The sequence below is a fragment of the Spea bombifrons genome, chromosome 5 (genome assembly GCF_027358695.1).
Source record: "Spea bombifrons isolate aSpeBom1 chromosome 5, aSpeBom1.2.pri, whole genome shotgun sequence".
NCBI classification, from domain to species: Eukaryota; Metazoa; Chordata; class Amphibia; order Anura; family Pelobatidae; genus Spea; species Spea bombifrons.
In genome coordinates this window covers 70060959-70133047 of record NC_071091.1, presented here as the reverse complement: position 1 = coordinate 70133047, position 72089 = coordinate 70060959, and the positions used below count along the sequence as shown (strand labels likewise).

General features: G+C 39.6%; 1 protein-coding gene across 1 annotated transcript; it reads left to right on the top strand.

The window, feature by feature from the left end:
• The first annotated feature begins 25867 nt into the window (after window positions 1-25867).
• On the top strand, window positions 25868-68135 carry CTDP1 (CTD phosphatase subunit 1). The gene is made up of 13 exons (XM_053466369.1): window positions 25868-26673; window positions 31379-31462; window positions 32480-32573; window positions 33342-33470; window positions 33934-34084; window positions 36377-36467; window positions 37877-38043; window positions 38473-39519; window positions 42967-43108; window positions 43225-43455; window positions 47236-47422; window positions 56470-56642; window positions 67171-68135. The coding sequence occupies exons 1-13, from the start codon at window positions 26363-26365 to the stop codon at window positions 67298-67300; spliced, it is 2937 nt and encodes a 978-aa protein (XP_053322344.1). The 5' UTR covers window positions 25868-26362; the 3' UTR covers window positions 67301-68135.
• The last annotated feature ends 3954 nt before the right edge of the window (window positions 68136-72089 follow it).

The following is a 72089-nucleotide window of genomic DNA, read 5'->3' as shown; positions in this document are numbered from 1 at the left end:
ATATTACAGGTGCTTATATTAAGATGTAATTTCCATGGTTTACAAAATTATATTAAAACAAATAGTTAATAACAATCAATAACTAACTACACTGATGAAAGTATGCAGTTATAACAAAAATATTGGTATAGCTATTCATTTCCATGAAGTCCAAAGTGCCCACTGCATACCGAATCACGGTGCTTTGCTGTGTTTTGTTATGGCGCAAGAAAAGGCTTATTTTGTGATGGTTCAGACTATGCCGTATGTGTGATGTATGCTGGTGTCTCTGTGTCACTCATAAATACTCAAGACTGCACCTGAATTAAACCTACAGATTTACAGAAGAGTTAAGAACATGACCTCAGATGCCAAGATGTAAGGACATGAGGAAGACAGCAGCATGACTTTGTCACCCGTGCCTTGTTGAATTAGATGACACATTTCAAGAATATTCCTAACTTTGACCACTGTACTATTATGCATCCCTTAATTTTGGTATTGATCATGCTGCAATTATATGAATTTTGATATGTTGTGTTATGCCAACATATCTCTAACTTTACTCTGCAAGTGAAGCAGCATAGCCAAGCCTGATACCAACTGTTATATTTTTTTTCTTTTTACCAACATCATCACTCTCACGGTCAATTTCAACAATTAGTATCTATTTAATAAAACACTACTAAATAGATTTCATTGTAGTGAAAGTCTCTTCTTGTTAAAACAGGAATATACAATACACTGTAACTACTCAAATTCTATCATGTTGCTGGCTCCATCACCCACCCGGACTGGGAATAATGAGGCTAGCAGCCACCTTATGATGTAATTGTGGCCGACAGCTGGATATGACAGGTGTGCCTGGTGGGCCAGTCCGGGCTGCATCATATTGCTTTCTTTTCTTGCAATGCTGAGATCTCCTCATTCTTTTTTCAGAGCATGCCCCTGCTCAATGTTATTTGTTGCTAACCTGTGTCCTATGAATGTCACAAATACCATCATATGACTAAATAAGAGACCCAGATAGTCTTAAAAGCTTCTGATGGTGATGGTAAATCAATATCCCCAGTGTTGAGCATCACCACTGGATGTTTATTTCACCCCTTAAAGACAATGGGCGATCCCTAAACCCATTGAAAACAATGCATTTTGTACATGTACGGGCTTTGTCATTAAGGGGTTAAAACACACATTGTGGAACTTGCTTGGGTATTTAGCAACATAAAAGAGACTATACAAATTCTCTTGTGGTTTTATAGATTGGTGCAATCCGATAGATACCATTTGTGCTCGATATCACTGTTTTTACTTTAGTATTGAAAGCTTGCAATGTATTATACCACGTTAGCCTATAAAGGTATTATATTTACCAAATATCATCAGCACTTTGCTATCGGCTGAGTTGTCATCACGTTGTCCACATCCATGAACATGTCAAACAACATGCACCATTCAGAAGACGTTAAATAAAACCTGATCAGTCAGTAGATTACTTAATCCCAGCCACGACTGTAGAACAATCAAACACTGACAAGGAACAATGATTTATTCACCCTCCAGCAGCAAGACATCGCATATACCACAAAGGAAGAGGGTCTGAATTCTAATGAAGCAGTTCTATTTATGAAAAGAGACCAGGCCGTAACCTAAGCAAACTGACAAAACAAAACCATATGTTAGATTATTACACAGTTACCCACACGATACCAATTTGAACTCCGGTGGTGTTTTACATTATGTCGACAGCTTCTAAATTTAATGCAGCTGGGAGATATTTTACCTCGGTTAGTAGCATTTACTCAGCAGTTGCTCAGTGCTGGAAGCCATCAAACAACCAAATAATACTTTCAAAAATCATTTTCTGAACTAGAAACAGATAAAGGAGAGTCTCTATGGCGTCAAGGGAGGCGCACGTAATGAGGATCCTAAAAGCACTGTCTGTCTAAGTATCTACTGGAATGAGCAGGGTGTTGAAGAATAATGCTTTTAAACTATTCTTCTTCTGGGTGTATCGCTTTTTCCATCTATATGTAATTTGGTCTGGAAGGGCTATTGAAGCAGAGGTGTCCATCAAAGTTTTGCATTATGTATCAAAGAGCAAGCAAGTAGCTTTGGACATGACCCAAGAGTGTCTGGTCCATTTCAGACCACTCAAACCTGCACCCTTGACCTGTTCCTTTTTTTTTCCACTGAATATATAACCGCTTGAGCCACCAATATGTATATACTTCATGCCTTATTATTTATGTTCTGTGATGAAAAATGAATTATTAAACCAAGTGCACAAAAAATTATATAAAATTATATAAAGTTGCAGTGGAAAGTAAAAAAAAATAGCTTATTGCAATTTAGCTTATTGCTAATTTTTGGGTCATAGAGGCTGCTCACCTATAAACATGGTTGTGGAAATATTACGTGATGATGTTTAATCATGCATCTTCCCAGAGGTGTATTTACAAATATCTAATGACTTTTTCATAAAACTTCTGCTTGAATTGGAAGTCTGCAAAAGAAGTTCCACTTACTGATGTCCATACCTGGGAACTCTGGGTGAAGCGTCACTTCTGCAGGTCAATAAGGGGAGTTCTGTCCCACCTCCCTGCCGCTCTGGCCTTCCTGACTTTCTGCAGCTGGCTGCTTCCATGGTGGCCAAGGCCCGGCTTGGGCTCAATCTTGATGGAGATCCTCAACTGCCTGGGACGTCTTTGCCCTGCCTCTGGCACTCCACTCTCACCGTGCTCATGCTGGGGGTTCACATGAGCAGCTTGGGCCTTCTACATCATCTTCACGCAAAAATGTAGCAAAGGCCAACCATTGCCAACTTCTCAGAAGCCATGGTGAAAGCCACCCCGCAAGCTTTCTGCTGTCCCAACACTATCTGCTACACTGCACCAGGTAAGTTTCTTCTTCAACTCCAATTCCCATCAATTTGCAACATTGTTGCCTGTTGAAACTTTCAATGTACTGTATATACAGTGAGTTGGACACCCTGTTCCCCTTGTATGCTTGTTTCTCAATATGCTGACCATTGAATGCAGGTTCCTTAACTGCTCGCTGTTGCTGCTGTCAGGGCCACTTGCCTTACACTTTATTGGCTAGTGGATAACATTTATCCCCTGGTGAGTTCCAAGGTCTTTATCCCATTTTACAGCTCTATGGAATATGAAGGCATAATATGAAACAATTAAAAAAATATATTAATTATAATACAAAGTGTTAAGTGGGTGTTTATTTGCAAACGCATTAAAACTATAACAGACAATCACCTTGGTTTGATTTGTTAGCTTGTTTTTGTTAAAAATTAGCAATGTATGTAGTGCTTGACACAGTACATTTTATTACAAAAAAACAGCCTGCTTATGGTATTTACATATATAAATTAGCAAAAACAAACAATTTCTCTAAGAAATTGCAACTTTAATAATATTCTTAACGCTACATCAGTTGTAAGATATGTATTTTTTTAAAAAAAAATTAAATTAACAGCGACAGTTTTCTTATCACCCTGATAGCAAATATAGTATACTATATATATAGTAATGGAATACAAATATATGCTGTTCCATATAGTCTGAATTTAACATATTTGAAACTAAATGCAGGATTGAGAACATTCCTGGTACTAGTGAATGCCCAAACCCTTCTCAGAAATAATTATTTAATCAAGTAGAATTTGCCACATGCATAGTTTTTGGCAGAAACACTTAACTGTCAAATGACACAAAGGCAGGCAATGATAGGTTGTTACCCAAGAAACGGAAAAAACCCTAAGATGTCTATTTTGTTCTTATGCGGTTAACCCTTCAGAGAAAATAATAAAATGAGAGACGTGCTGAGTTTTATTTATTTAATAAATAAGACAGTGTAAATAGCGTTTTGCCTAGATGGAACAGAACCTTCAAGATACAAGTTTTAATCTGGCCATTGATGCTGCACATATTAAGCAGGACTACATATTATATATGTTATAATAATAATAATGTGTTAATCTTTAGATAATTGAGGATCACTCCTTCCATCACAATGTATGAAAGCGCTAAATAGACCAATCAATATGCCTGTGTTACTGTATACCATATAAGGTAAAAACCATATATGGTATGTGGTTAAAAAAAGTTTATACTAATTGTGATTATAGTTTCACAATACATGTCATATATATATATATATATATATATATATATATATATATAAATATATATAAATATATATATATATACATATATACAGTATACACACACATTACATTATGTTGAACATATAGCAAATTATGCCATTTGTCAGTTATTTCATGGTTATTTGATGCTTGGTATATTGTGGCTTTTGGTGTTTAATAAATATTATTCTTTTATTATTTTTAATAATATAAAGACTCCTGGGAAATGTTTCAATTGTTTCTTATCTACTACAATGCTCCAGGCTCTATTTTTGGAAAAAAAGGGGAAGAATAAATGTAAGCGTCTGCAAAGGAAGGAAGACAAAATGTTCAAACACTTATTTTTGTAAATTACTATAATGCCTTCCTCCTTTTAAGTTTTATGTGTATATTTCTAGTAATGACAGCTGGAACTGGGCAGTTCTATTATTGGTCTATATCAGTACACTGATGGCCAAGACCAACTAGTCACATGTGTCATAGTGATTTGTTTGGAGGTTTTGAAAAAGCAACCATTTTATACACACAGAAGTTTGCTAAAAAAAAAAACAATTCCATACATAAAAAAATAGGCACTCCTCATAGAACTCCTGTGCATTCAAACAGGAACAAAACATCCACTCACTGATCTTGTATCGATAATAAAAATTAAAAAAACTATTTACATCCAAAAAAGGTCTCCACGGAGACCTATATCAAGGATAAACTTAAAATACACCTGAGCAGTCTTTTTTTTTTAAACCTCAACCAAACAAACACACAACAATCACCCACCATGGATTTGTGCATACCTGTCCTGCTTAACCCAGTATTTGCCTGTGTAACTCCACACATTCTGGATGTTAATAAAATAATTCCGGTGCTGAAATTCTAAACAGTGTTATTGTTGCAATTCTTTTGCACTCAGAAACAATAACCATAGTATTAAATAGAATCTATATCACCCTCAAGGTATTATAAATATTTCTCTTTTTATTGAAGCTGTTTTTGAGATATTTTACAGACATTTTTGTGCTTTGTACATGGACTTCATTTAAAGAATGTACTCATCTTGGAAGAAATTTTGAATACCGTATATTTTTTGAAGAAATAACATAAAACACAATATTAAGTACAAACTTTGTTTATTTTTTTGGGACATTTATACACATTAGTATTAATAATTGTGTACACTGGTAGTGATCCAAGTGTTCTTTTTCTTTATATTTCTATCTTTATATATATTGTGGTTAAAGAGTTGCTACATTTTAGTAGTGCCGTCATTCTCTACACTGCTTTATATTATAAATATTCCATTAGGTTAACAGTTTATAAAATGTATAAAGTTATAGCGGAGCAGGGTTAGAAAAAAAATGAACTAAGTTATTCCTCTCATGTGGTTCAATGTCCGTCAACAAAATAATTTAACAATAGCTGGTCATTTAATCCAAAAGGCTTCATGCTACAATAGCAGACAAGACCTATCCCCACCTTTGCTCAACTGGTGTCCCACTTTTTTTTTTTGATACTCGCTTATCAGTCTGGGTTTGCCAGGTTATTTTGGGGGCTAAAAGGTCACATTTGGGACATGCTCAATTCAGGTTTTTAACTTGGAATTTTGACATCTGGTACTTCTGTCCCAATGTTGTATTTGAGACATCTTTGAAGCCAGCTAATTCAATTTACCCTATCAAACTATACATTTTTGAAAACTAGACACCTCAGGTTATTTCATATTTTAACACACATGTTTTTTAACACACATTGTACTTTAGGTATGAATTTATAGCTCCTAGTATACATCACTGTCCAAAAACAATCTAATATTCAGCAACATCTCCTGAGTACAGTGATACTACCCATGCATAGGTTTTTTTCTGGTCCGTCTGCACGTCCTATTTGGGACGACTTTGAACCTGGCCAAATCAATTTACCCCATCAAACCGTACATTTTTTTAAACTAAACACCCCATGGGAATTTGAAATGCTAGTATTTTAACTCTTCTCATGACAGGATTTTTGGGAAGATAGAGATACAAACTAGTTTTTTACATTTTCTTGGAACTGGATGGTTCCTCTGATGGTGACATCACTGCATAATTGTTTTTAAATGTTGCCAAATTTTATTTATTTTTTAAACTATTTTTATTTTTTAATAATTTTTTCAAAAATGATTTATTTATTATATTTACCAATCATATGGTGATTATTAAGCTGGGCTCCATTGGCTTGCATGGTTGAATGAGCTCAGAGTTCACAGGCGGGCTTCTGGAAATTTGTTTGTGCCCGGCACATCACTGGCCATTAAGGGGTTAATAAGATAACATTTGCCAGTATGTGGGTGTACAAACGGATTAAAAGGTTGCATATGTCTGCAAGCGACAAAGTTTATGCATTTATAATATCCCTCATTTGTTATGTAGATTTATCCCATTCATAGCATTTCACAGAATCTGTAGGTAACAATTTGTCTTTTAAATTTCTATCTCTCTTATATCTCATTACTGGACATTGGACATTTGTTTCTAAAGCTGCTTCACTGTGACTTTATTTTTTATAAACAGTAATGGAATATTTATAATACCTTATGGGTTATGTAGATTCTATATAATAATCTATTGTCTGTGAGTGCAAGAGAATTGTAAAGGGTAGAAATAATGCTTTTTTCAGCACCAGAATGATTTAACATTCAGCATGTGTGGAGTTAAACGGGCAAATAATGGGTTAAACTTGGCAGGTATGCAGGAGTGCATGGTGGGTGATTGTCTTGTGGTTGTTTGGTCAGGCATAAAAAACTGCTTAGATGCATTTTATCCTTGATGAAGGTCTCCATGGAGGGACCAAAATGTTGGGTTTTTGATCTGAATAAAATAATAATAATATTTTTTATTGCTGCCAATTACTGATGAATCCATATACACTACCTTTGGGGTCACTAAGCTGCTTTCATGGAAAACAAGAACATTTCTAGCTCTAACATAAAAATGTGCCATTGGAACACAGGAGTGATGGGAGTGATAAAGGGCCCCTGTACGCCTATGAAAATATCCCATTAAAAATCAGTGGTTTCCAGCTACTCAAAGGAAAGCAATGAGGGACCTGCTTGCTACAATGTCTAAAGTGTATAATGATGTTGAAATTCATATGTTTTGGGTTTTTAATTAAACTTGTTTATAGGTTTCTTTATAGTTCTTATTCACATGTACAGCTGCCAGATTTAAATAACCAACCTGGTTTTCCCCTGCCTGAAGGCACATCTGTCATCTTAGTGAATCATCATTGTTCATAAGTTCTATTGAGCACCATGCATAAAACACAGCACATGCATATAGTTATTGGTGCTATAAAGTGGCATGATATGTTGTACAGATTAAATGCATTACAGTCGGCTATTATGCCAGCAAGCGTACTAAAATCTGATGTGTGCAGAGAATGTGTGCAATCCTCTCTGGTATATCAAGGGTTATTGTCAGGAAAGTAATGATTTGATATGCTTTCAAAACTACAGGAAAATAGACGTACATTGGCAACTGGGATGTACCCCTAATGCATTGTTACCAACAGTCCCAATATGGCAAGGACAGTACCAACAACCAGGCTTCTGTCCAAGCTTCTGGTTGTCCTGACCAGTATCCCAATTGTTAGTAGAGTCGCACAAATGTTAGGAGGACTATGTCTGCACAGTGTCCAAATTGTCCACCGGACATATACAAAAGGCGAGGAACCAGGACATTTCCTTGGCAGGGCTTGAATCTATGTCATACTACAACTGAGGTAAAGTGGGTAGGACATGTTATGACATCATGCCACCATACACATGTGATGGGATGTCATCTGTTGTGCGTTCCAGCGATGGGAACTAAGTTGATAAGCATACTAATGAAAACCAAATAGGACCGACGGGGATTATGATTAATTTACCTGTGTAACACAATGTGGTGACATTATTACTTTGTATTAAAGGTGAAGATATACATTGGAGTCTTTTCCGGCATACAGCATATATCTGACCCGCCATGTATAGATATGTAACGAGCACAAAGCTCTGATGTCAGCTCTCACTATCTTCCTGACCTGGCTCAGAGCTGTAAATAATTACGCATGTTGGCATGGGGTAAAATAGTCCCTGACTATTAGTTTTAATATGCATATAATTAGTACATGGTATGAAAAATAAAAATACAAATAAAGTATATTCATCCTCTATAGGTAAATTTTACAAGACAAAAAACCTTCAAGGTTCTCAGATCCACTTTAAAATGGATTAGGTGGCAAATACCGCAGACATCAGCTCTCTAACAGCCTAGTCCTATAACCTTAGTGGGCCCTTTGGGAGCAGTTCTAGATTTCTTTATTGTCAACAAATATTGGAAGATTCTACTCTTAAAATCCTTGCTTTTGCCAGAATTTATACTTTTCAGCTGCATATACTAGATAAAATGCATCCCACAGGATCTTGGCTACCGTAAATGTCCTCAGGATCCAAGCAGAGATTACATGTACATATATTTTGTACCGATCAGAAATTACAGAGACACAATTCATCCTCCTGGAGCCAGTTTCTAATCCAGACTAAATACAAGATGACGAGGTCCATTTGGCCTTTATTTCCAAACATTGGAAGCCAGAGCTGGTGGCAGAAATAGTCTACAAAAGATACGAGCCTCATATTCTGTATTATTTATGTGCCAGAAATTGCATTCGTTTAAATTTATTTCCCACCCCAAGTCACCATGCAGAGATTATACGGCCATGGAGTGGTAATTCCTATGGGTTTCGAGATTAGAGTCTATAGATATAATCAATATATTGGTCATATTATCAACTTGTGGTAATACAGCATCTTAAATAAAATGCAGATAGGGATTCTCCTTGATCTCTTGCACTCATGCTACTACAGAACTGCATCTGTACATAGTATGGAAAAGCCCGAGTTTCTGTGGTCAGTTGATGTTTAACTCAGGCGACATGATGTTTGGAAAACAACTCACTCAAAGTTTATTGAAGTAAGTAGAGATGTTGCATAATTTGCGATGGCATTGAGCAGATATTCAAAGATTCTGCAAGCGATTTTGTTGGTGGCTTTGTGAGAGTTAAAAATGTCATAATAGCCCCGTGGAAAGGAAATATGACTTTTGCCCAGATCTAGGGCCAACCCTTGAAGAATGGAGGCGTATGAGCCAGAAGAGGCCCTGGGCAAACCTCTGTTGTTGGACCCATTAATATATATATATTGCATCTGGACAGACAATACATGCCCTCATGCTGCATTAAATTCCTCTTGTTCCATGCAAACCTCTATATGGATGCCCTTCCTTATATTGTACATTTACATTGATATGAGCAATGTTTGAGGATCCAACAACTGTGCCCTGAACTGACTATCAAAGTAGGGAAAACCTATATGTCTCTTAGAGGTAGTTCGAAAAATGAAAGATAGTATTTTAAAGATTTCCGCACACGTGTTGTGTCTATTTTGCAAAATGTACAATATTTAATGCAAATCCATAAATATTTAATACAAATATGTTTTTGTATATTGATTTTATCTTACATTGGTCACCCTTGAACTCTTTGACTGGGTCAGGGGCTAAGAAATTTTGCCATTTACTGCAAAGCAGCCACCAGATCAATTCTGACTGAAGTAGCCAATAAGTTTTGGAAACTGTAGCACCATATTGTTAAGTCTCTGAAAACCAAAAAGCACTTAATGAATTTACTAATCCCTCATTTATCCCCTCTGGACTTTCTTTCAATACTGGTCTGGTTTGGCATTCTCACTTTGCGTTAGTACATGGTTTCTAAATCAAGATAACAAATATCTCATACTGTAATTTCAGAGAACAGATTAGTATTTCAGTGTGAGCACATTAACAGCTATGCTAGAGCTCCCCCTGCTGGCACTTCCATGCACATATCTCAGGGGTTAATGCACTAAACAGCGTTTAGTTAAGATGGAAAATTCCTTCCACCTAACCCATGCATTAGGCATGGGTAAACCTACCCTTTGTATAATACAAACTTGCAGCATGGTAGGTCTCCATGAGGTGAAAGAGGGGTTTGGTGTATGTGAGTGCATACGGGTGTATACTGTAGTGTCAGTTTGTATGTGTGTAACTGTGTAGTGCTGGAGTCAGTATGTGAGTGTGTGTATACTATTATGTCAGCGTGTAAGTGTATATATGTATTGTGCTAGAGAAAGTGTGTGTGTAAATGTATTGTGCCAAAGTCAATATGTGTCAGTCTGGACTCTGTCTTAGTTATCTGTAATGTCTGTTGCAGCCTCTAGAGGACACCTGTCAGAACAATCATTACCTATATCAGGGGTGTCCAACCTGCGGCAGGACTACATCTCCTATACTCCTCAGTCAGCCCCTTAGCTGAAAGAGCATTATGGGAAATTTAGTCCTGCAGCAGCTGGAGGGCCGCAGGTTGGATACCCCTAACCTATATGCTAATGATCAGACCAGCTGCAACTGCTTACCTGGGTGCAGCCCTCCTCCTCAAATACCTGCTGATTCCACCATTCCGGGCCTTTGCATTGTAGTTTATCTGCCTACTGTCTGGCAACAGTCTTCTGATTCTAGTTAACCCGTTGTGACCCAACTTGATTTTGACTTCATTCCTTGGTTCCTGATTTGGCTCTTGACTGCCCCAGTTGACCGGGCTTGTTCTGATTCTGCTCCTGGATTCTGCATTAATAGTCTTTATGGTTCATAATTGGATTGCCTGACTACATCTGCCCTCCATGAGGGCTCCCTGCCATGTGTCCAGTGCCGGTCTCTGGACTGGCAGCCGTGATGCCCTGCCTGAGGGCTTGCAGCCGTGATGCCCTGCCTGAGGGCTTGCAGCCGTGATGTCCAGAGATAACTGACCCCACTGATTCAGCTTCAGCATCCTAGAACTATCTTGTGCCTGAATAGAGGACCATCATGCTGTATATCTATAACTTACTCGTCTTGCCAACTTCTTCAATACAGACCATATCATATTACTATTCAGCCTGAGGTGTGTTTCATCTTACCTTCCGTCCGGTAATGATGCATCATGGGGTACAAACTGAGCCTTGGATATCCCCTGCAACTGGGCTCCTACCTGACCTGCTTAACCGAGCTCTTACAGTATGTCTACTGTATTGTAGTCATAAACACACAAAAGAAAGCCCTGCGCTCAAACTCCCATCATTCTTGGGCGGCAGCAACGGCTATAGTATTCATCAGCCCAAAATACATAGAACAAACACCGAAAAAAGTTACCTGCGCACTATCCCAAACACCTGTGCTTATATAGACAAATGGAGGTTTTTTTTACCTTTAGCTCACAGCAGCGAGGTGAATTGTATAGTGTAGGACTCACCTAAGAGGTTTGCCGTGACGTGGCAGGCGAGCTTCCATTTTAATGGCCATTGGAGTGAAACTAAAAACCTCCATTTGTCTATATAAGCACAGGTGTTTGGGATAGTGCGCAGGTAACTTTTTTTGGTGTTTGTTCTACTGTATTGTAGTGCCAGATTCAGTGTGTATGCGTGCACAGTGTTAGAGTGTGTATTTTATTTAATGTTAGCTAGTGTGTGTATGTTGTTGGATAGTGTGGTGCTAGCATGTATTGTGCTGTGTATGTTAAAGTATGGCGGTAGCATGAGTCTGTATGTCAACATATAGCGTGTATATGAGTGTATGGTCTTAGCATGTGCATACATAAGTGTACAATGTACTGTAAGTTATTAGTTTTGTGAGCATAACGTTAGTGTGTGTAGGTTTAAGAATAATGGTTAAACATACAAGCTTGAGTCTTTATAGTATAAAGAAAGGCATTTTATGTCATATTGTCCCAATAAACATCCTTTAACGTCAGACCAGGGGGTAATAAATTAAAATAAAAGCATTATTGGGGAAGAAAAAAGTTGGCTGCTAATTTTTTTGTCTGTCTCCTGGGTGCAAAACAAATTTGTCAACTCCTGCTTTAAACACATCTAGTAATTTTCTAAAATTTAATAACCAGAACAAACCTTTGGAAATTAATTGCTTTTAGTGATAAACATGAAAAAAAGGTTTAATATGCAATTCCCTCGGAAAAAAACGTACACGCACAGATTAGATTTGCTATGTATCTTGTAGGCAACGCCAGTAACTCAATACCTTGCTATGGCTGGGCAGCAGTTTGTCCAATAATTCACTGTAATGAAAATGTCTAGGACTAAGTGTAAGTTTATAGTCTACCCCTTGTGAGCCGAGGGTACCGAAGCTCTCATTACCAATGAATTACTGCACTCTCTGTGGAATATGGACAAGTTCAGTTCAAAAATGACTTACAAATTATTTTTGCATTGAATTTCTGCTATTTTATATTTTAGCAGCTATCCAATGTTTCTGTAACCTGTAATATAACACAAATAATACCACACTTTCCAAGTGCTTATATTTTAATAGTACACCAGAAAAATAACATTTTTGAGGGTACTTCTTGTATAGCACGGTTAGAATAAACAAACTGGGAACCAACCCTTTTCCGTCTATATCACATCTGTTCAAAATGGAAATTTGGGACGCTACCATTTGCTCTTTTTTTATATATTGTGACAAAAACCCTGCAGTTACTGGCCATAAATTCCACTTCCAAGTACAAATGGCTGACTGTATATCATAGAAGCTGCAGTCAACAACAGAAATGTTTTTGTGTAATGTAGGCCCGCCACGAGTCCAGCCTATAGAAACAATTGCTATGAAGTTCAGCTAGCAGTATGGGTAGTTGAATATTATTGTAGCCAACAAAAGTTAGTTAGTCTTTGTACCGTAGACTTACCCACCACAAAGGGCCAATCTACAGTTACCAGTTACTATTTCCATAATAATAAACTAGTAACATTGCTTGCTCAACATCATGGGAGCTGCAGTCAAGAAAAGTTAATGTGTAGTGTAGCTCTCTGATGCACAACAAACATACTGAGGTATGGGTAAAAGGGGGTAGTTTGAGAGTAGGAAAAAAGGTTTGGAACCCAAATAGGAGACTTAGTGGTTTTGCAGCAATTGTGGCTAACACTTGGCACACAAAGTGCTCTTATTACATTTTTCATGATGTTTAGCCAACCAAATGGATGACTGAGAGTCATGAGATGTGCATTCCATAGCAGTTGCAGCACAATCCATATAGATGTAAAAGCTAACCTTTGGCACGCAAATGTTTGTGCTCACTTTCCCATGATGCTTAACATACTGGACTGGCTGAAAGTCATGGCAAATGCAGTATTTGCTGGAGTATTAAATAACCCTGGATGCAATAAATGTTTGAAATAAACTACCATGTACCTGTAGCATGCAAACTGTGTTCCCATCCAGGCGGGGACTCTGTGCCTGTGATGAAGCAGATGCCAGATTAAAGGGGAGGTGGCCAGCTAGAGGGTGAGGGCAGACCCAGCAGTGGGTGTACAGAAATGAATACAACCTTTTTTTGCTGCACTCCCCTGTTTACCAGGTGTTTTATCTGCTATCTGTATCTATTTAACTTACTGTAAATAAGCTACTGTTTCTCCCTACCCTGCTTCTCCAGTGGGCCTCTTTGAATTTCCATGCTGCAAAATGTTGCATGCCTAGAGTCCCAAGGGGAAATTATAACTATGTGGTCCCTGATAAGAAGCAGTACATCTATGAATCAGTTGCACCTACCTCTGTTTGTGAGAGTGGGTGACAGTGATTCTAAAACAGCCCATTTCCAGACCCCTTCTTGAAATATATAATATTTTAATTAATAAGGTTGTTGTACTAAAGGGCCACATACAGCCCTACTTTGCTCATTGTGGCCATACCCTCATTCTGACCATGGTCTGGAAAGCTGGCCAATAGCAGATATGTGACAGGTGGGATTGTTGGAATTAAATTAAAATGTTGGCCATGTCTAGATAACTTAATGAAAGAAACCAATAAAAACATACAGATGCTCTTCACCTTTGAGTTTGGGGATCAGGTAAGATCAAACTACAGATTTGACATACTGGCCCTCTGTTAACCAAACACTGTTGCTAGTAATAAATCAATGTATATGGCTTGGTGTAGTGCCTCCCTTGGATTCTCATACTGTAATTTAATCAAGTATGAATTTCATCTTACATCCAAATAATACATCGGGAAAGTGAGGAAATGAATGAGTTTGCAGCATAGACACAAGCAAAAAAAATCTGAACCATATGGGACCTATATTTCACATTAAAATAAATTAAAAATGAAACAGCTTTCATGACACCTTTCAATTGGCTCACAATAGAATGCAGTGCTCAGCTGCTTTTGATGGCTCCTCTTCAGAAAATGAAACTTGTAAAACCAGAAAGGCATGAGACACTAGTGAACATAATCCTAGTGGAATATAACACCCGGAAACTAAAGGAATAACCAAAATAATCAACCATCAGTATGTTTAAAGGGAAATTATTTGGGAAGTATGGGAAGTTTTCTTAAATATTTTGCATTGACTCCAAGGCATTTTTCTTCATACATTCTTTTGTTATAGGAGTTAGATATATTTCTTATTTTCCTTCTGTCTTCTTATAGTGAAGCAGGACGATTATTTGACTGCACTTCTTCTATATGCACTGTAGTGCGCCAATTGAAATCAATGGGAGCCGGGCTCCCACTTAAGTCAGGCAAAGTTTAGGCATCATGAAAAGCCAATAAAATGTTTGCTGAGTGTTTAGGATACAATTCTGTTTCGGAAAATGGAGCTAAGAAGAACAAGAATAAATAGGTGTAGGCAAAGTATTAAGTATTACCACCAACATCTCAGCTGCAAAATTCTGCTTCAGACATGTGTAATAGCCTTCCAGTGAAAGCAGTGCAGACCAAATAATTATTTCTCTATATCCCCTGTTGTGAATGGTGAATAGTAGGTTACGAAGAAATGTGTTAAAAAAAACTGCAAAAAAATGTGTGATTGTGTATGTGTAAGCATGGATGTGTAATTGTGTGTGTGTAAGTATGGATGTGTAATTGTGTATGTGTAAGCATGGATGTGTAATTGTGTGCGTGTAAGTATGGATGTGTAATTGTGTGCGTGTAAGCATGGATGTGTAGGGGGAGTGAGATGGAGTGTGTTAGAATGAATGTGTTCCTGTGTGTTATGAGTATGAGTAAGTGTGTGTAATTTGTGTAAGTGTGTTTACACATGTCTGCCAGAGTGTATGTTGGAAGGGGGCAAGGGTCAAAGAAGGCACAGACAAGTTTGGGGACAATGATGGCACAGACCAGCTGTTTGGGGCAAAGGTGGCACAGATAAGATGCTTGGGGATACTGACAATCTGGGGCAAAGATAGAAAAAACAGGCTGTTTGGGGGTTAGGATGGCACTGTTAAGCTGCTTGGAGGCAAAGGCACTCACAAGCTGTTTGGGGCAAAGGTGGCACTGTGGGAAATGTTGCTTGGTGACGTTGGGGGTCCCTGGGGCAATTTTCACGCCAGGGCCCTGTGGTTTTCTAGTTATGCTTCTGTGGCTAATGATGCAGTACTTCCTATGCTTGTCTTATGGGGTTAAACAAGCTTACAGTTTATAGGGTGTTGCGCATAAGAGATGAAAGTGTAAATATTTGAGGTACACCAGCCACACAACTGTATCTCAGTGTAAACATTGTTTAAATAAATTATACTAATAAACATCTTATTTCCATTTCTTTCTAGCACCCAGACTCACTTATACATTATAGTTATACAAGTTATCTCAAGAACATGCCGACTAAGAGGCAAGAAGCCTACTAAAATGCTGGAGGCTGCAGTCTTCTCTTACATCGTATTGAAGTGAACAGAGAGGCCAGGAGAATGCAGATAGATTCCCAGAGAAAGAGATGTACAGAAACTTCTCCTGGCCTCCCGGTGAACTTCCTCAAAATGGCGGAGCCTCCAGTGCACCCCTCTCCCCCGTTCCTCCAATCAGAAAATTCAGAGCTCTTTTTGACATTGGCAAATTTCATTAATATTTATATTTGTACGAATCCGAGTGCACAAGACTATTAAATATATATGACTGATATAATTACCGGTACATTGTTTCACAACTAGCATGTTTTCAGATCCATAACTTGCATAAAGATATTACCACATTTATGCTCTGTTTTCGCTTGATCAGCACATCCATAATAATATTTAAATGTTGGCTTTTTAAAAAAGCTCAACATCTATACTACTTCACCCTTCCTCATTTGAAACAACACTGCTGTAGGCCACTGTTGATGAGTCTAAACAATAACTGATTATATAAGCATGCTTTCAGATTGTTAGACTAAAGGTATAATTCTTGCATATTATAATTTCATTCACACTAGAATCTAATACCAAACAGAAATATGCGATGTGTTGTGGGACAGACCATAAAATCTGAATTTTCCATGGAAGACTGGAAAGAAATCTGGTCTCAATTGGCCCAAGCATCCAAGTGGATTCAAGTGAGACAAAACTCACTCATAATGGCATTCAAGTGGTAGTTACCCCCCGAAAATTGGCAGTCCTAAACCTTCCTACTAATTACTATGCTTGAGGGACTGTAGACAAGTAGGCTGTTTTATTCACATCTGGTAAGTGTTCCCACCGATCCATACGTTTTTGGAAAGCTATCCCTACTCAGATTAACACTGCCCTTACCTTGAGATCCAAAAATCAATTCTCCAGGGACCAAGGTTGTCTGGGTGTTCCTACAGCAGTCAGACTTCTAGCACAATTGTCTTTTATATGTATTTGTTCTTTTGAACTAAACCTACCATCTTTAACAAAAGCCTGCTAATTTATTTGATGACACGACAAGCCATTTTTGATGAATGTGGGTACTTAACCATGTTTGTTGCCTGTTCATCATTAAATCATTATAAATGTTTGTTTTATCCTTGTAATCGTCTCCAGCGTATATCTAATTCTTTATGGGAACTGTGTCTCTGAACTCCCTAATATGTCCTGTTTCTCAAGAGCACATGTAATCGCATGCAAAATAGAGTTTCTCTTCCTTCTACACCATTCATTCACTGATTTTTACTAGTGTAAGTATGCAGCACCGGTTTTAATTGTGCATCTTTGGTTGAGGTAGCTCGCCATATGATGTACTAACACAATAGGGAGTCTTATGCTGCCACCTTGTGGCCAATATTGTAATATACAGGAATATATGCCTGATACATGCATGATTACTGCTAAAGTAAGAGTTTGAACTTTAAAATCAGTTGTGAGCTTCTTGCTTTCAACTTTATTCCATTTTTCCCTACTTTTTTGATGCTTTGTCCAAATTTTATTTCACAAATTTCATAAATAATGTATAATGTATGAAGCCATTTCAAACAACTTGCACCCGATAACAATTTGCACTCAGGAAAGGAGATGTGAGTTATTTTGCATGTCCTCACCTAAAACATATTAAATTAAACAGGCACTCACAAACTCGCATTTTAGTGAATACGCAAGTTGTTTTGCTAGTGTTAGCATCCTTGTTTTGCCAGAGTTAAGCATCCCTTAACTCTCTTCACGTCTTTAGTGAATAGACTCACAAGAGTCATTTTTGCATACATTTCTGGAGATTAAGGGTGAAAAAAGATATAACTTCATCAAGTTTAACCCATCTAAAATAATATTTGCAATGATCCACATAAGAGAAAAAAAAGCCTATTTGAGTACATGCAAGGTGGTAAAAAACTCAGCGACTTAATAAAGTATTCAGAACTATTTCTGGTCGAGAAACATTTGGTTTTTGTACTTGACGTAAAAATCAGTGACCATCTTTCTTTGAAAAAAATTCAGATTATAGGAAGTTTTAGGATTTGAAATTATGGATTTAAAACATGCTAAGCAGTGTAGGGTACAAAATATAGATAGCAAATGTTATCAATTAACGTGTCAGTTGTATACTCAACACGTATTCAATTAAGATACTTTTATGTGTATTGCCACTATATATTTTCAAGAAAAAATGGGCATTTGGGAAAAAGTGATGCCAACATTGTATCCCTCCTGAACTTTGTTAAATCTTTTTATTTGTCCAAAATATCCAGCATATGTGGTTTTACATACTGCACATGCAGCTTATGTAGGTAACAGTATATAGGGTAGCCACACATAAGAAGGGACTGATTTCCAGAATTGTAAAAATAAGCAAAATATAGGTAAAAAATACACGACAACAAGTATGCCAACCAATTTGCACCTCTGGTTAACCCAATATTAGGTAATTGTCCACAATCTTTCTTTCATAAGCCTATGGCTTTCTTCAAAACTTGAAGAGAATATAAATAAAGCCTTACGCCACATCAACCTAAATACCGTATTGGCTCGGATATAGGCCGCACCCGAATATAGGCCGCACCCTAAAAGTTAGGTGCTTTTTTAAAGAAAAAAAATTCTTAGTAAAAAAAAAAAACCACTTACATATGCTGCCACTCTGCCCCCGCGAGATATGCTGCCACTCTGCCCTCCCCAGATATGCTGCCACTCTGCCCCCCCAAGATATGTTGCCACTCTATCCCCCCTGAGATATGCACTCTGCCCCCGAGATGTGCCCCCCCCGAGATATGCTGCCACTCTACTCCCCCTGAGATATGCTGCCACTCTGCCCCCAAGAGGCCCCCCCTAGACATACCGGTGCAGACTCCCCGGGGTCTTGCAGGGCCGGCGTTGGACAGCTACGCAGTACGCGTACTCAACTTCCGGTGCTGGCACTTCCGCCGTGGGAAGTGCCGGCAAGGAAGATTGTTAGCGTACATCGCCCAGACGTTCACCGGCTGCGGCGATGCAAGCGTTAACAACCTCCGCTGCGGGCACGTCTGAACGATGTGCTTTAACAATCTCCCTTGCCGGGACTCCCCCCGTGGGAATTCCCGGCAAGGGAGATTGTTAAAGCACATCGTGCAGATGTGCCAGCAGCGGGGGCTGTTAATGCACTTCGCCGCTGCCGGTGAACGTCCACCCTCCGTGGAGAGTGCTGGCAGGGGAGGCTGTCTGAGCGTATCAGAGAGTAGGATGCAGGTCCCCTGCACCGCTGCGGGGGATCTGTATCCTAACCCTGCTGCCTGCCCGCTGCTAGACCCCGAATATAGGCCGCACCCCCACTGTAAAGACTTAAAGTGGGGGGGAAAAGTGCGGCCTATATTCGAGCCAATACGGTTTTAAGCTACTTGCTCCATTGGCGATAAAGGCAGTGATCACATTTTACTTTTTATGTAGTTAGAACCATCAGCAACATTTACTTCTCATCGGAGCAAGCCTCTGCCTTTAAACGTAAAAGCGAGACACTTGGTGTATGTTGCGTCCGCTTGCCCAATCATAACATAAATGGATGGCAATGAAAGGGTTAAAGAATAGCAACAAAGAAATGAATGCAAGTTCTCAGCCTTAACCCCTTAAGGACCGGGCTCATTTTTCGTTTTCTACCCTGTGGGACCGAGGCTGTTTTGACACTTTTGTGGTGCTTGTGTTCAGGTGTAATTTTCTCCTCACCCATTTAGTGTACCCACATAGGTTATATATTGTTTTTTTCAGGACAAGATGGGCTTTCTTCAGATACCATTATTTTGATCGTATCATCTTATTTACTATAAAAAAAATAAAAAAAACATGGTGAAAAATTGAAAAAAAAAGACATTTTATGACTTTTATTTGAAAAATCTTTTACTCACCTAAAAAAGCAAGTAAAAAAACTAGCTAAATAGATCCTACTACTTGTCCTGAGTTTAGAGATACCCAATGTTTTTATGTTTTTTTGCTGTTTTTTGTACGTTATAGGGCAATAAGTACAAGCAGCGTTTTATGATTTCCAAATCTTTTTTAACAAATCTGGTCAGTCTGCCTACATCTCCTCTTTGGAACATCTTTGAAGCCGGTTAACTCAATTTAACCCATTCAAACCATATATTTTGGAAAACTAGACACCCCAGGGTATTCCGAATGCTGTTATTTTAACCCTTTCCATGCACGAATTATAGAACTACACTTTGTCAAACTTTGTAATAGTAATTTTTTTCACACAAATTGTACTTTAGTTATAGATATACAGGTTCTGGTATATGTCACTGTCAAACAACCCCCCAATATGTGTTCAGGAACATCTCCTGAGTGCAGTGATACCCGACATGCATGGGTTTGTCGGGTTGTTTCAGATTTAAAATGCCACATTTGGGAAGTGCGCTTTTTTTCTCCATTTTGGTCAGTCTGTACCTATGCCCTATCTGTGAGCTAGGCCACTCCAATTTACCCCATCAGCCATTTTTTTATATATTAGACACCCCTTGGGTATTTGAAGTGCTTTTATTTTAACTCTTTGAGACTTTTGAGAAATTTTAGCACTTGCTCAAAATAATAAACTTTATTTTTTTATTTTATTTTTTTAATACTTTTTTTTATATTTTTTTTACACATTTTGCTGGTACTGGATGGTTCATGTAGTGACATCACTGCATAATTATTTTTAAATGTTAGCACATTTTTTTTTTTCCATTTTTTTTTTTTTTTTGAATATTTTACTAATCACATAGTGATTAGAAAGCTGGGCTCCATTGACTTGCATGGTTGAATGCAGTACCTGTATTCAACCAGCAAGTGGAGCCAGTTCTCTAGAGGGTCTGGAGACCATCTAGCAAACTTTTTCTTGTTTGTTTTTTTTACAGAGCGGCGGCCATCTTACTTGATGGCGAAGATCACCGGCAGCTGCGGCTGTGACCGCTCTCCGGAGCGGTCACAGCCCACCTAAAGGTAAGTGTTTGGTGTCGCTGGATGCCTCCTGATCGAGGCATTCCAGCGACACCATTTAAGTTTAGGAGGCGATCGTTGATCGCCTCCTAAACGCTTTTAAAACGGGCGTCCGCCGCCATACAATGTATGGCGGCTGTTGACGCCCCGGGGAGGGGCTAGACATGGCCCCCGATGCCGATCTCGGCCTTGCTGAATGCCTCGACATCGAGGCATTGCAGCAAGGCCGTTTAAGCGAAGAAAGTGATCCTTGATCACTTTCTAAGCTTATTTAACTTTTTGACGGTTCAGGACCGTCAAAGGTCATTTAGTGACCTTCTTGTCATGACGGTCCTGAACCGGCAAAGGTCGCGAAGGGGTTAAGGACTAACTAATTTCCAAATTGGGCTTGTTTATTAGGAAATGATACCTATGTGGGGCTATTACTACCATACACAAGTATTTTTAAGGACAATACAAAGACCTGTCTGGGGTTCTTTTTATTACTATAGACAACATGTCTCATGGGTTAAAGAGGAAATTAAAGGAAAGTAGATTTCATGTGTTTTTTCTCTTTTTAATAATCAGGGCAGTAAAGACTAGACGTTTTTGTGCGTTTTTGTGTTCGTTCCGAAGACACGCCGAAGAGAAGACAGCGGCGGTAAAACGTAGGCGAAGACGAAGACACACACCACGAAGATCTTCGTGATCACCTACCATTCTTCCCCCCCCTTCTAACTTACCTTGTCTTCGCGGCATCGCGGCAGTTACGGGAAGTGGAAATCCGCAGGTTCGCCGTCACGGGTTACAGGGCAGTGCGAATGAGCCTATTGGTCGCCTACAGGGACCTCCTCTGGCATCAACCAATTGGTTGATGCCAGAGGAAGACCCTGCAGGTGACCAATAGGCTCACTCGCACGGCCTTTGTAAGTTGTAAGTTAACCCCTGACAGCGAACCTATAGATTTCCGTTCGAAAATGCTGCGTTAGATAACGGGAGCGGAAATCCGTAGGTAAAAGGGCCTTGCAAGCGACCAATAGGCTCACTCGCACGGCCCCTTAACCCTTTAAAAAAAAAAGTTAACCCCTAATAAAAGTTAACCCCAATGCTGCAACTTACCTGGCAGATGCCACTGGTCTCTCTCCCTGTTCAAATTTAACTAATTGAACAGGGAGCGAGACCAGTGGGATGTGCCGGGTAAGTTACGGCACCAGGAGTTTAACAGTCTGTACGAGCGACCCTATTGGTCGCCAGCAGGGGGCTCGTCTGCCATCAACCAATGGCAGACGAGCCCCCTGCTGACGACCAAAAGAGTTGCTCATACGTACATTTAAACTCCTGGCGCCAGAGCTGCGTTAACCCCGTATTAACCCCTTAACCGGGAAAACGAAGAAAAACCGAACACGAAGAATGTCCACGAATATTCGCCCGAAGAAAAGACAGGAACAGGCGAATATTCGCGGAATACGAAGATTTTTTTCCCCCCGAAGACGAGCACGAAGACGAACACGAAGAGCCCCCTGGTGCCCAAGTCAAGTAAAGACATGAAATGCTAGTGAAATGGTTTCTATCAAACATAGTTATTCAGAGTTACAATATTTTGACTTTAGCTAGGGAATTCAGATTAAGAGTCAAGAATGAATTTTTTTTTTATCTCTGGGATAATAGTGTATTTTTTCTTTTTTAGTCCAGATTGATAGATTAAAAACTATGCAACAAATATAAACAGACACTGATAGACTGATATATGTACTCTAGCGGTAGACAGTCCAGTGAATGTACACTGGAAAGCAGCCAGCTAACGTGTATAAAATGCAGGCCACAGATGGAAAAAACACAACTGTCTCCAGTAGCATATCAGAAAGGCTGGCAAAATGAAGATCTGGTTCACAGCCAGCTACAAGCACATACCGCATGTTCACTGCATGTACGTTCACGCAGCTGGGGCATGTCCTCCCTGTATTTTCTGTGATATTACTAAACCATGTGAGCTATGCTCTGGTCAAAGACATTTTGTTCTCTCTCGCTCATCACACAGCTCATACTGGGTTGTTTTCTATCTCCGGTTGCTAAATGCTCCATCATGGTTGACAATTGAATGATCTACTCCCAAGACCTGCTGTCTTAATGCTCCACTTTTTTCCTTCCTTCACCCCTTACATCAAGTCGCTCCCTATCCTACTTACTTCACCTGCGACACATCTTTCAAATCCATCCTTTCCTCAAACAAGATGCAAGTAAAATACCAATCTGTGTCCTTGTGCTTTATACCACTCCAATACACCCTGAATACCTATGCTAGACTGGTGATCCTTCATATCTTGCCCCACTCTTTCATGCTCTCCACTTGCTCCCTATACCCTTCAGAATCGGATTCAAAGTCCTGACCCTTACTTACTGAGCCTTTAACAACACTGCTTACCCTACGTCCCCGCACTTATATGAACTTCTCTTCTAACTGCCCTTTGCATGCAACTTGCATCTCTCTTATCACTCCTTCCTAAATGAGTGTCCATGTATCATCCAGGCTGCACCATTCTCTGGAATTCCCTAGATACTATCCTCTACTTATTATAACTTTAAATGATTATTAAAAACTCACTTGTTCCAAGATATTCCCTTAATACCCCACAATCTGCATTCTGAAAAGAACCCCCACGCACACAAATACAGGTTTTGAGACCTCCAGTCCACTAACTTCTTCACATGACCATCAGATTATCCTTGCCCAAGAAGCTCCTCACACTGTATGCCAGGGCTCGACAAATCCCAGGAGCCAGGTCGCCATGGCGACTCAGAATTTTGTCCTGGCTCCTAGGTGTTTGTCAGGCTGTGATCGCGGGGGGGGGGCTGCTGTCGGGCAGACAGCACAGCCACTCAGAGCCCGCCCCCGAAATCACTCCCATGGAGTGATTCTGTAGGCTGAAAACGCGGTTGCAGGAAAACCACCAATCGCATTTTCAGCTGCCACAGGCAGCCTCAGGAAACGGGGTTGAGTGTTGATTGGGTCCCCACACAAGTGTGGGGACCTGACACAACATCCCCCTGCTGCCTGATCGCTCCAGGAGAGCGAAAGTGCAGCGTTAACCCCTTCAATGTCACGGCATTTTAGGGGTTAATTCCCGTTTTGTACGGGGCTCTGCTGCTGGTGGTCTGCCTGGAAGCCCAGCAACAGCAAAAACGAGCCCCCACAAGCCCTTTGATGATTCCTGTAGGCATGGAAGCCTACAGCAGTCATCAGAGAGACTCCCCCTGCAATGGCTGGTCTATAGACCAGGAATTGCGTCCCAGCTGCCAGAGGCAGCTTTAGGGACAGGGGGAGAGGGTTCTTCGGCCTCCACATGAGTGTAGAGACCAGCCCCAACACCCCCCTGCTGCCTGATCACTCCATGAGAGCGACAGTGCAGAGTTAACCCCTTCAATTCCACAATTGTGTATAACACATTCGTGGCATTGCAGGGGTTAACATTTGTCCCCACAAGCTTGTGAGGACTAAATATCAGTTAATGCTGTGCTCCATCAGCATTGAAAGCGTTAAAAAAAAAAAAATAATAATAATAACAAAAAAAAACCCAGCACTGACCTGAATGTCCAGGGTGCTTCCAGGTCAAATGCTGTGAGTTTAGTAAGTGGGCTGATGATGATCAGATCACTCCTAACCAACTGTTAGTTTAAAAAAAAATCCTGGCTCCTTACTTTTTTAGCTGGCGCCTAGATTCACAACAAATTTGTCAAGCCCTGCTGTATGCCATACTGTAACAGTATCTTATTCATGTTACGTTGAATTGTGTATTCTCCCGTTATTGGAGTGTTACTATATAATCTGCTTGTGCTCCATAAATTAAATGTTAGAATAATAAAATTGTCATAGACATCGCATTTCCACATGGATGAGTGCAAGTCCTCCAAGTCTGGCTCAGCTTGTGCTGCATCAGTGCCAGCTAACCCGCCTGTAATACGTATCTGTAGAACACTGTGTTCATACTGCACCAACCAAACCTTCCAAGAGTGGCCTGGGGTCCCCGGAGGGTCTTAATCCAGCACGTCTACCATATACAGGGACGCTGTTAACAAATAAAATATTCGCATAAAAATGTGTATGGTATCAAAGTGATTTCATATGGGACCTATGGTCCCAAGCATATTTCCCCACAAGGGTTGCTACCTCTCCAGGTTTGACCCAGGTCTTGGATTTACCTTTTTATGTCCTGGGCATGCGAATCCAGATTCCAGGAGGAGAGGGGGCACTGCACAAGGAAAGTGGCGGTTTTCCCACACCTAGCACAGCCCTGGAATGTGCATGGATGTGTTGGGAGAGAGACAGTGTTCAGTGTGGATGTGGAAGAGTGGACATGCTGTCTCCGACACATAGAGGTTTGTTGAGGTACAATATCAAGATGTGCATGCGCTGGAGGTTTGTAGACTACGGAGATGAGCCACAACTCCGCGCAGATCCTGTCGTTAGACGACGGTTAATGAGACTGTCTGGGGCACTTCTTTCCTTTCGCTCACCTTTCCTCCCATTTAGCATCTACTTCCTCAACATTTCTTCTCGTTTCTTTATTCTCATCTCTCTATCTTTCCATTCTTTCTTTTTCTCTCTCCACTTTGTTTTTCTTCTCCTCTCTTTACCTTCTCATTAATCTGGTCTCCCCTTTTCCTACTTGAATCTCCTGTCTTAACTCCAAAATAGTTTAGCTACCATTGCCCAAGCCTCATCCACATCCTAGACATATCCCCTCAGATTGCCCCGAAAGAGCCTAGCAAAAGTGGCAGTCCTATGCACCACAAGTTACTCGAAAATCACACATTAGTCAGGATATAAATACATTATACATATGAAGCCCTTGATCGCCACAGGTTTCTCATCAGATTTCCAGAGGCAGTTCAGCATCAACCACCGGCAGTCCGTTTTCCCACGAACAGAACATTACAAACCACAATTATATTTCCTGAATAAAAGGTGGAAACCAAGCTTTTTTTAATGTGTTAGGTATGCGAACGGTCGGTATCCGAGTGCCTGTACCTCCCTATTCGCTCACAAATCGTTATCAATCTACGTGTAATATGAGACAGCCACTGCAGGGTTTGAGCCAAGCCACAACCAACATGGCGTCCTGTAGAAGACACCCCTCCCACCTTCACGTGGTACACGCTGTCACGGTGCCGCCTCCTTCTCTGAACGCGAGCTAATTCCGCAAAGCGGGAAGACGGCGAATGATGTTCTGGCGGCTCAGCCTCTTTCTCCTTGCGCCATCATAGCTGCTGCGCCACTGATCGTGGAGGGTGGAGCTGAAACACTCGCTAGGACACTTCGGTTCCGAGCTCCTCCTCCTTCCGCGCGGCCTGGCTCTGTTTACATGGGGACGACTTCCCAATTCCCTGCCTCTTTGCTCTGAACATTCACCGTGCTGCTTGTTACAACTGAACCCCACGTTGTAGCCCTAAGGGGCGTCTCTGGCAGCTCCTCCTCGGTTGTTACGTCACTGTCGCTCCGCGCTGGGCCGCACCTGTTGCCATAGACACCGCGGCCTGTGTGAGCCCCGTGCTGGCGGTGCGCGGGCGGGGACATGTTAAGCATGCAGCGGAGAGTTCAGGAAGACGCGGAGGCACCCCGTTCCAGCCAGTGCAGTGAAGTGCGGCTCCCGGGGCCCCGGCCTTTGCGCTTATTAGAATGGAAAGTATCTGTGGGTGTGTCAGTACAAATCGGTTCTGTGCTAGCAGTGGGCATCGCTTTGCCCGGGGCCGAAGCCAGAGATCAACGCGGACAGCAGGAAGAAGCGGGGAGGCCGCACAGACCACCGGAGAGAAAAATCAAATCAGACCGGGCCGGTGTAGTGCTGGAGCTATGTCTGCAGCCGGGGCAAGTCATCCCTGCCGGGTAAGGAGCTGGGGAGATGGCGGTTGTGTGCAGGCTGAGGAGAGGGAGGGGGCAATAACACCATGCAGCTTTGCTTCTCACACAGCGAGAATGCGCTGTGTTTACTGCGCTGCACCATGCGTGGGGAACTTAAACACTCCGGCCCTCAGCCTGGGAGCGACAACGCTTTCCCTCCAAATCTTCATGGCAGGGATCCGTGTGTGGCGTGAACGGGGCGCATGGGTCTGTCTTGCTGGCGGTGCAGTTGTTTACACGAGCACCGAGCACGTCTCAGCGGACGGGGACTGCACAGCCGCATGCAGCACTTGTCACGGTCTGCACACTGCATGCTTATCAGTGTGTATCGGGAAATCTACACAGGCAGCAGGCCTGGGACCCTTCTACAGGTCATTTTAAATGGACAGTAACAGACCCCCCCCTTGGAAGATACCATTATGATGAGGGGGGCACTAAAATATCAATAACAAAATAACTTTAAACCGTATAACGTGTTCATGCCACAGTTCATGGGTTAGCTGGGGTCAGTGTGTAGTACAGGAGGTCTCTTTCTCTTCGCAGTTATAAGAGACTATAGGCTGGTATGGACCATTTAGAGGATGGATAAAGCCATTTGTTGGGAGGGGGTCTTGACTGCCCCATATGTATCTATATAAGAAGCAGATACTCAGGGAGGATATAAGTGTACTAGATATGTGCTCTTGGGATACTTTAAACCCCCTACTAACTTATCAGTTACTACGTGAAGAGATCCAGAGTTTATTGCATTTAAAGTCAAGTTATAACAGTGCTGTGTTTTGGACTGAATTATTTTTTCACTCTCTGTACTGTGCATATTAGTAAGAGAGCTGAAATGTTTGGGTGGAAGGCACCAATATTGTGTCCTTTCGGAGGTTTTGCTTTAAGTGTCTTTAAGGACCTGGAGGCTGCCGTTGGTGTCAGCCACATGATGCGTCTTAGGCATGCTCTGACACCATACTTAGCTGATTCTTTATGGCTATGCTAATGAAGTCCTGCTTGTGTAATGAAATCCTTTCCTCCATATACTCTCGGGAGTCACTGGCAGGCTGGGTGATTAAGACTGAGACATTTGATTGCTTACTCAAGGCACTGTGATAGGAGTCAGGGATTTTGTTCAGTATTTTGGGCTAAGGTAACAGGGCTTTAAAGAGGGAGAAGAAAAACTTTGGAAAACTTATTTAATCGCATACTAGCTAAGCGGAGATCATTGTGTTTGTTGCATATCCCTTGAATAAATTATCTGACAAACATGATTTCTGAGCAAACTTCCTAGATTATTAGACCTCCCAACTTTGGATCGTAATGAAAGAATAAAAGAAAAGACTATTGGGAGGAAAAAATAAAAACCCCTGTTTTTGTTTTTATAGCGCTCGCTCTCTCTCTGTCAATGTCCTACTGCTTCCTCGTCCCTATCTCCTTTTCCGCAGCTCCATCACTTTCCTTGCCTCTTTCTGTTCTTCCTTTTAATACTTTGCTTCTCCCTGGTTATCCATGTTTTTGTGCAAAAGGGGTGGAGCTTCTGTGCACAGCCTCTTCCCTGATTGGAGGAGCTGGGGAGAGGCTGTCCCCATGGTGTGCGCCATGGCTTTAGCTTTTTGCAGAAGTTCCCAGAATCCTGACGGATTAAGCGGTGATTAAAAAACCTTGTCCTAAAAATGAGCAAATGCCGTATATTGGGATTTATGCACTAAATAGCATATAATATTGTTTCAACTGCTTGACTTCACTATTCATAATGAATGGCTGGGTAGCGAGTGCCTGTTGCAGGAAGAGCTTAGCTGGCCCTGTTATGTACAGTAAAACCAGTGAGGTTTCTTCAGTCTCTGTTTGTTATTCCTGGAGATCATTATTCAGTTGGATCGTACATTGAACACTCTATGCACATGTTCACAAATTTATATCTATAACTGCTGAAAGAATCCAGCAAATAATACTGAGAAGGTAGTAGACGAGTGGAGCAGCATCCCAGAATATATGGTAATCTTAATAAAGCAAGGGAATTTAAAACTTCAGGCGATAGGCATACAGCTATCCTGAATCAAAGACAAGACCGAGGACTGTTCAAGGTCTGAGTGTTCACCGCAGACACAATGCGCAAATGGGCCAACTGTTTCATATTTAATGTCAAATTCTATGCTTCTAACATTTATTAAAGCTACTTGTATTCGTTATCACCTTTTATGACATTTCTACATATGAATAAACCTTACTCCGTTTGCACACCCATCTATTTATCTCCCTCCAGTACCTTTTGGCTTTTGAGTAAGCTTTGCATGTTGGCATACAAGACTGCAGTCAGCTAGTGATGTAGTAAAGCATGGCGCAGATCAAGCACGGCCCCCAGATATCCACCTGAACCTACCGTGTGTGGGGTGCTCTTTGCTTCACGTCTGTGTGTAAATATCAGTAGCTGTGCAATTATTTACAAAAAAGGACGGAGCTACTGTAATAATCTTTCATTTTAAACTATATTATCTCTACTTGGAAGATCAGGTTTATTTCATGCTTGCAATACGACACTTAGAGTACTTCTATTTGATCAGATTGAAAGGCAGGCCTGCTTGGTATCTGTTTTATTGTTCTAGTTCATGTGTCAGACGTTTCTTAGATGGTCAGCAATACCACTTTTATAAAAGCCCCTGTTGCAGGTCGTGCCTGGATGGTTTGCGCAAACGGAACTCTAAAAGCACTTAATTTGTTCTTGTTGAGACAACCGTTCTCACCGTCACAGCGTATTAACAAATAAGGTGTAGATCGAGAGAGTAGATGCAAATGATTTGCTGAACCATATATTTAAAAAAAAAAAAATCTATGGCTTGAGTATATTGAAAGAAGTACGTTAGTCTTGTACGTGCATCAAGGCTTTTTTTAACAGAGTGCAATTTAAAACTAAAAGTTTCTCTTACTTATTTCAGGTCCTCTTTCCCAGTTTGTCGGTATATCTGAATCACTTGGAGGCTTTGAGAAATGTTACTGATATAACTATTATACAGGGCCAATCCAGCTCTTCTCATAGAAGCTTGTTTAGTTTGAAGTCAAGGAGTTGAAACCACAACTCTCTTGCAAACTCCCAGCAACTCGGACTAAAACTCCCAGCCACATTACCTGGTCAGCTAATGCACAAAGTACTCTCAGCCAGGTGACACAATCCACCACACACACACAGAGCATTTCAGCCACATGAATCATGTTCTACTACACACCGCTGCTAGACCCATAGACCCCCCCCCTGACTGTTATAGACCGTTCTCCTTTTGGGGCTAGGGAGCAGTCGCTCTAAGTTACTGCTTGAGTTTCTACCTCCACAGGTATTGCTATGAGAGATCCAAGATCACAGATCAGTCTCCCTTCACTAGCTTTAAGTGCAGTCCGCTCTAGCATAGTGCACATATTACGGGTGGTATTATCGTTTCAGGCCCTGATATAGCTTTTCCGTTAGCATGGGATCCATCCGCATTGCAGATGTCTGCCAGCTGACACCTTGGTCTTTCATCTGTGACATGTTAACATGGAGAAACTAGTGATTGGACCATTTAAAGTCAAATGTGACGGCCACTTGATGGGTGCTCAGGGCGTTTTCTCCGCATATAATCACAAGTACCATTACCTCCTTATTGATACAGAAGCGGCCCAGCTATAGTACGTGGTTCAATTCCAAATATATGGTGGAACGGTCGGAGAACAGGATAAAGAATAATACTCAGGGGGATGATTAGGTATCAAATCTGTATTTCTTAATACTGGAGTCTAGCCATTCTCATCAAGCCTGACCTACCAAACCATCCACAGAGATGTAAAATCGTGGCAGTCATCCAATACCAGACATGGTAGTAATTGCTGTTCAAAATAACCGCTGTACCGCAGGTGTGTGGAGTGAAAAACAAGCTGGTTTAGTAGCTCATTACTATGAAACAAAGCCTTTGGGGTGGTTGGTTGGCACCATACTTATTCCGCGTTACCGTTTGTTTCTTAGACTTCATTTCATCAGCTAAGATATAGTCCATAAAGCTGATGAATGGAATATGCTGACACTTTAGTCATTAAGCTGGGTCCTCTAACCAAACTTGTTGGCTATCTTGGTCAAAGGCCACCTTAATTGTTTAAGAAGAATTGTAGTTAATGCTTCTCTGTGCCAGTGTGCTAAGACTTTTACAATTGTTAGAATGAACACACGGTTAGAAGCAAATCTGGTTTATTTCAAGAAGAGTACAGGATTTGCTAGATTATAAGATGAGGTGTTTTTCAGAGGAAATGCTCTGGAAAATAACCATCGTTTTATATTCAAGGTTGTCTTATAATCAGACCTCTAGTAGAGGTCTGACTATGAGACTAAGATCCAGTTCCCCCGCAGCGCTGCAGGTGACCTGGTTCCTCCTGTCTGGTAACCTCTGGAGGCAGAGTGGCATATAGGAGGGTATAAGGCATATCAGGGAGGCAGAGTGGCAAGCCTGGGGGCAGATATGCATAATGGGGCAGGTTGGCAAATAAAAGGAAATAAAAACAAAATGATAGCTTTTATTAAATATGAAAGAATAGTTTACATGAAACTATTTACTAGTAAAACTTTTTTCCTATAGGGTTGTCTTATATTCAGGCTTTTTCCCCATCATTCTATGCCTGTCCCTTTCTGTGTGTGTTTTTTTTTTTTTTATTAACTCATTTCTTTGTTTTGATTTTAATATTGCAGAGGCGTTTTGGTAAGGCTATCGAGCTGCGACCACCCTGTGGTTATGAAGGGTTTATGTGCAGAATGTGGCCAGGACTTGACACAGTAAGTCATTTTTATTTTCCTTGTTTTTCACTTGCTACATTAGTTGTGCGAAAATGTTTTTTTTGTTTTAGCAAATAACCCAAACACGCCTTAGGCTTAACCTAATGCACAGTAGGTCCAAAAGTTTGAAGATCTTCCATCCCGTTAACCTTATAACCATCATATTGCAATATACTTTAAAACAAACCTTTTCCAGAATCAGTAAAGCACTGGTCTGGCTAGCGCTTCAACACCCAGATCATGCCATATTTTGCACGTGTTGAGTCTATTTTACCCCCCAAACATGTAGAAAGCTGCTTATAATTTACCTTTTACCAAATATAAACCAGATTTGCCATCCCCCCCCCAAATATTGCATTTTACAGTACAGCCTGTGAAATGGTGTTTAGAGACTAATATATATATATATATATATATATATATATATATATATATATATATATATATATATATATATATATATATACACACACACACACACACACACACTTTGTGTATGTCCATTAAAAAACCCTACTTTTGCATAACTTAAGCACAGTCTTTAACCCCTTTCTCCCTGGATTTGTGTGACATTGAGCTATTTCTCCTCTCGTTAAACTGCCGATCGTTGGCTCAGGCAGACCGTGTAAAGGGTGGATAAACAAACAGATAACTTCAGGGCGCAAAATTGTGTATTTTAGTTTGACCACCTTAAGCCACCTTTGACCACCTTAAGCCATCCTTAAGACACTCTTTTAACTAACGATTCATGAACTGAATATTAAAAAGCACAAGCTAGGTTTAGTTACAAATGATTTAGACAGCTTGACTGTTTACATGTAGTATCACGTGACGCTTTCACATCATTATTTACCTCTAGATTCCCAGCACGTAAGAATTTGCTGTTGTGTAGTAATGAAAGATTGTAAGCTGCATTTTTTTTCCTGCAGTAGCCACCCTATTGTTCTTTTTATGATGAATTTTAATGTTGTGTTTTGTCCGTTTACACTTTTTTTTTTTTTTTTTTTTTTTTTGCAGGTTGCAAAACAAGAATGGAAAGCAGCAGGTGCCGTTATCAACAGCTACTGTTTCTATGGTACACAGTGTCCCTGAACTCATGGTTAGCTCAGAGGTAGGTTCCCCTGAGTGGAGGTTAAAATTTAATTCACTGTTGATGTACATTTTAATATGTCTACTTAAAAACATTTCTTTTGATTCAAGTGATTCCTGGGGGTGTTCATTTTCATTGTCTGAAATTCAATATCCCTCATGGGGAGAACCCCCATCTCATCTTGGGTTTACAAAAGGGAAGCATTTCATTCTGCTGAAGCAAACATACATACACTTCTACGCACTGTCCACCCTTGACAAACGATGCAAACATGTACTGACACATACTCATACTGAACACACTTGGCTCCTTCACCACCGTCAGCCAAAGAAATGCAAACTAAGACGGAATGACTGCTGCCAGACCCACTGACCCACACACACTCATACTTACCATTCATTGACACAGACCCAAATGTACTGATTACTCTTAGCCACACGTCTCTCTAAACCACAAGTGCTACTCATCCACGCATCTCTCCTCACCTCGTACTACTCTCAACTACGCAGATTGCACCAAACTGCACAACCTTCCGATTTCTGCCACGCAAGTCACGTGTTGTTGCATGACATGCCCCTGTTAAGCGCCTGCCTCTGGGGTATTGATAGCGGAGTGATCCAAGACTCGCTGTATCATTGTATCCTTGCGATATCCTTGTCACACATGTGTCGTGAGCTAGCCTTTATGTTGTGGGCAATGTTAGGGTCAGAATTCTGTACTTGGGTTTTAATGTTCTTTATTAATGTGCTCACATTTGTGATATCTAGTTCTAAATTTTCTTTTTTGCAGCAAGCAGAGCAACTAGGACGCGAAGACCAAAACAGATTACATCGAAACCACAAGCTTGTCCTTATGGTTGATTTAGATCAGACATTAATCCATACTACAGAACAGCACTGTCAACATATGTCCCGGAAGGTACGTTCAACTAACCAGTCTATCCTGTTGACTGTTAACTGCTTTGGAAATATAATTGCAAACTTGGATCAAGTCATCTAATACAATATATTGCTCAAGCTGGGGTCTTTTCTCAGTCATTAAACTATCCCATGCGACCCCACAAATGAAGAACGCATATGATAGCTGCAGGGTCCAATGGTCTGTGTTGTCCCTTTTGCAAATGCATGGGAGGATCCCTTTCCCTGCCTCGCAGCTAGGATTATACTTAATATGATGACTGCAGTGTCCCTTTAAAAAGACCAAAGCCTTTGTTTATTACTATTACCAAATATTCTTTGCATTAGAACTGTGACATAAAATGTTTGAATTATGCCAGAAAACTGACATAGCCAGGACTACATCTTAATTGTTAAATCAACAAGGAAGTTTGGTTGTTGGCTGAATTTTAAGGGCAAACCTAACGTGTTTCTCCTTTTTCCAGGGCATCCTTCACTTTCAGTTAGGCAGAGGAGAGCCCATGCTGCACACACGTCTACGGCCGCATTGCAAAGAATTTCTAGAGAAGATTGCCAAGCTCTACGAGCTGCACGTCTTCACTTTTGGAAGCCGCCTGTATGCACACACAATCGCTGGTCAGTCCCTCTGTTGTAGCTCTTCAAGTGAAATTAAGAAATATCATTATTCTTGCAGCTTGAGAAACTTGAATGAAGTCCTGATATGTTGGACAGTATACTTTTTACTGTAGCATATTTTTTGGTCCCATGTTCAGTAAATTAATTTTAGGTTTTGATTTCTGTTACCGAAATATTCTTTGTTTACCGCTTTAACAGATGGGAATGAGGGTACTCATTTTTCATGGGCTGTATGTATGATATAAGTATCGAGGTGCTTGTAAGTAAATAACAACCTACAAATTGTCTTGGCCGGATTACGTTAATGCACGGATTTTTTTTCCTTCTAGTACCCAGAGAGCAGGAGCTGTTCATACCCTGGTGCTTAAATCATAGCTGTCTGTACAATGTATGCTGTCTAACACAAGGGGGCAGTGTTGGCATCTGAATTATTGCTCATTGCAACCCTGTTTGTTGTGGGGGATTTTCATTAGATGAAAATACTAACTGGGGACAGTGTAAGCCTATAGCTTGGTCTCCCCAGTCGGCCAATCATAACCCCCCCGTGTTACAAATCTTTACGTTGGAAGAGCTGGTCACCTGTATTCAAGGTAGAATTTTGGAGGGGGTGCTGAGGTACTGGAAACTGCACGATGACAAACCACTTAATTCACACGTCTTAAATGCTTGAAGATATTAAGTGAACCGGGCCATTCTGGTATATTTACTGTGATGCGTAGGTCCAATTATTATTTTGTTGCTTTGTACTGGAAGCCAGGTACTATGTGCGTAAAATGTGAATTTATTTGCCAAAGTTACTGATTTGGCAATGTGATTACAAGATGTGATGTGTGGTTAAACCTGGATTTATTGTCCATTTTTAATTTATATTCATGATCAACACAAGTTATTCAAGCAATGTGTGTATATAAAATAAGTTCTAATTTGTTCTTTCACCGTAAACTTAGTCCCGCAGCCTGAAATAACGCATGATCTCATGGATTAATTTATCATACAATACAGTTGCTGTCTGCAGTTTTAATGTTGAGATGGAAAGTGTACTGATCTTGCCTCAGAAGTTTTAACAGGAGTCAAGCAATCTGCTGTGCTTGGCAAATGGCTCATGTTGGTTCAGTAGTTAGCAGCTGCATTGTAAAATACTCAATATGCTCATCCCTCACATCTCTTGTAGGTAGGAATTACTTATTTTTTGGACATGATTTATCCCTCCAAACAGTGTTTCTGGAATTGAAAACTGCACGTTTCACAGTGTTCAACCAAATAAAAATGCTAGGCGTTCAGAATTAAGAAAGGAAAAAATGTCAGTCCAATTAGTCTGTTTTTTTTTTTTTTTTTACTCGGTAGAAGTGCTGCTTTGATATAATCACAACATTTGGTAACACCTTTCATATTTTGTTGCTTTATCTTTTGATTTGTGTGTCACATACACACATGAGCAATGTAGTATATGAGAATATTGTCTTCTTTAGGATGTGGCTTTGTTGACCAAAGTTGGTGTTCGGAGAAGGGAGATAACATCTGTAACAGGAACCCAGTGACCCAATTAGTCCCTGGCCGTCGCTTCCGGGTTTCCCTTTCTGATAGCTACAGGGGTAGCTGCATCAGACCAAATCCGCAATCCTGCACGGCGTTAAAAATGAAAGGCAGATTTCAGGAACACACACGCCTTTATTAACCAGGTCTTTGCAGAACAAGAAGGTTATTAAAGAATGGACAGCAATTTAAATGAGGCTTTGGAAGACATTAACCAATAGGGAGAGGGAATGACACAAAAAACAACCAATAAGATTATGGCACGCGCTGGGGATGGGAGTAAGGGGACTCATGGGGGGATTGCCTCCACTCTACAGGGAGGAAAGCGATCAATAGGAGCGCCTGCTTTCTCTATCTTTTTGTTTGATGCACATAGGAAGCCACCTTATGCCACAGACCTCGCTTCCAAAAAATGAAATTCCAAAAGAATTTCCAAATGTAACAAAATAAATAACGTTTCTGTTCTCTAAGGTGATTCAAACTACTTTAGAGGTGTTGTCCCCATTACAGCTTTAATAAAAGATTCAAAAAGTGTTTATTTTCTCTGCCTAAATTATCACTTTGTATTTTTTCACTCTTGGAAAGTCTTGCGGTTTGTGATTTTTAAAATAGTCTACTGACCACAACAGAGTCGGTATATAAACCTTACCTGGTTATATAAAATCCATTTGCGGTATACTAAGGGGTCCCTGACATGTTAACCAAGCTCTGTCGCACTGCCATTAGCTACATTGACGTTTTACTTTATTTTCATTACAGGCTTTTTAGACCCCGAGAAGAAACTTTTCTCTCACAGGATATTATCTCGAGATGAATGTATTGATCCATTTTCAAAAACAGGAAATCTTCGGTGAGTAGTTCAGTGAGTCAGTTAATCAGAAATGCATTATTTTGTTCTGCCATCTGTTCCTTTCCATACTAGTATCGCTGTAACTCCCTTACAAACACCTCCGGAGGGCTGAAAGAAAGGTAACTGATCAGACCGGTACCTCGGCTAAGCAGGGTGCTGCTGCCTTTAAAAGGATGGGTCTGTCTCATGTGTACAAATACCTGCCTTTGTTTAACTGAACTTCAATGGGTGCTTCCCTGTCTCTATTTTAACATCATGTTTAGGTCAGGTATCATTAATAGTTTTTTATACTGTGACATCCAACCCCACTGCAGCCTCAAAAAAGTTGTCACATGATGACAATTGAGTCTTCAGTTTAACCCCTTGACGGCAATTGACACGTCAGGCACTTCATGGAGTTAAACGAGTGTAGATGCAATGCCCTGACGTCGAGGCATCACTACAAAAAAATGCAGGGGGCCCCGTACAGTTACTCCTAGGAGCAGTCTTATTCACCATAATGAAATGCTATATGCCGGCGGTTATATAAAATAAAATATTTGGTCAATGATCACCCCTGGCTCATTAATCAATTTAAGAAAATGGGAAAAAATTTAAACTTTAAAAATAGTTTTAAACAAAAATTTAATTTTAAAAATAAAGACCCCAGTGATGTCACATGACATCTACAAAAAACTTAAAATAAAATTTAAAAAATTTAATTTGCAAGTCTTTAAATTTGGCACTATATCTTCCCAAAATTCCTGCCATGTAAAAAGTTAAAATACCTGCATTTGAAATGCCTCCCAAATGTGACAGTTTTCGCACATAAACAACCAAACAAACGTATGCACGGATGCTTCGCTGTACTAGGAGATGTTGCTGTAGACATATTGGGGTGGTAGGAAGTGACCTATATCAGGAGTTGTAAAATTTGTGGGGGGAAAAAAATGCAAAAACAATTACTACCACAAAGTTTGATAAAGGCTGGTTGTAGAATTTTTTTTGCACAGAAAGGGTTAAAATACTAGCATTTGAAATACCCTGGAGTGCCAAGCTTTTAAAAATATATGGTTTGATGGGGTAAATTGCACTGGTCGGCTTTAAAGATTTCCCAAACGGCACATGGGGACAGAATGACCAGTTCTGAAAAAAATGGTTTTGAAATCGCAAAACGCTGCTTGTACTTCTGTTTGGCGTCTCATCCGATGGCAATGTGTCCTAAAGGCTCACAGCACTCTTTAATGCAGTCTATAAAGGTTCTGCTTAGCTGTATAGCTTGCAAAAAACATAAAAACATTGAGAATTTTATAGTTAAAAAGTCACTATATATATATATATATATATATTTATATATAATAAGCAATTTAAGTGATATTCTCAAAATAATGTTATCTAAAGAAAGCTCTTTTCTTCTCCTTCTCCTTTAGAAATCTTTTTCCATGTGGGGATTCTATGGTTTGCATTATTGATGATCGAGAAGATGTTTGGAAATTTGCTCCCAATTTGATTACTGTCAAAAAGTATGTCTACTTTCAAGGCACTGGAGATATCAATGCCCCTCCTGGTTCAAGGGAAGCACAGATTAAAAAACAAGGTTAATGATTAATGCTATCATACTTTTCTTGGGGTAACCATTGATTCAGCTGCATGGTTTTTTTCCAGTTTAAATATACTTAATTTGCAAGTTTTTAACTGGAACCTATTTGATAGAAATCCAAGGTAAATATAGCTCTTGCCGCTTATAGCATTTTCTGCTAACAGCAGGTTTTCTTTTATCTATTTTGCCCACGTGGGTTTTTTTTTACCCTGAATTGTGTGCGCTTTTATAAGCCTATGCAAATACATAGAATTTGTAGACAGAAAAGAGCCATGTGGGCATCTCATACATGTTAAGGTCTTAAACTATTAATAATCTACCCCGTCTCTTCCACCACCTTCTCAGTGAGGAAATATTTCTCACATTGCATTTAAGACTATGTTCCCATAAATTAAATTACATTTTAATATTTTTTTTTATTCACAGTACGTTCTTCCAAAGCAACTGAAGTAGCAAGTAAGCCTGATGGTACTACACAGGCTGGTATTCCATCAGATGGGGTCCCCGGTGAGGAGCAGAGCAATGGCTTTGGAAAGTCCAAAAAAGAGCTAAATGGTGGATGCGTTACAAGCAGTGATCATTGTAAAAAGGAGGCCGAATCGAGTGATGGATTACATGAACCGGGTGCACCGGCTGTCACAAACAGCCAGGACGTGCCACAGCCTTCTTTAGAGCAGGATGAGAGGACAGTGGTAGCTAAATCTCTGACCAAAACCGGGGCAGCAAAAGACCTGGACTTTGACTTGTCCAGTGACAGTGATAGTGAATCAGAACTTCAAAAACCCTCATCCCCTTCATCTTCAGCTTCTGGTAGTGAAACTGATTGTAGAAGAAGCTGGAGGAAGTCCAAAAAGCCTGATCAGGAGTCTGTTCCCTCTCAAGAATCTTGTACAGAAAGCAGTTCCAGCAAACCATTGTCTGAGAATCACTCTGAGAGGTTGCAAGGATCTGAAACAAAAGAAAAATCTGAAGCAGGAGATGATGAGATGGAAGTACAGAATGTAGAGCAGGATAGCCTTTGTGATTTAGGGAACGGCTGCATTGAAAAGAAGGAAGTGGAAACGGAGTCGCAAAATAGTGAACAATCTGGTATTACTGTGGGAGAGTCTCTTGACCAAAGCATGGAAGATGATGATGATGATGACAGTGATGACACAGATGAAGATGACCATTTAATATACCTAGAGGAGATCCTCGTTAGAGTACACACAGATTACTATGCAAAGTATGATCTGTATTTGAAGAAGGAGATGGAAGAGATTCCTGACATCCGTAAAATAGTGCCCGAGCTGAAGGGTAAAGTTCTGGAAAATGTTGTTATTGCTTTCAGTGGCCTTCACCCAACAAACTTTCCTGTAGAGAGAACACGAGAATATTACCATGCCAGGGCACTGGGAGCGAAAATCAGCAGAAAACTTGTCTTAAATGGTGATGATCCCAACAAAGTGACCCACCTTATTGCAGCCAAGTCAGGTAAGCAGCATCCTAAGCATTAGCAGATCAAGGCACTTGGGTATTCAGCTATAAACACTTCAGATCATTTTCATTCATGCATGTTTAGTTGCACATCAACTTTTTTTATTACACTCATCCGTTTTGTTTACTGTATGGCGACGGACACCCGTTTTAAAAGAGTTTAAGAGCCGATCAACGTCCAGCGGGCCACACGTTGGCCGCCCCTGACCTAGGATTTGTCGAGCCCTGCTGTACACAGCAAAGTATTTATGCTAAGATATTTTTCCCATGGAACTTCCCCTTTAAGTATATTAATCAAATGTACCTGTACCTTTATTTTGTTTCATGCCAAATAACTCTTGAAATACCCAATGGTTAGGTGTTGTATGGGCTGAACTTAGTGATCCTTGCATTGACTGTAACTTTACTTGTCTCCTGAAACTTTAGGAAACAATGTTTTTATAATTGCTTACTGCCCCGGGAGTATTTTGTTTACTTGTGAAATGCTCAGTGGAAGAAATTCTTGTTGTACGATTTCTACCTTACAAGAACAAATTCTGTGTGCTGACTGGCGGGTAATTATTTATCAACAGAAGAGTCTCCCTGGTGTATGTCTATCTGTAATAAAATGTATTTATTCAACTTTTCTTAAAACCCCTCGGGAGATCCCACAGCTACGGAAAATAGTTTATTTTTCAGTAATAAAATGCTGCGAGTACGTTTTAGAATAAAAAGTATCACCGTTGGTATTCAGCCAGGTATTTCCCATCCAAATTGTCTAAAAGTGGGTTTTCTTTAGTAAAACCTGCTAGGCAGATGGTAGATGCATACCGTTTCTGTCCTATGAAGCAGTTTCTCTTCTGAAATGTTATAATTCAGATTGTCGCCCGTGCAGCAGTCATTACAACAAAGTTTATGTAAATATTATTCATTTCATGTGTTTTAGTAGCAGAAAGTGAGATGTGGTTCTGTCCCTTCACGGATCTCTGGTCAGACCTCACCTAGAACCTATAGTGTACGGTTCTGGAGATGTCTTCTGCCGATCATGTTAGAGAGAGTTCAGAGGGGGCTAACACAATGGTAAATGGTTTGCAAGGCTAAGGGATCTCAGTATTTATATCTTGGAAGAGAGAGGCACCATTGTTAAATCTTTTTGTAGTTCAAAGTTGAATTAAAAAGTGGAGAACAAGAGGTCCTAATCTAAAACTAGAGTGTCGGAGGCTGAGATGTAATTCTTTGCTGATAGATTGGCAGATAAATGGAACAGCCTTGCAGCACAAGTGGTAACAGTTAATGCAGCGAGGGAATATAAACATACATGGGATAAGTATAAAGCTATCCTGAATGGAAGACAAGACCAAGGACTGATTAAGGTCTGCGTCTTTACAGCGGGGAAAATTAGCAGACTTTATGGGTTCGTACCAGGAGTCGAATTTTATGTCTCTAACAAAATCTTTGAAATCTATATAAACTTGAACTCTAGAATGACTGCTGCTTATCTTGGAAGTATGAGTAGAACTCATTGGTGGCAGTAGGAGCTCGGCTCGCACTCATGCTTTCTCCTTGTGGTTAGAAAAGGTACTGCATCCTGGTGGGAGAGTCTGTGCATGTTTAGGTATCTTATCTCTGTTCAGTACAACCCACCCTCTTTCATACACAAAACCATTTTTTCTGCTACAATGAACGATTTAGCGATTTTTGTTTGTCATTTAATGGCTGAAAGTACTTATGAATAACAATAATTCTGCGTACAGATATGGCTATTCTGAATCTTAGACCAGACCAAGGACTGAGTCTTTATGGCAGGAAAATTGGCAAACTAGGTGAACAGAATGGCTCTTATCTGCCAGCAAATTCTATGATATGCATTAAAGTGGACAATGTGGCTGTAGTGTCCCTGCACTGGGGTGGCTTCTTTCGGGGGGGGGGGACCAATGTCATCAAATTGGATACTGACTTTTTTATATCAAGCATCTTATAAAAATCATTAAATGCCAAGGTCACCAAGAGCGCTAAATATTTGTGGCATAAGTCCTTGTTTGTTTAAAAGTCTCTGGCTAGGCTCATGGGGCCTGTGTCTCCTTGTGTTATGGAATATCATGGTAGGTTAACGGTTTCCCGTGCGAGACAGATTCTTCTGGAACGCCAATCAGTTATAACTGCTGGGATTATGTCAGGAGCAGGCATTGAATCACTGCTTGTCTTGGCTGCTAAACCAGGTGGATTCTAACCTTGGTAATGAGAGAGTGCTGTTTTTTTGACATCTACATCCTGGCTAATTAATACATTGGAACCAGAACTGGAATTGTGCCGTGCTCCGCAAAATTTCTTTCCACAATTTATTTTTCTGATCAGCCATGAAACCGAAAGGATGTGTGCAATAGAAAACAGAATTGCCCGTTAGCTTTGTGTTAATGTTCATCAATGTATTTTCCAGTTACACATTTAAAATTGTCTTATTTGTGGCTGTAACTTTATGGAGTTTACCAGGAGCTTCCTAATGCTGGCCGTATCACACGCTGATTGATGAGTTTGTTTCTGTATCACACTCTCGCTGTTCCTGCTGGCAGCGCTAGGTGTTAATTGCTCCTTCTGTCACTTGGTGATAGTTTCCTCAAGTTCTCCGATCCATGCAGCCATTTGTCATAAAACTCGGAGATGAACACGGTTATTTGGACTGATACTTTTTTTTTTTTGTTTGTTTTTGTTTTCTTATTGAAAAAATCCTCGCTGATTACTCTCTATGGTTAGGGTTAACTAAAGTTACACAGCGGGCTTTCAGTTCGTGTTCTCCCTGGAGGTTGAGGGAGGCCGTGATCGCCAACTTGATTATCCTACTGGATTGTCGGGGGGAAAAACAGGGACCTTCCTCATCAGCCAAAAAAAATTAAACGCTGCGTAATGTTATGCTTGGGTTTCATTGTTTAAAACTGGTTGAATTCCGCTAAAGGTCCATGTTTGTATCGCTACTTAATTATCCAACAGCCTTAATTAAGAGCTGTATATTTCAGGTCATTATAAATGTTTTTGCAGTAGAAAGCGTTTTTCCTTTTAGCCTTGTATTAGCCTAGTATTTATTTTTATGCTGTTTATGTTTATTTTCTTGGGTTTCATGAACCTACATTAACGTTTGCCTTGCATCATGTTGTGATTTCTTTTGATAGGAATACTATGGTTTGGTGGCCAATTTGGCTCTAGATATGTATAACCTATATATACAGTGGCATCCAAAAATCATTCCCACCTAGTTATGTTTTATTAGGCAGACTTTGTTTTCAGCTGGAACCACACGGCCTGATGGTATTGGCCATTTACCAAATATACGCCTTCAGTGTAAGTCTTACACCTGTTCCAATAAGAATGAGATGGTGCTAAACCTTTATTTTAATTTTATGTGATTATGGATAGATGTCTATCATTGTTGTTTGAGATGCTTAGGTTAACATTTTTATTTTTATTATAAAGGGACAGAAAAGGTGAGACAAGCTCAGAACTGTAAACACCTTCACGTTGTCAATCCGGACTGGCTTTGGAGTTGTCTGGAAAGGTGGGAAAAGGTTGAAGAGCAACTGTTTCCATTGAAGGACGATTACTTGAAATCTCAAGGGTAAAGTAGAGAATGTAATGCTTTTCATGATGTCGCTTTTGCCTAGAAATCTGGTTTTCTGAGCAGCCGTAGTGTCCGACTTAAGTTTACATATGTATGTTCTCCCTCCCATACAGAACAATTAGTCCCACCACCTTTCCCGATCTACAAGCTGCGTTTCAGACTCCACTCTTCCACCCTACACCGATCCACCCGAAGACTCAGCCTGGTCCGGAAGTTCGTCTCTATGACTCTGTAACTGGGAAACTTATTCGAAAAGGTTCGGAGAGTCCCGGTCAGTCACCGTACATGCAAGCACCTTGTCCACCACTGAGTTTACCGGTTCACAGAGAGCATTCCTCCTTCAGGTACATGATGCCCCGGTGTGGAAAATGACCCTCTAGTGGTAGCGAGCGCAGAGTCTATAAAACAAATTGGCATCGCACTGTGGTCATTCATTATTATTATACTTTCCTTTTGAATAGTAACCAAAGAGCCATAAAGCCGTGCAATCTTAAAATTATGCATTTTATTTTGTAGATTTATAGCAGCTCTTGAAACTTTTTGAATAGTCATTTAACACGACCTTGTGATAAACCGAATTCATTGGTACATTTTAAATAAGGCATTGTGCTATCACTGTTCTGAATGCAAAATTTTTTTAAGCTTTAAATAGCCTTACAAAAAACCCTACATATATCTTTGTTCTATAAAATTGTGGGAAACTTTTTGTTGTGGTGTATGGAAAACGGATGAGTACATAACTTAAAGGGATAGTTTAATGCCCCATCCAGCCACAGTGGTAACTAGTATTAAAGTCCTTTGTATTCTTTATTTGGTTGGAAAAAATAGAAAATAGTTTTAAAGGCAACACTACTACAGCATGCATTAAAGTTCAAAATAACCTTTCATTTAGAACTCTGACCTCTCCAAAGCGTTTGTATCCTAGCATTGACAGTTTCTGAAAGTTCTTTTTAATTAGTTTAAAAGGTCGAAATTAAGAGCTAACAGATCAACATTGGTCAGTCTCATCAATCAGGTCTTAATCTGAAGGTTATGACGTAAAACATTTAATAGCGTTTCTTCACCGTGAGATGAGATCATTTAATGTTAGAGGTATTCAGTTGACTTTTTAGACCAATGAGCATGACTGTGTCTTAAAGGAACATTTCACCCCCCAATTAATTGAAATTTGTATTGTAGCCCATTATGCGTGGACTCCAATACATTGTAAAGCATGTGCAATTACAAATAAATAGTGTTGTCCCCAAGTATTTTTTTTTGCCAAGGGTTGTCCTACATTAGGCGTGATCACTAGAAATGGAGGATCGCAGTTAACCTCCCATAGTATTAATATTTTCCTTTTTATAGACAATGATTTGCAGTCCATACTAGGGACATCATGTGGACTTGTGTAAAGCCTGTCTTATACTGTGGTATTTTAATGTCAATTGTCGACACTGTTTTTTTTTTTTTTTACTTGACCTCTGTTTATGAAATATCCAGTTAATCAATAAATCGGATTCAATTGTTTTCAATCGTTTTGTGTTTATGTAAAGGGTGACGTGCTGCTTATTTACGTCATACAAATACTTCATTTGCTCGATTGTAAGACGACGCCCAAAAAGAAAAGGCCTTAATATAAGACAACCCTATGCAGGGGAAAAATCACAACAATTGTGTTTGCCATAAGACATTGTAGACTGTTAGGTGTTGAAAAGATTAAACAAAGTATAACATGTTAAAAAAATAAATAAACTACATGTATCAGAGGGAAAAACAATATTTCAAATTTTTTTGTTAATTTAATCGGTGATCGGAATATGTCCTCCTCCTCCACCTTGCACTCTGGCACTCGCTCATACACACATTTTTGTGTCGTAGTGCAATGGTGGTAATTTAATCCATATTTCATATGTACAAAATCTTATATACTCGCGTGTCTATCAGTGGCTCAGAGGTGAGCATCCCGTCTTTAGGTACATCATGTCCAGTGATGCTCAGTCAGCCTTAAGGCAGCCTGAGAATCATGGGATGTGTAGTCCACAAAGATTTGCCCCTATTAGTCTGTGCGCATCTTCACACGTTGTGGAGAGGAACTCATTCAGATAGGAAGGACTGTGTGAGATGACTTTGTGAAGATCATTCCTTGGCAGCGGGGTCGCTCGAGCACTGCGTGACTCCCTTGACCCGTGTCTGCATCTGTCTGCATGTTGGCTTGCCGTTCGGAGTCTGGCAAGTCTTGGGGGCTAAAGAAGTAACGGAAGATTGGAGGGGCTGTGGGGCGGATCCGAGGCCGGAATAAAAGACAACCTCGACCACGCCATAAGAACTCAGCTTGTTTGCTGTCCCGGAAGCTTCCCCTCTGGCACCAGACCCTTTTCCCTCTTTTTCTTCCTTTTTCTTTCTTTTTCGCCTTGTGAGGTCAGGCAGCACCGCCAGGCTTCTGCACAATCATTTGCATGCTTAGATGTCCTGCACGGCAAGAGGGTGTTAGGGGGATCTCTTACTTAAATGGAGCAATAGTGCAAAACAGAGACCATGCCTTTCAATCGCAAACAGTGTTTTGTTTCTGTATATACATTTTATTTAAGCAATGCGGTTTTTATTGAGCTGCCTGTGATCAAACTGGGATATCGAAAATTATAGATCTGTTTTCTGGCCAGTAGTCTTAACACGTTTTGGCCTAATGATCTGTAGCACGCAACACTTTAGAATGGCTCTGCCTTGTGATATTATACCAGGCGAGGATGTAAAAGAGCTAGTAAAGAGTTTCCAGGGCTTCTTAACAGTCCGTGAATTTCAGGAATCAATGTTTGCCCTTCTAAGCTGTTGTTTTTTTGTTTTGTTTTTTGAGTACCTTATGGCAAAACTACTCATTGCCATTTTCGATCAATATATTGCTGAAAAGAATATAGGCTTATAGAGAACGTGGCATCTGATACCATGTATATACCTCTTGACATCTACAATAAAAATGTGACTATTGGCAACTTTTATCTTAAATTACTTTTCTAGACTCGATGTTCATTGATTAGCTAAACAATTACATCTCTGTAGTGTATGTAGCTTAGCAAATGTTTATTGGTTTAATTTTTCTCTTCTCTATTTTTAAAGCGGATCGATTGAATTCTCCCAAATTCTATAAACCAAAGAAACCTACATAAGAGTACACAAAACAAGTGCGCGACGTTTACCTGTTACAACCCCTCTTTTTGTTTATTCCGTAGAGCCAGCAATACCGATTTCCTGTTCTCACGATCCTCTTCATTAAGCTAATTTCTTCTTTTGTTAAGTTGTTTATTCGTTCACGCAGCCTTTTAAATGAGATAGCAGATAACTTCCGCGTAGGGTATTGATTATATAATGCTTGTTTTCTTGGCTTTCCTCAGTTAAAGGTTTTTAAGCTAAATATCTCCAATACATACATTACCTTGATGAACGAAAAGCATAAATAGATCTAATAAATGAATGCTAAAGGCAGTGAACATGGCAGCTTCCCTTTAAATGCTGAGATGTCTGTATGACGAGACTCAAAAAGGCCTCCATGAGGAAACGGGTCTCATAATTAACATAAAATGTACCCATGTCAAGGTACTAAACTAAGAATACAATGAGTAGGGTTTTCATAACATAGGTTTATTCACTAAAGGGAGAGATGATGGTTTGCAGGAGAGTTGTGTTGAAGCTCCTTTACAGCCCTTGTGAACTATTGCTCCGGGAAGAGCTTGGCTACCATGAGCGAGATAACTTCAGTGCATCCTCACCTGTTAAATGATGTGGTTTACAGAGACAGCCCGCCTTGCTTGAGAAACGGGCCAGTTTTGGCCCTTCATAATGAACAATGATGTAGGAGTTAAACTACCACTCTCCATTTAGTGGATAAACCCCTCAGCGTGCTATGTGTCAGAAAGTGTATGTAGATTATGGTCAGATTTTTAGTACATGTAAACCAAGGCAAAACATTCCTTGTTTCATCTTTTGTTGTTAACCATATCTGTGCGTTCTTGTCTCCCGTTGCTAATTAACGTCTTATTTTATGATTGGTAAACAATCGCTTGATTGCAATTAACTTCTACCAGGACCTCCTTGGCATTTTGTCAGTATTAGGTTTGATTGATTTCTTGTAAAATGATGTCTTTTGACAGAGTTGTTCAGCCGCAGGAAGGGCAGCTGTATGAAGAAGAAGATGAAGAAGAAGAGCTGCCCACTGAAGGTGCCCAAGCAGAAGAAGAGACGCCCGGCCCGATGAAGAGAAAGCGACAACCAAGCATGTCAGAGACCATGCCTCTATACACTCTTTGCAAAGAGGATTTGGAGAGCATGGACAAAGAAGTAAGTTTACTGATTGCATGGAGAGATGGTGGGAAAAAATCAAGAGCTCTTCTTAATTTAAAAACCAAAGCAGATCTTAAGCGAGTGTTTTGATGCTAGCATACTGGAGCTGCTGCGGTGAACATACCTATTGGGATTTTTATTTAATTTTTTTTTTTATTTGGCTTAGTTCTAATTAGTTCTTACGAATAAGCATATGCGACGCGATGTGGTTTTAAGTGTGATTTATTGTTGTGTTATTAGAGATCTTGTAATTTTCTGAACGCTGAAAGGGAAGTGCAGGCCAAAGCAATGTGTTCTACATCTCTCTGCCACTAAGAGGTTAAACATGGCTGCAAAGTGCACCAATTCTTAGGTCCAGGATATAGGTGGCATTTTACATTTACTTTTTCTGGAAGGTAAATATTGACGTCTGTGCTATGGAGCACTTGTAAGTGCCCTTATTAATTTGTATGAGTAATTCTCGTGTATTGATTTAAACCCCTTCATTCCATCTTAACCGCGATGGAGCTGCACCGACCCATTAAAATGCTTAGTTTATATTGTACATTTGGAAAAAATGTGTAGAATCCATCCTTGCTTTTTTTTGTGATGGATAAAACTGAATTTTATTTTGTTTGGCAATGGACTACTGTTTGTTTCTAAACATGTCAGATGTGAGGTGTGCAGATTCTGTTTTACCTGGATTTTCTTTTAATTATTTTTGGCATGGTCTATTAAATGTATTAATAATGTCCTGCGAAGTGTGTGTTTGTAACGTGGAACATTGGCAGCCGCTAGGTTTATTCCTTCCAGAAGTCAAGTGCCTGAAAATGCACATGCGATTAGACAGGAGCCAGCCTTGCATGCAGTTTATGTGCCACTGCTTTATGATGGACAATGGCACATGTTGGGGGGAAACCGGTATTCTGAGCTCCTCTGTGAAACATCTTAGTAAATATGCCCTTTTTATTCCTTACCCGGGGAGCTGTCACTTTTCAGATCACAAATGAATCATGCAGTGGAAACCATCTATCATTTGTGGTGTTTGTTTTTTAATGTTCATGTTGTTGAGGTTTTCCAGCTGTGACGTTACATCTGTTTCCTTTTCTCATGATGCCGGCCGAGACTGCATCGAAATACTCGTCTTTGGCTGCTATAAGCCCACACGAGCAGGGCCCTCTTCTCTAAGATTTTATTGTGCGTGAATTTAGATGATTTTACTGTCTTTGTTGTAACAGCGCTACGGAATCTCCTGGCGCTATATAAATAAAGGTAATGTAGTGTATGTTAGGGATTGAACTTGATACAGATGACTGATCCCACACACAACACAGCAGAAAATAAGTGGAACTTTTTAACTAAATGAAATAGAAGTTAGGATTTGGGATAACGTGGCGCTTCTAGGTATAACAAATCTACAAAGAAATGCTTTCAGGGTGTTCTCCGAGATAATTGTGCCCATAGCGTCCCTCAGTGATCCACTCAGCCATGTGGAGACATGAAATGAAACATTTAGATTTCTAGACAGATGCTGTTAAGAATGCCAAAGGCATACAACGATATTCCTAACCAAAAAAGTGGCACTTTTCAGACAAATCTGATTTTTATTATTTTTTTGTATTTTTATTATGGTGAACAGATTCTGTAGCGCTGTAGAGGGCCACTTAGAACTTTCTCATCTGATTTAGCTCTAAAACCAGCCGGTCCCTTTCAGTACAATTGGAAATGTGAAAGAGATTACAGTTGTTAAAGGGTTAATTTACATTGAGGTTTAAGGTGGACTATGTAACTGTGTAGATCTTGGATGTGGGATTTCCTCTTTACTTCACTCGCAGAGCTAGCGGTCACGTTGGCTGCTGCATCGAAGAACTTCCGAGATGCGTCGTCCTTGTTCCAACTTTATTTGTGTCTTGGCGTTTGTTTCCAAATTCTTCCTAAACCGGCTTTGTCGTTTGGGAATTATTCTAGTTTATTCACTCGGAGAATCCAATTTAGGTAACAGAACCTTCCACGGCTTAGAGTGCTTTGGTCTGCTCATAATAAATTACGTCCGCTACTTTTTTTCCATCCTTGTTTTCTTGCTTTCTCAAGTTTGTGTCCTCCTGGGCCTCTTGGTATACAGGTAAGTTTATATAAAACTTGTAAAAAAAAAATTAAGAAAAAACAAAACATGTGCCTGCTTAGCAAAGAAGTGTTTTGTTTTTTGTTTTTTTCTTCCATAAGACAAATTTTAGAAACGCTGTTTAAGCTTTTATTACTAATGTGGCAAATTCACATAAGGATTCAGGAGCTGACAAACGACGTCTACTCATGCATTATTGATGTTCTGCCGCTAAATAGATCAAATAGCGGTGTATTCTTTGTTCCTTTTTGCAGAACATTTTTAAGGAAGCAAAACATAATGATGAAAAATTCACAAAACTTTATATGGAACCGTGTTTTGTAATTTGAAGTATTGTGACCCATGAGATCATAACGAAGGCCACGATTGCGTTTCAACGAGCAGATGAGTAACATTTTCTAGCTTAAGACACTTCGGTTTCCCTAAGTGAGGGTTATTTTTAGTATGTGTCTTGTGTGTTTTTCTCCCATGAGCTGTGGCTGAGCACAAGTAACCTGGTTTCAATTAAACCTGGCTTTTAAGGGGATACAAGCCTGTCGGCACGGCAGCCGTTTTATGTTGGGAAACCTGTCTAGGTGTCAAGGGTAAAGTCCCACAAAGGACTTGAAACAAATGGCCTCAAGATCTGTTCGGAGACCTTTTTATTTAATTAGGACGGTGGTATATAGGTGGAACAGCCTCCTAACAGAGGTTGTAGAGCTTCATAGAGTAAGATAGGTTCAGTATAGCTGTAGGCATGTTTACACCAAGACCAAGGACTGATTATGGTCCAAGCCTTTACAGCAGGAAAAATCGACGGACTAGAAGGACCGAATGGCTCTTACCTGCTTTCAAGTTCTATGTTTCTATAGCAAAGTCTTTGAAATCTATGGACGTATATGCTTGAACTTTGGAAGGACTGCCGTTGAGGTATGTGAGTTGAACTCTCATTTGCGTCCACAGGAGCTCGGCTCGCGGACATGCTTTCTCCTTGTGGCTTGTACATCCTTTATTTAATTAAAAACAAGGTAGCTTGTCCCATGTTCACTGCAAACCGCTCTTTTTGCACAGGCTTTGTACCTTGTTACTGCTGCCTTGAACATTTTTTGTGAATTTTAGTTTTGTTCTTTTGTCATTTAAATGCTGAAAGTGCTTTAAATAGCCAAAAAATCCACATACTGACTTTTTTTGCTTTTGAAATGCATGCTTTTGTATCATTATGTGACTATATACAGTAATATTTCCTGAATATGCCAGTTATATTCCTTGGCAATTATTCACAGAATGGAAAGGGATTTCTGCGCGGCTGTGATTTTCTGCAATTAGGTGTCCTGATTTTAATGTTTCCCTTCTCTCGTGTCGTTAGTACGGCTGAACTATTTGGGCTTCTCATAGTGTTTCGCCTCATGGTTTCTGGGTACTTTTCTCTGCCGTTCTTGACAGTCCGCCGCTACGTTCCCTGACAAAGGCGAAGCCGCAGGAACAGGTTGTGCGCAGCGTGCTTAGTGCAGAACATCTGACCGCGCGTGGTGTGGGTAATAATGAGTGCTACTTATGTACCCTGCGGTGGCACTTTCGAGCGCCTACATTTTGTACCGTGGCTAAAAATAAATGCAAAAACAGCAGGTTTCATTTTAAAACATAACCTTGTTATTGAAAATTGTTAAATCATTTCTGCTGGCTCTTTTAGAAAATAATTAATGGTTATTGTGCTTCCATTGGCCTCTCTCTCTCTGCAATTCTCCACCCGTCATCCCACTTATTTATTGGGGGGGGGGGGCTGTCACTTGCTTGGCCATGGGAGATGCCTACTGTGGAAATATCAGTGTTCAGGTATGCCAGGAGAGGAAGGTTAGTAGAGAAACACCCCCCCCCCAAAGCTCTTCACGTGGTCTGTGTGGTTTGTATGTGTGATCGTGTTGACACCTAAACCTAGCCAGCTGGTTATCTGCAGTGTCTGTCTGTATTCATCCTTCAGATAATCTGCTTCTATAGTCTCTATAAACGTACCATCAAAATCTTTAGCCCGTGAAGTGTGTTTAGACTATTCGAGTGGCATAGCTGATAGCGGGTGCTGATACTCTAATGGTTAATACCGTTAACCTGTATGTTGTGTGTTAAGACCAGCACACAGACTGGGTTTATTTTGCAATATATTGGCTCTGTTTATTTTTATTACTTTTCACTCTCAACGTAAAATATTCAAAGTCTGTAATGTTGACATCAGGAAGCGTCAGGGAGGGAAAAGGGTTAAAGATTTTGGTTGAAGGTATTGATTATATCAGGGCTTGACAAATTTGTTGTGAATCTAGGCGCCAGGTAAAAAAGTTAGGAGCCAGGATTTTTTTAAACTAACAGTTGGTCAGGAGTGATCTGATCATCATCAGCCCACTTACTAAACTCACAGCATTTGACCTGGAAGCACCCTGGACTTTCAGGTCAGTGCTGTTTTTTTTTTATTATTATTATTTAACTCTTTCAATGCTGATGTTCCATTGGAGCACAGCATTGACTGATATTTAGTCCCCACAAGCTTGAGGGGACAAATGTTAACCCCTGCAATGCCACGAATGTGTCATACACAATTGTGGCATTGAAGGGGTTAACGCTGCACTGTCGCTCTCAGGGAGCGATCAGGCAGCAGGGGGGTGTTGGGCTGCTCTCCACACTCATGGGGAGACCAAACAACCCTCTCCCCTGTCCCCGAAGCTGCCTCTGGCAGCTGGGACTCAATTGCTGGTCTATAAACCAGCCATTGCAGGGGGCAGTCTCTAATGACTGCTGTAGGCTTCCATGCCTACAGGGATCATCAAAGGGCTTGTGGGGGCTCGTTTTTGCTGTTGCTGGTCTGCCTGGGCTTCCAGGCAGACCACCAGCAGCAGAGCCCCTTACAAAACGGGAATTAACCCCTAAATGCCGCGATCGCGGCATTGAAGGGGTTAACGCTGCACTGTCGCTCTCATGGAGCGATCAGGCAGCAGGGGGATGTTGTGTCAGGTCCCCACACTTGTGTGGGGACCCAATCAACACACAACCTCCTTCCCTGAAGCTGCCTGTGGCAGCTGAAAACGCGATTGCTGGTTTTGCAGCAATCACGTTTCCAGCCTACAGGCTCACTCCGTGGGAGTGATCTCAGGCTCGGGGGCGGGCTCAGAGTGGCTGTGCTGTCTGCCCAGACTCCTGGGCAGAAAGCAGCAGCAGCGCCCCCGTGTGGTGACTCAGCCTCTTACATCCACAATTTTTTCTGGATGTAAGAGGCTGACAAAACCTAGGCGCCTGGGATTTGTCGAGCCCTGGATTATATTTCTGGTTCTAGATCTATAGAGACACTTCTATGCTATAAATGTTTCCTGTCCCATGTGCAAAGCTGTCAGGTTTGCTTCCCTTTGATGTCTATGTGGCGACGTTCACCGGCTCCTACTGTCCATCACAGTGAACACTGCTACTGTAAGGACCCGGAAAAGCCAATAAAACATAAAACTAATTGAACCTTCAAAGGTCGGTCGATGCGAGCTTCCCTTTTCTAAAATGTACGAAAATGTTCTTGGGACTCTACAGGGTCCCCCACCGAAGGGGGTCCTGTTTTAGTGCTCGGTATTCCTGCAGTCTATGGCCTATATGAACTCTAGCAAAGTGTTCAACATAATTCAGATGAAGAAAACCTTCTTTCGGTCTATTAAAGTGTGGCATTGATTGGCATTTTTCTAGATTTCTATTAGTTCTACCCAAATGAAAGTGGGAGTCTATGCAAGATATACGCAAATTACACTGAGGAAATTTAGATTGTAAGCTCCAACGATCGGTGACTCCTCACCTCTGCTCAGCCCTTGAACTTGCTCCGCAGAACTGCAAAACACGACGACGCTAAATAATGCATAGATAACGTGTGTATAGATAGATATAGATAGATGCTATTAGCGGCAAGTTGTACGTGTTCAAAACTGTCTTGTTTTGTAAATGAATGATAAAAAGCAGCATACGATGGATGTCTCAATCATATAAAGCTGGTGCTCTCGGAGTAGCTGGCTTAGACATACGCTTTAGTTCGGTAAAAATGCTCAAGTTAACCCCAGTCACGTTGGCTTGCTTTACGCTTTCTGAATGTTGGGTTGCACCTGTATTTGCTCTTCTTATGGTGAGACGGCAATGGCCGTGTTTGCGTATTCACGTTCTGGTTTTTCCCCCTGTTCTGCTCACATTGACATAGCCTGCGTTACTGAATTGCGTCTCGCTGATTCAAGGTGATCAAACCCACTTAGGATGCTGAGCGTTCCATGCGTCTTATTACATGCAGTAGATGTTGTGAAAGAAAATATCGGGAGTGCAAGGTAAAATGAGTCTTGCCATCCCCGACTACACCACCTCCCCGTGATTTACATTTTAAGGGAGATATTGCTTTTGCCTACAATACAGACTTGTTCTCGCGCCAGGAGGATGAATTGCCGAACCCTAATGTATTCCGTAAATATGGAGGCTGCTGTTTTGTGCATAGTTTGTGTTCTAAGACTCATTTTTCATATGCTAAGTAATGAAAGTGCTTCATTGTTATGTTAAACAGTTTTTCAGCGCATAACAAGGATTAAATCTTATCTTTGTGGGCAAAGTAATATGATTCCCCGCAATCCAAAAACTAAAATGATACGACGGCATCTCAAACAATAAAAGACCCTTAATTATAAGTCAAAGCAGAATGTTTAAAAAGTATATATACCGCATAAAGTTTAGTTGTGCATTTTGGGCTGTTTGTATATTTCTGTATATCTTTCTTACTGGGACAATTTTAAAGTCGTAAAATGAATTGGTCGTCATGATTTTTACATTCGGACCCGTTAAGGTACAGGTGTTGGGCCATTTATTGGGAGTTATAGAAGTACAAGTGTGTGTGTGAAATCTATATTATATATATATATATATATATATATATATATATATATATATATATATATATATATATATATATATATATATATATATATATATATAATATTAGGGCTGCAACTAACGATTATTTTCATAATCAATTAGTTGGCCGATTATTTTTTTTCGATTAATCGGATAAAAAAAATGAATGTAAATTTTTCATTTAATTAATTTAATAAACTATGTTAAATACAAACAGCAGAATAAAAAAAACTTTGATAAAATGCATTTCTTGTCTTTATTTCTCAACCAGCCCCCCCAATTTATGCACATTTGAGCCCAGGCTTGCCACGCTGCCTCCCCGACATGACACTCCACGCTGCCTCCCACATATGCCACTGTGCCTGGTACGCCTTATACCCCCTGATACACCACTCCATCCTCCCCAGACATGCCACCCTGCCTCCCTGACATGCCATGCTTCCCTCCCCACATATGCCATTCCACTCTACCCCCAGATATGCCACTGTGGCCCCAGATATGCCTTATACACCCTGATACACCACTCAGTGTCCTCCCCAGACATGCCACACTGCCCTCCCCACATATGCCTTATATACCGTATATGCCTTATACCCCCAGATATGTCACTCCGTCCTCCCCAGATATGCCTTATACCTTACATTTTATAAATAAGTACTGGGTTAATCTTCACTGCCCCCAAGATTTAGATTCCCCTTAGTTTGCCCCCCCCCTTTATCTCTTACTGCACCTTAAGTTAACTTTATTAAATTAACCCTCAGTCCTCATAATTAAATTAACCCAAAACACCCCATTAACCATAACGACCCCTAAATTAACTCTAAATACCCCATCAAAACAACTACCCTAAATTAACCCTAAAGACCCCATCAACCACAACATCCCCTAAATTAACCCTAAACACACCATTAACCACAACTGCCTCAAATTAACCCCAAACACAACATTAACCACAGCTGCTCCTAAATTAACCCTAAACACCCCATTATCCATAGCTGCCCCTAAATTAACCTTAAACACCCATTAACCATAACTGCCCCTAAAATAGCCCTAAACACCCCATTAACCATAGCTGACCCTAAATTAGCCCTAAACACCTCATTAACCATAGCTGACCCTAAACATCCCATTAACCGTAACTGCTCCTAAATTAACCCCCACCTCCCCTAACTTTCAGCAGCCCAAATATTAATTTTATACTTAGTTAGATGAGTGTCACAGCCATGTGGTTCTGGCCTTCTGGGAGAAGGAAGGGGCGGGGCCAGTTGTTGTCACAGTGATTACAGGGAGGGACTGGTAAGTAGGAGCTGCTGCTGTGAGTCAGACTAAACAGATTATATAATGAGGGGTAGTTTTAAGAGCTAATTGATAATGAAATTCGTTGGCAACGATTTTCATTATCGATTTTATCGATTAGTTGTTGCAGCCCTAAGATATATATATATATATATATATATATATATATATATATATATATATATAATTACTCTACCGTTAAGTTTGGGGTCACTTCGCAATTTCCTTTTTTTATTTATTTATTTATTTATAGAAAGCAGAAGAAATGGGTCAGATACTGTGTTTACATTGTTAATGTTGTACATGACCATTGTAACAGGAAATGTGTGATTTGTTACGGAATATCTTCAATGGTGTACTCGGCCCATTTATCACTCCCGTCACTCCTGTGTTCCAAAGCCAGGCTTTGTAAAAGCGTAATTGATCATTAGAAACTCTTTTGCAAGTATAAGACACAGCTAGACATGCCCTTGTTTTCCATGAAAACTGTTAAGTAAATGGTGGGGGATATATTATAAAAGTATTGGCCTGTTCCTGGCAATTTATACACCAACTCGCATGTTCTGTAGAACTGGAGTTTGTTGAGGAGGTGAAAGGGAAATATGTCTGGCCACCGGCTTCGTGATGCCTTTTGTATAACTAGACATTGCAGGCCTTTGATCTGCCGGCTTTTTTTTGTAAAACTTGTGACACGAACCTAGTTACTGTGTTTTTATGCCATGGCCGCAGCTGCTAATTGCATCGTCTACTCCTTGATTCATGACAGGTCGATGACATTTTAGGGGAAGGGAGTGATGACAGCGATGGTGAAAACAAGAAGAAGCCTGTAAAAGAGAAGAAACAGCAGAGCACAGCACAAGAGAATGTAGCCAAGAACCCCGAAGAAAGGACAGAGTCCTCGTCGTCGAGTGAACAGAGCCTGTCTGGCAGCGCGACCCGGTAAGTTCATTCACGCCTTTTGCTCATTCTGGTCGCAGCAATTAAAATCTCTCGGCATCGTTATTTCTCTTGATTAGCTACAGAGCTACGTGAGTGTATGTTTGGAGCACCGTAGTTTGCCTTTGCTGATGAAGATCTAGACGGTGACAGTGCCTGCCTCTGATAACAATAGAAGTGATCGCCTCTTCCACATCAATTTTGGTGTTTGCTACAGAAGCGTCACATCGTGATATTTTTTGCAAATATGTACAGATCTCTTATTGAAACCCATTTACACGGCTTTAAGTACACCTTGCTGGCACACAGGCAGACGTTAAGGTGACGTCCCTGTAGCCTTAGTTTTTACACATCTCCATACAGATGTTTATAAGAAGCAATTGTCGAACACAAATGGAGCCATCCATAGAAATACTGCACTGGCTCACTTGGTGGGTTTTGCCCCAGAAGCTTCACAAATGTGGTCCAGGGTATCCATACATTTCTATCGTTTAATGCAGTGTAGTAGATGCAATGAAATGTCCCAGTAACTAGACAAAATGATTACATGTTATTAAATAGTTTCTTTATGGGCCTTTCTGTGGCCTCTCTGCCTTGCAGCTTAGGGGTATTCTTGCAAAACTAAGGAGTTGAAAAGAGGAATTAGTGTGCATTTCAATTAAGCGCTTAAAGACTGATGTACCAGTCATAGAGGCAAAGCTTTAAGTCATGTAAAGTATGATTGATTTGCAGCTTGCACACTGATGCTTGCAAGATAAAGCAAATGATGGCAACCTCGCGTTCTCCATCATATTGATGGCCCTCGTTTCCGCCGATGACTACTTGAATGCACACAATGCGAAATCAAATAGATGAGCGTTGGCGATTATGCGCACGTCTAACCGCCACATCCGCCTGTGATTAATCTTTTAATAAATAGGCAAGCACACAGCATCGGTTAGTGACGTTTTTCGCAGTTAATATTCTAAGCTCTAAGAATGCAATCGTAATCTTGTATTTTTTGACAGTTGACTTTTTTTTCCAAGATTCATATCTTGAATATTTTTAACAGAGGTTTACATCAGGATTACAAACTGGAGTGTACATAATGTCAGAGCAGGCTTATTAATGTTCTGGGTAATGTTTTTTATATAAAGCAAGGTTTAATAAAGAACACCTTCATAGGACATGTTTAGGTGTTAAGATTTTCATGCTATGGTATCTGTGGTCTCTCTTGTCTAATTTGACAAATCCCAAGGAATATTGTCATTTTGCTCCTTTCTGGATATATCTCCTCTGCTGTAATGGTAGGAGCTCCTGAGAGTAATGTTCTTCGCTGCTGCTGCTTTTTCATGTCTACAAAACCATAATGTGGGTAGGTTTTTCTCACGATAAGTATTGTATGTTTGAATAATTATGTCTGTACATGTAATGGTTTAGCTATAACTGCTGGTGAATAAGACATTTTGTTCAACAAAATTGCATTTTTTAGTGGGGAAAAGAAACGGATAAAAAAAACTGCTGAGCATAATAGGTTAGCGTATGAGATCATTAATGTTCTTTTTTTGAAATGGCTTTTATATTTTACTTTGGAAGTTTAGAAAGTTCCAGACTGCCCTGCACTTTTCATTTTTTGTGGATGTCATTGCGGTAATGAAGAAGACCCTAAACCACCTCGTGTTTCCAGTTCTTGTTCCCCTACCTGCTGGGTTTTAAATGGTAGCAAAAGTAGCCCAGTGTGTCATGGTATAAAAAAAATAATGATCTTTTTTTGTTTTTTGGAATGTCTTAAACCTGCAGAAATCTACAGATGCTGTCTTGTGCAAGTGGCCAAAGCTTTTGTTTGAGAACTTTGAAAAGGCTTCTGTACTAAAAAGGGACGTGCCATCTTCTCATATGTTTGTCCGTTGACAGGATCTAATTATCTATAAAATACCAGACACTGTCTACGTTAGAGGCTACCATGCGGAGGCATTGGAGAGGTAGCTATGCCCTTTTCAGTCTTTGACTTTGACAAATGGTACAGCGGTTTGATTTCATCATCGCTTACCAAGTCCAGGTGTATGCTTCCTGTACGCTTACCTGGAGCTTCAGATTTTCAGGCTTGAAGAGATCTATTACTTTGCTTTCATCAGCTGTATTAAGACCAGATAGTTCAACCTATTGGATCGGGGGTGGGGTTTTTTTTTTTTAATGGCTTTATCTTATCACTGATTGGTTTCACCGAATATTTTATATATATATATATCTATATCTATATATATATATATATATATATATATATATATATATATATAGATATATAGATATATAGATATATAATTTTTTTTTTAAACTAATCCCCTTTTAGTTAAATTCACTAAAGTCTAACTTCAGTAAGCTTCTGCTTCAAGAAGAGCTTTGCTAGCCCTGTAATATGCATAACTAAATGCATGAACTATGCATTATGCTCGGTCAGCATAGCCAGTCCTCTAGGAACAACTTACCAGGAATGGTGCACCGCAGTGTATTATGTGAAATGAAACAATAACAATCGCCAACTTTTCCACCACTTCTGCTTTAGTGAATAAACCTCTTTATACAGGGTATATCAAAAGGAAATGAAAGTCGTTTGGGGGCTATTTATAACTAGTGGTTCTACTTCTGTGCCTGTTCTTCGCAATTATTTTTTCATTGCATAAGTAGGGCCATGCACAGTGTGCTTCCTAGCAGCCAGCTCCAGTACTTCCCTACATAAGATTCACAATCTCCATCTGGTTTTAATGGGATCATATCCAATGCATTCTTGGTTGGTGGGTCTTTCTGGGGCATTACATAGTCTCTCTTTTAAATCGTATTTGCAAAGAATTTGGAAATGCTGACCACTGATCTGTAAACTGATGCAACTCATGGAAATGTTTATTTGACGTCCTATTCAATATTCATAATGTTAAGTGCAGAGATTAATATTTAATTCACGGTTAAAATCATAAATGTTCCATTTGGAAGTAGAAGTTTTGTTTTAAGATATAATTATAGCTGGTGTGATAAAGAAAAAAAATAATTTTTTTAAAATCTTTTCTAAGGGTTTAATTACGGCTCAGTAAAATGTTTAGTTGAAATAAGATGTCTGGTGTGTATCATATTGTGCCCAAAATGAATTGCTTTTTAAATAAAAACCTGTGGAATCTTAGTGGATAGGTCTTGCTTTCTAATTTATGACCACTGGAATTGCGTAGGTTTAAATATAGATAATACGCACATTAAACCTTTCATAAAGCAGTAATTAAAATTGTGAATGCAAGTGTGAAATTTTTTTTTTTTTTTTTTCTTTTCCCCAGTTCATCTTTTATTTGTCTAAAAAGGAGTAGGCAGAATAGCTAATTTTCACTTTGCCCACAGTAACAGGATGAAATCGGTTAAACCCATTAAATACACTATTTATATCCGTTAAAGAATTGACAAAGTCAACATTAAACACTAAAATCATTAGTCGGTTTCCACTGCCCATGATGGCTCTGTGGTTAATGGCTTCAGATAATATAACTTAACCCAGCACATGCCACTGCTTAGTAGGAATGGTCCCAAAAAATGTAATGAATGGCAAGTGAGAAGAGTCCCAGGAGCCAACATGTGTTTGTGTGTGTGTGTATATATATATATATATATATATATATATATATATATATATATATATATATATATATATATATATATATATATAATTTTTTTATTATATTTTTGCTATAAATGTATCTAATCCAACCTTTTGTGAATTGGGCAGGACACCAATGTATGGAGTCAACCATCAATAGTGTGAAGATGTAACCAACTCGCCATAAGCACAAAAGGATCTTCATAGTGGAACAGCCTTTATTGGTTTCAGGCAAAATGGTGGTTATTTTCCCCTTCCATTCACCATTACAAAGAGTGGGCCACATAAACATGGCAGAGATACCTTAATGAGGAAGAGGAATAATCATGCAGACCTGAAAGCAGATTGATGGCTGTCCACCATGCTATCTATATATATAAGCAAGTCGGTTTAGTGTAGTGGTTTGGGGAAAGTGGTTTATCCGCTTGAAGTACTACTCGCTTTGGCTGCGTAGCTATTTAGCACGTCGCATATGGTTCCTTTGACTAAATATATGTGATGTTGTGAAGTTTGAGTAACCATTGATTTTTTTTTTCCTCCTTTCATTCTGGTGAGATAATCTTGGCCTTTGCTAAGGAAACAAACTGGTGGAAGTAATGATACATTAATAATCTGTACTTTTTCCACTGAAAAGTTTTCATATGAAGAACATTTTCATGCAATTATATTTAATTATATACCATCTGCTGAAATGCTTTTGTCGTTTTGACTTCACCCTCTTGCAATTACCAGCGTATAACTCTTTAATTCATTGAACTAATGAAAAAATCAGGACTTTTTCTGGACAGGTAGCAGTGTGAAAGGCTACGGTTAGAATTATTTGCTAGAACAACTGTATTTAGCGGTGCAAAGGTCCGTTTGTGTTACAAATTATTCAACAGGAAATGTTGAACTTTTCTCCAGAAATCTTCCAAGAGCTTCTAGTAAACTGAAAGAAACATAATAATAATCAGACGGCGGTAAAGCTACATGCAATATATATATATATATAATAAATTGCTTTGTTGGGCCTTTCCTATGGTCACTGATAAGACTGTTTTTCACAATATGTGGCAGGTTCACTCTTTGTGTGTCTGCGTATAATAGATTTGAAGAAAGAGGCATTGTAAGGTAATGTATCAATGATTTAATGATATACACCTCGTGATAACTTGTACAGTCTACATAATCTCTGTGTGGGGGTGAACGCCATCCAGGACCATATGAATACTCCGTGATGCTAATTACTGGTTTCTTGACCCGTTTACACACGAATTTCTTTAGTTTTCAACATGCTCTCATTTAAGAAGAGTTTGTCATCTTCTCTCTAGTTGGCATGTTAGCCTGTGAAGCAGGTGTACCCACCAGATGTACTATTAACACAGTCCCAACAGGTTTGACTCCTCTAAGAAAGCGGAGTTGAGACTTGACTTTTTCCCCTGTCTATGTATGTATGTGAAATAAAGCAAAAGACCTATTTGGATCTTTATCAGAGCCATTAAAAATGGTACATGGTCTAACAAAGTGTTCCAGGAAATACTTGTATACAATAGAAAGGAGAAACTATAAAAGATTCAAATATGTCATGGGATTAAATAAAGTCTAAAAGAGGAACATTTTCAATAGAGACGAGTGTCTGAACCGTAGGGTTTGATTTAAAGTTAGATGGTAGAAGACTAAATAGCAGTGCAAGAACTTTCTACTTTACACAACGAGTAGGAGGTATACGGAGCAAACGCCGTAAAGGAATTTAATTTATAGACCTACCCAACTTTCTTAAAGAATGAGAAAAAGTTGTTCAAATGGGGCAGACTAAACGGGCCAATTTGTTTTTCTGCGGTCATTATCTGTATTTGTATCTTCTTGACCATTTATAGACCTTAAATAATGGATCATTTGCACATCTTCCAAGAGTTGGTGCCTAGGTTTTTACAGCAATTATTAAAAATATAGGCTACTATTTGTTCAGCCTTACAGTCCAGATGTCCAGACATTGTAAAAGGCTCATCAACACGATGTCTGGACCGTCGACAGCGAATACATGCAGTGTCAGTAATATTTTATTCAAGAGCAGCAATAAATGTACCTTCTGGATTCCTCGCAATGCCATTAGTCATACAAAACACATGGGGGAAAAGACAGATCTAAACTGCGCTAATATAGAAGTTGAAAAAAATGTCACAGTTAAAATAAAACTAAATGAAAAAGTTAGAGGATTGATGCATCATCTAAATTCTCATTTAACATTGTTCAACCTCAAGGGATCCACAAAAAAGTTCTGCAAAAAACCAAAACTTAACAAAACGTTGAATATGCAAACCTAGGTGTTCCTACATTCCCATACTTTTCACAGTTACCAAGAAGTTTGTGTTGGTTGTGAAGTAAGTAAAGATTGCATTAAACTATAATATTAATATTATAATATTTTTATATATATATATATATATATATATATATATATATATATAAGTACCGTATTTGCTCTATTATAAGACGACCCTGATTATAAGACGACCCCCCCAAAATCTGAATATTAACTTAGGAAAAAAAGAAAAAGCCTGAATATAAGACGACCCCAAAGGAAAAAAGTTTTACCAGTAAATGTTAATTCATGTAAACTATTTTTTTTAATAAAAGCTATGATTGAGAAAAATATTTTTTTTGTTTTTATTTCTTGTATTTTCCAATCTGTCCCCCAGTTACGCACATCTGCCCCCAGGCTTGCCACTCCAATATGGCACTGTGGCCCATGATATGCCTTTTAACCCTCTATATGCCACTGTGCCCCATGGTATGCCTTTTGACCCACTATGTGCCACTCTGCCTCCAGAAATGCCTTATACCCCTATATCCCATTCTGGCATTTAGGGGGTTAAAATGCATATTATGGGGCAGAGTGGCATATAGGGAGGTATAAGGCATTTCAGGAGGCAGAGTGGCATTAAGGGAGTTAAAAGGCATTGTATAGAGCACTCTGCCTCCAGAAATGCCTTATACCCCTATATGCCACTCTGGCATTTAGGGGGTTAAAAGGCATATTATGGGGCAGAGTGGCATATAGGGAGGTATAAGGCATTTCAGGAGGCAGAGTGCTCTATTAAATGCCCCCTTAACGCCACTCCAGAAATGCCCTATGCCCCCATTTAACACACACACACACCCTATACCCCCATTTAACTAACTAACATACACACTCTCTCTCTCCCCCCCTCTCCCCGCTCTCCCCCCTCTCTTACCGGTGCTTCCAGCCGGGGCAGCGGGTTGACGTCGTCTTCCGCTGCAGTCGGAAGGAGGTGTGGCTAGCAGCGGGGGTTTGTATGCGTCCGTCGCGTATACTTTCCCCGGCTGTCAGAGATCAGAGTTCCCCGCACCGGTGCGGGGAACTCTGATCTCTGACAGTCGGGGAAGGTCTATGCGACGGACGCAGACAACCCCCGCTGCTAGCCACACCTCCTTCCGGCTGCAGCGGACGTTGTCTACGCGGATCGCGTAGACGTCAACCCGCTGCCCCGGCAACACAGCAGGAAGCACCGGTAAGTGTGTGTATGATGGGGGGGGGTGAGATAGGAGGATCCAGGTCCCCTGCAGCGGTGCGGGGGATCTGGATCTTAGTCTCCTAATCAGACCTCTATTTGAGGTCTGATTAGAAGACGACCCCGATTAGAAGACGAGGGGTATTTTTCAGAGCATTTGCTCTGAAAAAAACCTTGTCTTATAATCGAGCAAATACGGTATATTATATACATGCACTTTGTAATTGGCAGTTTCACCAATTTCGGGGAACTCGTTTTATGAATGTTTAATACAAATGAGTTTTTAAAAGCACAGGGCATAAAAGGTTTGACTTACTAAGACAACGAACGGTTAGCTAGGAGCAGTGAGCTGAATAATTGGCCTCCCACCGAAAATGTTAATTAGATTGGTGATTATTGTATTTATGGCCAGCATCTTGCTTTGAGCAGTCTCTGTAATGAATTCTAAATGTAGGTTTGTTAGTATTAATTAAAAAAAAATTAATGTAAACCACCTTGGATAGATAAGATTTGTGTCTCTTCCTACATCACCATTACAGGCAGTATGTCAGTCCTCTTGGGCATTTAGGTAAACACACCATTATGAGCGACACTGTCACAACTATAACTACATGCAGTGATGCAGCATTCTGACTCCCTATGCTCTATTCTGTTGTATATTTACATACTAAAGGGGTTAAAATTAACAATGGTAGTTAAAAATATTATGTTTTCAGGCAGTGGTTTTAGGCATTGAGGTGAAAAACTGGCCAACAAAGGAAAATGTCGAAGGACACTTTATGGGTCAGAAGTGATGCTTGGTGGTGGAATGGACAATGGGAAAGGTGGAATAATAAACATAATTACTTTGTATATTCATTTTTAAGTTTTAAATGTCTGTTTTGTAACGGTGTTATGGGATCTGCTGGCACGTTATAAAAATGTCCCCCCTCTCCCTTCGCTTTTCTAGTGTGCACATAATGTTTTCTAGCTATTTCTTTCTATGTTTTCTTAGGACTGTGTACCATTTTAATGGACCTTTTGAATTATACACATTATTTTAGGTAAGGTTTTGTCAGTGATCTATAAAGTGACATTAGGACAACTTTTTTTTCCCTACTGATACAACTTTTCCTGTTTCATTACAACTGCTTCTTCAGATTTCAGTCTTTTGATATAGTAAATACCAAATCCCTGTTTTTCTAAGTAATTGTCAGCATTGTATATTTAGTCTGTATTTTGATTTTTGATGTTTGCGTTGTAAATGCATCATTTTAGACGCATTGCCTTTACAGGCTAGACTAAAAGACCAAAAGTCTTCTACAGTGGTTCTGCATGAGGACCAAATTTGCTTTTGTTTTTTTGTTTTATGTTTCACCACTTACAAACTGTACTCGCCTAGTGTAAATGAGAAATAAAAACCCAAAGTATAATCATATACCAGTCAGTTTGGATACATGATATGCCTAGGATTTGCATTTATTTTGGCAGTAACAGGGCAAAATTTTCTCACCAATCCAATTCAAATTGGGTTGTAGAAATATAATTTTGCTTTTTAAATTGTGCGTTTCCACTTTGGATTTCTTGAGCAGGATCTGTCCAACTGCAGAAAATAAAAATTTGTGTTCAGCAACATCCCCTGAGTACAGCAATCAGTTTTAGCATTTTTGGGGAAAGCTACAGTGTCAAAATTGGAACATGTGCAGATTTCATAGTTGAAATTTTGGCAGTAGTTTTACGGGACCCATGTCCTATTAGGAACGCGCAAGTGGCCCCCAAATCTAATACCCCTTTAAAACTATATATTTAAAAATAGGAGACAACCCAGGGAATAGACTTGCACGGCACATGTGCAACTGCAAAAAATACCCTCTAATTTCTGCTCAGTAGCATCCCCCAAGTTCCTCAAGTTGAGGTGCATCTTTTTTGTTTAGGGAATGTGTACAGGGTGGAAAAGGTGGTGATCTTTTATATATTTTACTATTTTAAAAGTTTAAATATGTTTATAGATTTTTTTTTAATATTTTTATTTTTTGTGCACCTTTCTCTGCAGCTAGAGATCCCATATGAGGGTCTTTTCAGGACACCATGGATCTCTTGAAACAGGAAATCCTTGTGATGTCACTAAAAGGGTTTCACCTGTGGTACCAGTTAACTGTGCTCATATGGCATTGTACGCTTGGCTTTTTATTGTTTTTACTTCTGTAGAAGGAGAAACTTCTGTTTCTCTCTTTCCACTCATACTCCCACAGGCTCCTGTGACGGCCTGGCCCACATCCTGCAGCAATCATTCTGTCTTTAACAACACAGTGATGTGGCCGAGCTGCACACTTCTGCTTTCCTGATCACATTTACAAGTGTGATCAGGAGCAGAAGAACCTGCACGGGAGACCCAATCAAGTTCTCTATGAACCCCTTCGGATCTCCGTGACTGTCAGGGCATCGCCTGAACGTTCAGGAATTTAAATCCCCATAATGTGAAAAGGCTTATTTTGAGCACTCTTACATTAGATCGCTGAGCTTGGGACCATAAGTTTAGACCCCGACTAGAAGGGGTTGACCAGGCTGTCAATTGACATTTTCCTTTTATTGAGATACCTGACACACTGTGCTGTGGCTTCCAAAATAGTTTTAGTTGCTCCTGTAATAAATTGTGCCCTAACAGAGAACTTGACGACATTTTTCCATGTATATAAAATCATCCTTTCCAAAATATATAATTGCATTATCCAAAATACTAAATTGGTTAAGCTGGATGACCCACAGATCTATCTTTTTGTGACCATCAAATAGCTTTCTCATGAGTTGATTCCTTAATTGGTTGGAACAAGAGGTTTATTTTTAGCAGTGCTGCATAAGTCCAGTCCTCGAGGGCAGCACATTCCTAAACTTGAGCACAGATATATCTATTAAAGCTTTATTAAGCTAATTGTTTTCAGGCAAAGATGCACAAAGTTAATTGCCTATTTGTGGCCCTCAAGGACTGGAGTTCAGCAGCCCTGATCTGTAATTTCTATAAGCAACAATGGAGTTTCTAATTAACAGTAGAATTATAAAGTCCAACTTTCTGCTTTAATATGTAATTGTCAAAAATATCTTTGTCTGAGATACTTTTCAGTTTCATACTCCTAGTGTCATCCTGGGGACCTCTGCTGGTCTGAACATGTTCTAAAAATGTTTTGTAAACATGCTTATATTACTTACAAAGAAGAGTGGTTGTTTGGGGGTTTTTATTTGCAATTGAACATTTGTTGTTGTTGTTGTTTTTTAAATTAAGAACCTTGAAAATGGCTTATTTAATATAGTTTTTCTGCAAACAAAGGAAATTGAGAGAATATGGTGTGGGTAATGCAATCATCTGTAGCTTATTATGACATCAGGGCTTTTTTTAAAAACTCAATTAGTTCACACTTTCTGTTTTCTCCAGAGGTCAGAAGAGAAAACTGGATGAGGAGGAAGATGCCAGCGACTCTAGCAATGAGGATGAGGAGGGAAGCAGCTCTGAGGCTGATGAAATGGCAGCAGCAATTGAAGCAGAGCTAAGCGATTTCATGTAATACTCAAACCACTAGAGGACAAATTAATCCTTCATGAACATGCAGACAAAACTGAACTCTTGCCACTTTGAGTGTATAATCTCACTTTCCTTTTCTGTATTTTATTTGTTTTCTTCAGAAACATATATGTATATTTGGTGGATTTAACTTGTTTTTACACATTTTGAGTTAGTCTTTTTAAATAAGCGTTACACATTTGATTATTTCTTTTTTCTATCGGTTTGGTTCAGTTGTGATTTTTAAGAAATGGAGAAAAAAAGTATTAGTTGGAAATTATCCCATGCCAAAGACATGTTTATGCTCTTTTTCTGAGTATCGTATAATAGGAAAGTCTGTTTTTATTTTTTTTTTATTATTATTATTTTGGCTTTTGTTTTTTGCACTCAGTGGTTGGAGGTTTCCTGTCCATCCCCGGGCAGAAGCTTATGTAAGAAATCCAATAATTGCGTGCTTTCCACATTTATCAGACACAAGACGTTTTTAAAAGAAAAATATATTTGTATAGATGCAGTGAATGTTATACGACACATTGGAAACTTGCTTCTAACAGACAACGACTTAAATGTTTTTTACGTGTTCAGTTGTGTGCTAGTTTGGTTTAGAAAAGCTGTGTGTACATTTTTAACCTTGCCTCTGTCAGCTCGTGTTGTAGCTCAGTGTTCTGTACTGCCACAGGGAGCTTTCTTAATTTACTGTGTTCTAGACAGAGAATATCTTCATATAGGATTTTATTCAATTAAGAGGACTAATGTAAAGTTTTTGTATATTCTATTTCATATTTGACCGGCAAAAAAGATTTTCTTTTCAATTAATAAAACAAATTCATTTTTGTAGACTTTTGAGTTTCTCTTCTTATTCTGTAAATCTTAATATGACGAGTAATTCACACATTTTTAAACTTGAAGAAACTGCACATGATTAATTAGATTCAAGAAATATTATGCAGTATAGTACAAAACTTTTAAGGGAGTTTAATGCTGTTCTTTAAGTTTCTTGGAAACTTACCTCCTCCTACTGCTGCTGTGAGAAATGTACAAACATAACGAAGAGCATCAAACTAATTTTAATCAAAGACAACATGAGTAAAATGCTTTTAAATATTTAATTTTATTGAAGGCAAAGAGTTAATCAAAACCTTCTTAAAGTCATGCCACAACATCTCAGTCAGATGTAAGTCAAGACTTTGACTTTTGAGTTACTCAGTGGTGGACTTGCATGTGTGCTTCAAATTATTGTCCTTCTGCCTAACCCAAATGTGCTGAAACTTTTGCTCACAAACTGATGGCCAGACATTCTCATTCTAGATTTTTTGGTACCATCAATTATGGCAAATCGCCCAGGTTCTTAACCTGTTGATGACCGAAGGACGTTCCCTAACGTGTTCGATGCGATGCCAACTACATGATGGCATGGAATGTCCTTAGTAAAAGTCTTTTTAGCGTGATCAACTTTGTGCGACTTCACTGTAATTTTTACTGTTGCTGGCTGCCTATACATATACACACACACATATACATATATACATACACACACACATACATTGGGACATCTGACCATTGCACCTAAAAAGTGTTTTTATGTTTTATGACAAACATTAATATGTAGTTGGTCCAGTTGGAGGGTTTCTGTTGGATTTGTTGCCCATTAATCCAGTAGAGTGTTTTTGAGGTCAGGATGTTGGATGAGAAGGCCTGACTCGAAATCACTGTTCCAGTTTAACCCAAAGGTGTTCGATGGGGTTGAGGTAAGGTTGTTTTTTTTTTTTTGTTTTGTTTTTTTTTTTTTACCTTTTTATACACCAGTCCAATTGATGTTGAATAGTAATTTTTGAAACCCACACTTTACATCTTAGATTTCCCTCTCATGTACTAAGTGACGTGGAGAATGTGTATAGTTTCCAGTTCGGACTTTAAAGGTACACCTCAGCAATCGTCTTCATTTTAATGCATATGATAGCTGCGTGGCCTCTTTACATTTTCATTTTGTCCATTTTGCACATAACTGGGAAGTTCTACAGAATTTCACGCCCCTAGGTAAATGCCATGCCTGTAATACACTGCAGCACTGGCTCAGTGAATGCTGTGTGCAAGGCTCTATTCATAGTACTTTAATATACATTTCTATAGGGTGTCCCTATAGAATTGTCCCTTTTACTTCTCATATACTTTAGAGGAACTTTAGATGCCATCTATGGTTATCATTCCTAACGTTGGTCTTTCCAAAAACTAGTTAAACTGTGAGAACATAGAATATATCTGATAACAGTGAAAAAATAATTATACAAACCCAAGGAGACTTTTTAAATGGCTTCTGGTGGCTTTTATATAACCAATAATAACTTTCCCCTCTGCGAAATAAAGTGTTGTCTGAGCAAGTCTTTATGTGAACATGTACTTGCACTGCTAATTACTTTTTAATTTTCAAAAATAAGACTGGTAAATATAGAATAAAGAAAAAAGAAACTAAAGCTAGCATGTGCTTAATCGCTCATAGATCATGGGATGGGAGGTCATCCTTAAACATCAGTGATTCTTAATATATTCAGTTTTTTTTTAATTTTTTTATGAAGTTGCGTGAATTGAGTTGAAATATGTATTCAAAAGCTATGGAACGGATTGCTATAATTTTTTATTGGCACAGTTAAGAGAACGAGTAGTGTGAGTAGTAAGAAAAAGAAACGATTAAAGGAGATTAATTCCCTTCTCCTTACCCAATCTTTACAAACGCTGTGTGAATGAAGGACAATCGGCGACCTAACTGGGGAGAGTACTGTAGCTGTGTAACAGGAAAAGTGACATGATCTGCCATGGTTTGTTTGGTTTTTTTTTGCTTTTGCTTTTGAAGAAAAGATCATAAGCCAAATGTACAAGTTAGTAAAGACTGAGCCTGCCAGCAGAGTTCTACGCCAATAACATAACTGATGTTTATATGTAAATTTGGTCACCAATGTCTATGGGGCATTTAGAAGGACAGATGACGAATGACCGTGAAACATAACCTGCGCTGTTCACATTTATGTTTAATGAGCCGGGAGAATGTGAAAAACTACCTTCGCCTTGAGCATGATGTTGGACTTGATTACGTTAGTGTTTGACTAAAGGGTATAAGATCTGTTCGGATGTTGGTTTCTACAAACATAGGTCCTAAGCAATGACGTAAAATTGAGCTTTCTATATAACACACAAATCCCTAAAGAGGCAACATAATGTGAATTAAGTACTATTTTAAACCACCTATCTTATATATAAATATTGTGCATTTCATCACACTATGCGGCCATATATCATTTAGCCAGTCACTATGTCGGTGTACCCCAATGTTGGCATATCCTATCTAATCCTTACATGGCTTTATTGCCCACCATGGAGCTGTATCAACAGTACTACACCTAAAGCCTCTTTAAATAAAATATATATTTTTTAGTTTTTTCCCCAAATTGTTTTCAGTTATCTTTTTTTCACTTCTAAATCGTTACATGAAGTTATACTTTTGGACAGAATCGGAAAGTTGATGTTTACCTTAACAAATAGGTCAAACTGTCCCCGTAGAATTATTTGGATAGTGTACCAATTGAGGTCACTTTCAAGGCATTTTGCAATAATTCCTGTGGCTGCTGCTCTGAAAATCGTAAGGAACATTTTGTGACTCAGAGCAATTGTATATAACTCAATTTTTCTTGTAGTGAAAGAATTGTAAAAGAAGTTCAGCAAGACAGGAATTGTAATAAAGCCAACAGCTTTTCGAAAGAAGGCACCAGCATAATCATGTTACCGTTACTAGGACACTCAAACCAATGGCATTTAATGATAATAAAAAATGGTTTGTATACAGACAAGATACAGGCACACTTGTTAACCCCTTAATGACAAAGGCCGTAAATGTACGGGCTCAAAATGCATTGTTTTCAATTGGTTTAGGGACCGTTCATTGTCCTTAAGGGGTTAATTTATTTGTGTTAGACTTCTGTCATAGAAATCTTCATAAAATATTGTATGTGAGACTTGCAATCAGATGCTTAATGTAAAGTTATAATCCTCTTTTTCTATGAAACCGGCATTTCTCATCAAGTGATTATCCTAGAAACGATGTGCCAAACGTAGATAAGGTTTTTTATAGTGTAATATAGAGATTGGGAGACTATGCAGAGACAAATCCCTGCATTATAGGTGATAAACAAGCAAAAGAAACCAAATAAAAGGTGAAGTGCTTTCCTATGTTAATGCAGAAGGGGGAAATAAAATCTGCATTCTGCCTGTGTATGCCACCGCACTGAGGATTCTTCGTACTGGCCCTACGTAGGTTTATCTATTTTGTAGACATGCCCAATTTATTCCATCTTCAATATAACAATGATTCCATTACTTTTATTTATTGTGTCAACCAGCTTCCAAGGTCTGTTTAACTTCTTGTTAATTGATAGCTAATACTACACTCCAGTTCCAACAACATAAACCCATCTGCTTTTACCTGTTTTTGGGTTTTAATTTTTTAACTCATGTTATTTTGCATGACCTCTTGAGGCAATGACTTATACTTCTCAAATTCTTACCTAATGACTTATCCTTTATCTCCTTTGTTGTAAACAGAAAAAGAACTATTGTTAGGGACCTAAAACAAAATGTAGTCCATATTTACAGAAACGTGATAATTTGGGTTAGGTTTTGCAAACTATTTTGTAACCAAGTTATTTGTGGTTTTTAATGGGTTACAGTCAAACGCTTTTTGTATTCTAAAATGCTCTCAGAAACACAAATGTACAAAAAGTTAATAAGGAACCAGTGGGATATAA

What these genes read in the sequence shown, in the direction of transcription:
- CTDP1 (XM_053466369.1), top strand. Translation starts at nt 26,363, where the DNA reads ATGTTAAGCATGCAGCGGAGAGTTCAGGAAGACGCGGAGGCACCCCGT. An exon ending in GGGCAAGTCATCCCTGCCGG is followed by an intron (nt 26,674 to 31,378) that starts GTAAGGAGCTGG and finishes TTAATATTGCAG; the next exon opens with AGGCGTTTTGGTAAGGCTAT. An exon ending in GTCAACATATGTCCCGGAAG is followed by an intron (nt 33,471 to 33,933) that starts GTACGTTCAACT and finishes TCCTTTTTCCAG; the next exon opens with GGCATCCTTCACTTTCAGTT.